Source organism: Daphnia magna, linkage group LG1 (assembly GCF_020631705.1).
Source record: "Daphnia magna isolate NIES linkage group LG1, ASM2063170v1.1, whole genome shotgun sequence".
Taxonomy (NCBI): Eukaryota; Metazoa; Arthropoda; class Branchiopoda; order Diplostraca; family Daphniidae; genus Daphnia; species Daphnia magna.
The window spans coordinates 8,124,863-8,193,809 of record NC_059182.1 but is presented as its reverse complement, the minus strand read 5'-3'; the positions used below and the strand labels follow the sequence as shown (position 1 = coordinate 8,193,809).

Below are 68,947 nucleotides of genomic sequence, written 5' to 3'. Positions count from 1 at the left end.
CAAGAAGAAGGAGATGAAACTGAGTACGGAGGGTTTCTCGAATGGATCCAATCCATTTAACAGGCAGATCTGTTGGTCAGCAGTAACGATTAGATTCTATTGGTCTTAAATCTTGGTTATAGCTTCTTCGGGTATGAATCTTGAATTTTTCATTTATCGGTTTATGTTATTCATCGGAAATTCATTTCTTTCCTTAAATCTCGTGAGGAATGGGAGTAGCAGATCCTACCGTATTTTATTTCATTGGAAAATGATTAGTTGCAATTGCTTCTCTGCTTCTTTAGTTACAGCGCAGTTCAGTGGTCAATCAAAACGTGTCAAGATGAAGTAAACATTGAAAGATTACCAAGAAGTGGCTTTAACTGTTTTACAATAAGTAAGATATTACTATAGATATTATTAATCTTGTGTCACTAAAACTCAAATAACTATTTAACGGCTAGAGATAGAATTTCTTTTTTGCTGATCAGAAGAAGAAAAAAAATCAATTCAAATCACTCACACTTGACTTTTTTTTGAGCAACCCCCACGCCCCTACACACTCGTTCATCGATTAAGAACACAAGCTTTTTCCGTTAAAACCGCGTTTTTCATCAAGAAAACAAAATATTTTGAACTCCGTGAAATTAGGTTTTTTGCACCAAAAAACGCGGCGTTCTTCATTTAATAGAATTATTAATTTATTTTATTATTAATGTTCTTATTTTGAACCCTTTCCTCACCCTTGTAATTTACTTCCTACACATTTGGAGAGAGAAAATCTAAACCTTGCCTTACAGCCACTAGGGACGCTAGTGTTCTGTAAGGTAAAAAAAAAAACGGGCAGCAATCAATGACGGGATTTTAATAGAAAAATGCCAATCAATCAACAAGGAATCAAAATATTTTAAATTCGTTAATGGCATTTTTCTATTAGAATCCCGACAGTGATTTTTTGACAAAAAATTAAATAATTCCTCACGGGAAAACTATATATCCAAAATCGAAAATTTTACTTAAATAGATAGTTCTTAATGAGGGCTATCCAGTTTGGAGTTTTTGCGCTCTATAGATATACTCGACCTAATAGACGTAAGTAAAAAATCGAAATCTTTTTCAAAAATTTTTTCCTGTGTACATTTTTCCATAAATTTTTCATGAATGGATTGGATAGCTTTTGAAAAGGGCTATCCATTTATGTAATATTTATTTGATTTAGATTTATAGGCCTGTGTCGGATGCTGAGTTGTCAAGTTTCAAATGGCTCGGTGATGTCGGTCCTCTTGTGCCTATAGGAGGAAAAGTAGTATTTTAAATATTATATATACTTGTAGTAGGTAAAAAAAGAAATCTTCTACACTAGGTGCCCCATAGTAATACAGATTTAGTTCATAAATTTTTTTTAGAAATTACTTCTAGTTTATTTACTAAAATTAATTATAGTAAATTAATAAAGTTAGTACAGTTTTCTAATCAGCTGACCAGAGTGTTGGCAGAGTCATGGTAGCCAAAAGTAAAAAGTTTCAGCAAATCAAAAGTTTCAACTCACCCCGTGCCGGACATTTTCACTAAGCTACTACCAGGAATCTGCCAAAACTCATCAAACAAAATGTAAACAACTGGTCAGCTGATTGGAAAACTCTACGTTTTCGGGTTTGTTTGCTTTTGCACACTTCTCCTCGGACTGTAAAGATTGATTGTTTAATTTTATATGCAGACGACGAAATAATAAAACCCTTTGTCATTATTAGCGTAAAACGGGAAATATATGTTTTTCATCATTTGACATACAATTTAAAAAATATATATTTCTCATAATAGTACATAATGGTTCAGCATTAAAAGAAATGGCTCTTTTCCACAATTGAAACATTTTCTCCTCTTTAGGCCAAATAAAAAAGGAGTATGGGTTGGATTTACTGGTTAAATGAGGGCACCCATGACAGAAGCAGTGTACCATTTTTGTACACTCCATGAAAAATGAGCTATGTCAACTTATATTTAATTTATTTCCTAGTTCATACTGAATACAGACGTTGAACCTTCCGCAGTCCGTGGGATAGTGTGCAAAAATAAATAAACCCGAAAACGAGTTTTCAAGTGTTCTAACCTGCCACCAGGTGGCAGTCGAGGACCGATGTGGTAGACCTTAGATGTGGGTAAGGCCTGAAAGTGTTGTACTATGCGTTTGTTACTGGCGTTGTGTCGTTCTCTCACAGCTGAGGAATACAGAGTGGTTCATCCAGTAACATCGTAGTGTATTCGCTTAATCCATCACTGAGACTATTACAGAGTTTTGCAGGGGCTGGGTTGCACCAATAACGGAAAAAAAGATGCGCCTTGTGGCTAAATTTAATTCATAATTTTAAAAAAATTTGAAATGCAGGACAGAGCCGGAAAAGATACCGAAAAATGCACCCGCATCCTGCGCATTAATATATATTTTTTTCAGACTGTGAACTTAACCAGTTCTTGCTAAAAAAAGCTGAAAACTCGGGTTCTTCCATAAGAGCCCACGTTAAAATTGTCATTTTGTTTGAAGCTCCTCCTTTGGAATGTGTGAGTTACGCCGAGCTCTGTTTCAGGGGTCTCATGGCGTGATATAGGACGAACTACCTGCTTCCATAGAGCTGCGACAAGCAGCTGATCATACTTCGTGATAATAACCAAGCATTTTTCTCTCATTGTTTTTATGTTCTGCAGCAACTCAGTAAGATCAAACAATCAAAAAGGAACTGTACTTATTGTTTATCTTTTTTCCTGATTTATAAATACTGAAGCTCTGAAATACTATGGGCTTTACATGATACTAATTATGGATGTGACTTGAAGTTCCACTGAGGTGGGAAATTTCTAATTCACCTAAGGGTTCAGTGAAGACCTAATCAAAGGCAAATAAATAAATAAACAGTGATAATTTCAATCCCGAAATAGTTTTCTGATACTTTTTTATTGAGGCAATGAAATTGATGGGGAATCTCTGGTCTTGCTGAATAACGTTGATGTGACCAGCTTTGGATTCAAGATTGGGCCATCTTTAAAGCTTAGAGGTCTAAATGAATGTATTCGACAACAACAAAAAAGTTTTTGTTCCTCTACTGGGGATGTTGACAAAAGTCAGCAAGCTGATGCCGACATTGTTAACCAAGGAATTAGGTCCTCCCCTGACCAAGAATAGCTGATAACCAGGTATGCATTTACATTTCACCTTTATTAATTTGATTGCTTAAATGGAATATCCATATATAATAAAAGAACAAGCTTTTTTGGGAGGAGCCTGTGTCTGTCACAACGAGAGCACGCTGTGATTGGTCAGTCCAGCCGCTCTGGAAAGGGGTGAAAACCGCCAGCGGCTATTTTTCCATCACCAAAAAAAGGGGGAATTTCTCAACGCAAATAACTCTGAACGCCATCTACCAACCAAATTATTAAACATTTTATATGCCATCTACCAGTCAAATAAAAAATTACACCAAGTTCAAATTTCAAAATTCGCTTCAATTTCTGAAGAAAATAATGTATTTACTGATTAGCCAGACAACTTCCATACATAAATACATTATTCCGGATTCTTCTTTTCATTGGCGATTTTTGATGCCTGATTTTTTTCGGAATTCTCCAACCTCACCCGCTCTGCTTGGCGATAACTCCACTCCTTTTTCAGGTAAGTAGCATTTTTAGATAAGTTTTTTTCATGCTGAGTAACTCTAATAAAAATACATAATCATTAGTCTAAATTTCTGTTTTTTTTTTCTTAATTTCTTTCTTAGTGTAGTAGAGAACGGTTAAAGAATTTTCAAAATTTTCAGTACGCAGGCCAACTTCCCAAAAAAATAAGTGGAAGGACTGCGAAGAAGGAGTTCAGGGTTGTTCGCAGTCTTTCCACTTACAATTTTGGGAAGTTGGCCTGCGTTCTGAAAATTTGGAAAATCCTTCTTTGCAGTCCTTCCACTTATTTTTTTGGGAAGTTGGCCTGCGTACTGAAAATTTTGAAAATTCTTTAACCGTTCTCTACAAATAATACATGGGGTAACATTAAATTGAACTTACTTTTCCAAGTAATTAAACGCTGCTGTTGAAGCTACCGAAGCAGCAGCCCTGACTTCATTTGCGACAATGACGAGATGTTCAGATTGTTGGTGCATGAGAAGAACCTCTTGATACGCAATGCGCGCCTTTTCTTCTGGCTTAAATTTTTTCTTCCGTTCTTCTTCTTCTTTCTGCTTTTGAAGTTTTTCTGCTCTTGCCGCCTCTTTTCCCTTTTCTTGCACCCTGAATAGCTCCTTCGCAATTTTAATTTCTTCTTCATAATCATCCATTCTCTTTCTTTTACATGCTTGCAACTTTTCAAATAATTCTACTTCTTCTTTGCTTTTCTCTTCACCTTCTTTGTTCTTAACAACTTTTCTGTCATCTGTAAATTTTACTGTTCTCTCCCATTCTTCTTCAACTTTTTCAACACTTCCCTTCCCCTTTTCTGTTTCCGTTCTTACATCTAAACTTTCTTTCTGATTCTTGCTTGACTCTCCTTCACTTGCTTTTTCAACATCTTCTTTCTCTTTAATTAATTGTAAAATGGAATCGCCCTCGCCTACTTCATCTAAAACTTCCAGATTGTCAAAATCTATTTGGGAAAGCATTGTTTCATCGAGATCTGAATCAGTTTCCATGTTTAAATTTGTTTTAGGAGAAGAAAAATTTCTAACTACGCGATGGGACAAGCAAAGAAGACAATGAGGCGAAGAACGAAGATGCGTTAATCCAGATGGTCTGGTGAGACAGAGCCATCGGATTACGCCATCCTCGACCTCATTCTTATCTTTGCCAGTCCCCGCGCAGTTGAAAATTTTCTATTCTCTTAAAAATAAATTTAAAAATGGAATCTATGATTGATAACCATATTCATGGCAAAAAAGATTTTTTAATTATTTTATTTTTACTATTTTCTGGCTTACGGACTACAATAGCACTTTTGCCGTTAGAGGATTCCAAACTGCTCAACAGATGTCGCATATAAATTGAAAGATTAATTTGATAGCAGAATACACTTCACCTGACGTTGAATGACAGAAGATAAAGTTTTCATTTGCTCTGTTCAATTTTTCAATTTAAACAGTATTTTTAAATACTATTTGGTCTTGGCAGTTTTTCCCCGCAAACAGAAAGGTAATTTTCTATTCACATGCCGAAATTATTTTCCCAGAATTTTTTATGTGTAGTCAGAGATAAGCACTCATTTCCTTATGGTATCTCAGATTTGGAAGTTATCAAAATTTGGAAAGCGTAAACACTTTAATAAAATCATTAACATGATTGCACTACAAATAAAGTTTCTGGGAACGTATTCTTTTCAAAATTTAGAGGTACCTATTAATTGTCAGTGGAAAGACTGCGAACAAGACTGCGAAGAAGAAATTGAAGGAAACTTAAGGATTTCACCAAATTTCTTATTCGCAGTAGAAAATATAGGAAACTTGAATGTTTCCCTTACAAATCTCCTTCGCAGTCCTTCCAATGACAATTGATGGGTATCTTTAATAATTGAAAAGAATACGTTCCCAGAAACTTTATTTGGAGTGCCATCATATTAATGATTTTTCAGAAGGGTTTACGCTTTCTAAAATTTTGGTATTTTCCTAAATTTGAGACAATTTAGAAATGTGTTTTTTTTATTTCCGTTCTCATTTCCTTGGCTGTTAGTAGCTTTTGTTGTATTACTACAATTACTTATACTTATTTAATATTTAAAAATCAAACAATGGGTCAAATTTTTTTAGTACCATTCCCGGATTCACAACCAAATTGCCATTGGGTTACCAACCATACCCCCATTGAAGGACGCTTTCGCCTCTTCGCCATCGAGTCTAATATCACATCCCGGATTATCAGGACTTTTATTTCAAGTAAGTATTCCTGAACCCTATCCTTCCCCCACCCATCTTGCAAAGGACTATCATCACCGATAGGCTAACTGTGGTGGGATACAGATATAGCGGTCGGTTGTTGTTCCACCCGGAGCATGCGTGTTAGTTATTAAGTCATTTAATTAAGGAATTTAATAGTGTTTGACCCTCAAAATGCCCCCAAAACGAAATCAACTGACTGATGAAGAAAAGCAAAAAAATGCAGAACTAAGAGCGAAAAAAAGGAAGAAACAACGGAAGCGAAGGAATTGAGATTGCGAGCTGGCAGGGAACGTTACGCCGAAAGGAAACGTACAAGAACCCAAGAAGAAGTTATCCAAAATCAGGGTGAACAGGCTAAACGACAACGTAAAGTACGTCAACAGGAAATTCCCGAAATGAGAGAAGAAAGACGCAGAATTGACAAAGACTACCACCAGAATCGACGTGCAGCAAATGAAGTTGAAGCAAACCACGCAAGAAGAAGCGTAGAAGAAATTCATCACGGAATTCGTCTTATTGAAGAAACACAGGAGGTGGCGGAATTAACGAGTGAAGCGAATGAAGAGCAATCTACGGCAACTGAAAACGATGGACCAGAAATTTTCTTGGATGGTTTGGAAAGCGTTGATTGGACACAATGTGATCAAGAAACTGAAGATTTACGACGAGCAAAGTATGCTCAAGAACATGCAGATATTGTTCCAGTCGAAACAGAAGAAGAGCAACGTCACCGACAAGAATTTTGGAGCAAAATCGGCAAACAAAGGTGAAGAAGACTCATCAATTAGCTCAGAAGCCAATCTTAGATGAAAGTAAAATTAAGATTTATTCATGCGGGAAAATGGACGTGAGTTGTGAATTCTGCGGAGCAATTCATTTCAAAGGCGAAATGGCAAGTGGCAAGAAATTTAATGTTTGTTGTTCTAAAGGAAAGGTGATTCTCCCTCCTCCTAAGGAATGCCCAGAATTGCTTCAAATGTTATTTACCAACTGCCATCCTAAATCTGCAAGTTTCATCAAAGATGCCCGAAAGTACAACAATGCTCTCGCATTTGCATCACTGGGAGCATCCATTGACAATCTACGAGGAAGAGGACCATATTGTTACAAGATTCATGGGCAACTTTACCACAATACAACTGCTGTTCAATTCTATGATGAAGAAACATCCGTTCCTCCCGCTCTCAAGTACGCGCAACTATATTTCCTGGATTCTGCTCAAGCGAACGAACAACGATTAAATAATCCAGCAAACAGAAGCTGTGATAGTGCTCTCATGGAACAACTAGATGCTCTCATTCGTCGTGTTAATCCATATGCTGTCATGTACAAAAACATGCGTCAAGTGGCTATGGAAGAGGACCGTCAAGCAGCAGTTGAAGGTAGGGCTCCGTTAGTGATTTCGATGGTTATTCATAACGATCGAAGAACACAGGATGAAAGAAGATACAATAGCCCTGCAGGAAAGAAATTGCGGTTGTGTTTAAAAGCATTGATGGAGCACCCCCTGAAAACAGGGATGTCCGAGGGCATCTATTAATTCCACGGAGAGGAAAAGTTTTCATTAGGATTGATACTCAAAAACCCATGTGCGATCCCATGACGTACCCATTGCTTTTTCCGAATGGTGACAATGGATGGGATCAAAATTTAAAACGAAGAAATCTAAATGAAGACCAAGATAATGTTTCCCATGATCATGATGAAGAACAAGAATTATTGGCTGAAGAATCTAGAATCGCAGACTTAAACGACGAAGAAGACCAGATGCGAACTGAAATTGTACCGGAACCAGAATTTGAAACAGAAGTCGACATTGATCCTGATGTTCCAGTACCAATCTATGACGTCAACCGAAGAGGACCGCGTTCCAGAATAACTCAGTGTGAGTTTTATAGTAGTCAACTCTCGATACGTAAAGGGATTTTTAATGCGGTTTTATACGGAGGACCGCTGTTTCAACAATATGTTGTTGATGCGTACGTGAAAGTTGAGGCGAACAGGATCCATTACATTCAAACGCATCAAAAGGATCTGCACGTCGCACAGTATAATGGTCTTATGGACTATATTACGACGCGAGCTGAAAGAGACAACATTACTGTAGGGACACCTGTGATTTTACCTTCGTCTTTCATAGGTAGTCCAAGAGCGATGAAACAAGGATATCAAGATGCAATGGCTATTTGCAGTAGATTTGGAAAGCCGACTTATTTCCTCACATTTACCTGTAATCCAAAGTGGCAAGAGATTACGGAGAGCATCGAGAGCTATCAAGTAGCAGCCAACAGACCTAACGTTGTCGCAAGAGTCTATCAACTTAAATTAAAAGAACTCATCAAAGATATTCAAGAAAAACAAATTTTAGGGGTTGTTGTTGCAAGAATTCACGTAATTGAATTTCAAAAGCGAGGCCTACCCCATTGCCATATGTTGATATGGATTGATCAACATGACGTTCCTACAACTGAATCTGAAATCGACAAGACAATTTCAGCTGAAATTCCGGATCCAGAAACACACCCAGAACTTCACAAAATAATCATGAGCAACATGATTCATGGTCCGTGTGGTACCATTAATCCAAACTCACCCTGCATGGATGGTAGTAAATGCACGAAATCGTTTCCAAAACCTTTTTCACCATCAACAGTCATTAATTCCAATGGATATCCAACCTACAGAAGACGAGACACCGGTATTTCGTATCCTCTAAACGACAAGCCAAACTCTCCTCGAGTTGATAACAGCTGGGTTGTTCCTTTTAATGCTTATCTCTCTCTGAAATACAATTCTCACGTCAATTTAGAGTTTTGCGCGTCTATTACAAGTGTCAAGTATATATTTAAATATATATACAAAGGACATGATTGCGCAAATATTCAAATTAGCAGAGCTGAAAATCAACAAGGTCAACAGGAAATAGTGTGGGATGAAACCAAGCAGTTTTTGGACACAAGATACGTGAGCGCTCCAGAAGCATGCTGGCGACTTTTTAAGTACCCACTTTGTTACCGATCTCACGCCGTAAGTCGATTGGCTGTTCATCTTCCTCAAGAACAACCTGTTTACTTCCAAGCAGGATTTGAAGATCGAGCAGTGTTAAATGCAGCTTCAAAATTAACTACTTTGACAGCTTGGTTTAAATTAAACCAGGATCACGAATCGGCAAGACAGTACTACTATCGCGAAATTCCGAATCATTTCTGCTTCCATAACAACCAACGTAAATGGAAGCCAAGAAAGAAGAGAATAAATGTTATCGGCAGAATTTATTCTGTTGGGGTGAAACAAGTAGAAAGACACAGTCTTCGCTTGCTTTTGCTTGAGGTAAAAGGAGCAACAAGTTTTGAATATCTTCGAACAGTCGACAACGTTTTGTATCCCACATTCAAGCAAGCGGCCATAGCAAGAAATCTTCTCACTGATGACAGTGCTTGGGAAAAAGTAATGGAAGAAGCCGCTGCCTTTGAAATGCCAGTGCAGTTAAGACAACTTTTTGTCGACATATGTTGCCACTGTCGTCCGACGAACGCGCAACTTCTTTTTAATAACAACCTACAGCATCTCACTGAAGACTACCAAAGAAATGGGCATGGAGAAGAAGTGGCCAAAAATCTAGCGTTAAAATGGATTCAAGATAAGATAGTGCAAAATGGTGAAAAATATGAAGATTTTGAACTACCCATACCTGATTTCCAACTAATTGATAGACTTATTTCCGCTGAAATTGAAGAAAATGATGAGAATGTCCAAAGACAAAAGAAATTGAGAGGGGAAATGATGATGGCTAAATTAAATGTTGGTCAACGAGCGGCATTTGATCAAATAATGACCGCAATCAATGATGAAAACTCTCCTCAATCACGTCAATTCTTCTTAGATGGTCCTGGTGGAACAGGGAAAACATTTCTCTACAATACTCTAATCAACGTTCTTCAGGGTGAAGGAAAAAAGATCATTGCTGTCGCTTCAACTGGAATCGCTTCAACACTGTTGATTGATGGAGCCACTTATCATTCTCAGTTTAAAATTTATCCGCCCATCACAGAAACAACCAGATCGAAAATAGAAGAACACCACTTCTCGGCGAAATTGATAAGGGATGCCGCACTAATCATCGAGGACGAAGCTACTGTTATGACCAACCACGCTCTCAATGCGATTAAGCACGTCACTAAAAAAGTGACTAAGAATAACAAGCCTTATGGAAATAAAGTCCTTCTCCTCGGGGGAGACTTTAGACAATGTTTGCCAGTAGTCAAACATGGAAATCAGGTTAAGGTAGTTGAAGCTACCATTAAAAACTGCGAGAGTTGGTCCACCTTTCGTCACCTTCGTTTAACAGAAAACATGCGCACCACGGCGGGAAGTCAAGAGTACGCAAATTGGCTGATTGAACTGGGAAATGGGACGTTACCAACAACAGCAAATTTGAGTTCAGATGTCGTTGAAATCCCTCCTGACTTCCTGATTACCGAAGAATATGCTAAGTCTTTGAATATCACCGGAGATGACCAAGATCCAAGAATCAATGCTTTAATTCATCACGTGTTCGGTGATCCAAAGCATCTATTGGATCAAGATATCTCTGAAGAAGTTAATTCCCGTGCGATATTATGCCCCAAGAATGATGAATGTTTGAAGATAAACAATGCAATAATCAAAAACATGCCTGGTGAGCAGTGTGTTTATAAGAGCATAGACACAATCACAGGTGATGAGGAAGAAGTTGCTAATTTCCCAACAGAATTCCTCAACACGTTGAAAATATCTGGAATTCCACCTCATACGTTAAAACTCAAAGTTGGTGCCATAATAATGCTTCTGAAGAATATAGACTCAAGACGAGGACTATGCAACGGAACAAGATTAGTCATCAAACAGCTCCGTCAAAACGTTATCGTTGCAGCAATTTCTTCTGGAAAAAATAAAGGACTTTGTGTGTTCAAATGAACATGTCTCCAACAGATTCAGATCTGCCGTTCACCTTAAATAGACTGCAATTCCCAGTGCTTCTCGCCTTTGCCGTAACCATAAACAAATCACAAGGTCAGACGTTCGATCGTGTTGGCATTCTTCTTCAAGAACCTGTTTTCAGCCATGGACAATTGTACGTTGCCTTTTCCAGAGCGACTTCAAGAGAAGGAGTCAAAGTCGTTTGCATAGAAGGTGCAAAACAAGACAAAATGCTCAACAAATCTACAACAGTACAAGACCGGGAAAAGGTTTTCACACATAATATTGTGTATAAAGAAGTTCTTTCATCAACTTAAAGAAATCACTGCCCAAGTGAAAAGAAATACGGAGAAAAAAGAGGAACTAACTTCCGCCTCGGTCTACGGACCAATAAGGAGCACGGGCATGGCCTTGGGGGCAGTTCCCAAGTGCGCTAAACTGTGAAATAATAAGTTTCGTACAGCAAAGGTTGCTCAAAAAATAGGTTAGGTTAGGTTAGGATAGGATAGGTTACCATGCAGTAATTAGCGCGCATTTTCCTATCTTAGTATGGGAATATATTCAGTATAACATCATCTATCATTTTTGTTCTTTACATTCGAAACTGACTTTCACTTACATTCATTTGGTTTAAAAAAAAGTTTCTAAGAAAAGCATTAATATTATCAACATTTTCAACAATAACAAGATGGGAAGGGAAATCTTCAACAGCTTCATCGACATAAATGCAGATTTATAAACAACGACGAAAGAATTGCTGTTGTGAGGATAATATTCAACAAAAAAATCCTTAGCAGTATTATCCCTCCACTGAAACTAAGCATCTCTATGCTTCTGCTATTGTAAAAGCATTTCCTTGTCTTGGTCCCAGGATCCATCATCCGTAGGGAAATAAATAAATCACGATGTCTATTCCCAGACCACAAGCTGGGGGGTTTATTAAAAACCATTTAAAGGAAATGTGTATGTATGTCCTCTTCCACAGAATATCCAAGAAAAATTTACGAGTACATGGAGAAGACCTTCGAGTACGATAAAATAAGCAGATTTTGAACACCTTCAAGTCTGCGTCGTATGTCTTAAACGAATATTCAAGATTCGTGGACGTGGATGGCGCTCTTGTAAGAAACCAATATATTTATTTCGTTTTTCTGCAACTAAACAATTTTTATCTTAGATAATACGGGATTTTTATACAAAGTATCCGCACATTACGGACACTACAATCAGAAAATGATTTGTAGAACAATTTTCTCATTCCTTGGTATTGCTGGGAAAAAGGACTGTAGAAGAATTCCCGAACTGTTCCGATGGTAAGTTTTTCGGTATTAAAGTATATTTGTTACTTTGTGCAAACCATTTAAAAAAATTCTTTTTTTAGATCGTCTGAAATCTTTGATGTTGATAATGAGCCTGGTTCCTGCTATTTATAAAGTGAACAAGGCCAGTTTTGATTCCAAGCCACGCATTTATTTCATTGCGTAAAGGTATTGTGGTTTTGTACGACATATTGAATAAGGTAAAACTAATTTTATATTTCTGGGGGAAAATGAAAACATTTCTACTGTGGTGAAAGAAAAAGATGTGGTTTACCACAAACAACCATTTCTTGTAGTGGTGGAATCCATAGAACATCCAATAACTTTTTTTCTGGTAATTGACCAAACGGCAATTCCCGTTAGTTCTGATTATTGTATAGCATTGAATTGCTTGTTTGCTAGTTCTTTGTGTTCCAGCTAGAATACCCAACCTATTTGGAAAAGTTTTTAATTTTTTTTTTGTATTTTCCCGAACAAGGGTAAGATAAACCCAAGCAATCAGGAAAAAATTTAAAAATTCAAAAGTGTTACAAACAATTTTACCGGTCACCCTGTGTTTAAAAATGATATTTGTTTTAATTGTTGTTGCTTTGTTCGAAGTACAGTAGGAGCCAAAAGTATCCGAACAATTAGCGTATTCGAACTATTTTAGCATGGGTTCAAATGACGGAGCGCGCTTAGCGCGATTGCAAAAAAAGGAATAAAAAATCCACCTAAGTGCATGAAAATAATTTTGTGACCAAATAATAAACTAAGGTATCTAAACAAATTTTTTTATGAATTTTTATGACTTTTAGCCGCTAGCCGGCATATCAGTGCACAATTATCCGAACACGGATTTTTCCGCCGTGCTTCCTTATGGCACTATTTGTCTTCTTTCTTATTTTTTAAAATATACTAAATATAACACTATCAAAGGCTAACTAGGCTTTTTATGTGTAAAAATACGTGATCTTCTCGTTCCGGTCACTTGTTATTCTTAAACGTAAATCCCTTTTGGGTAATTAATTTTTTCGTGGCCGGCTATGTGCCATTTTCTTATTTTTTTCCCGTCAGAAAAATAGTTCTACACGCGGCCACCAGGGGCGCGTTGGTATACGCCTTCTTTGCGGGATTTCACGCATTAAAGAAAAAGCGGAAAGCTGAACTTAATGATAAAACACTTGCTAAATTACATAAAATGTTTAATCAGATGTAGACATTTACATAAATGGCGTCGTCAGTAGCGAGTATGGCGACCTTTTGCATCAATTACGGCCTGGAAACGTCTAGGCATACTAAATATGTATTTTTTAAATACATCATTTCTAATACCATGCCATGCATTGTCAAGACTCTTTAAAACATTGCGCTGACGTTCTGGGATTTTTTTTTGCAGCATACGGTCCAAATGATCCCAGATTTGCTCTATTGGGTTTAGATCGGGGCTCTGGGGCAGCCATATCATTCGTTTTAAGATTCCTATAAGTATTAATTTTTTATACCTTGTAATTTGTTAAATATAAAAGATTTTAGAAAAAAAAACATACCTTTCGATTCCTTACGCTCAAGATATCCCCTACACATATTTGATGAATGCTTAGGATCGTTGTCCTCCTGATACACGAAACCCTCCCCCAATAGTGATAAGCCATCAGGAATACCCTGGCGGACAAGGATATTATGATAAAATTTTTAATCCAGAATTCCTTCAATTCTTTTCAAGCTTGTTACGCCATTTACAGAAATGCCGCCCCAGACCATAACTGACCCGACACCGTGTTTTACGGTGGGAATGATACAATATTTTCGGTACCTTTCGCCGGGCATGCGACGAAAAAAAACCCGGCAGTTATCACCGAATAAACAAAATTTGCTTTCGTCAGTAAATAATACCTAAGAAAAAGTAAATAGTAATAATATCTTGGTAGTTAGATAGTATAACGAAAATACCTTTGACCGTTGCGCACTAGTCGATTAAACATGTTCCTCCGCAAAAGTTAAGCGCTTAACCATATTTATTTTTCTTAGTAGAGGGTTTTTTGCTCCTACTCTCTCATTCATGTTACACTCTTGAAGCGCTCTCCTAACAGTCGTTTTACTTACAGTAATTTCTCGAGTAATATTAAATTCCTCAGCTATAACACCTGCTGTTTTTCGCCTATCCCTTTTCGAAATATTGCGAATATACAGTTTATCACGGTTGCTCAATTTACTTTGCCGCCTACGGCCTGGTCGATTGGTATTATTTCCCATTTCATTAAAGCGATCAATAGTATCTTGAACTGTACTCACTCCACAATTCAATAATAAAGCTATCGCCTTAAACGATGTTCAACTTTTACACAACCTTCCAATTTCTTCTCTCTGATGCACACTTAATTCCCTTCGCTTGGGCATTTTAGGTTACGTGAACACAAAAGTTAGTGCCACACTGACCTTTTTCCATGATTAAAAAAAAACCTTTTTTGTTTTTCTACTTGAAAATCATGAAATTTCGGTTGCATTTGTCTCCAAATGCGTGAAATCTAACAAACAATGGCGCATACCCGCGCGCCCCTAGAGATGGCTGGGTTAGAGAGTTCATGGCTAATGCTCTCGCAACCCAAGTTGTATTGATGGAGGCCAAGGTATCTTCAAGTAAAACTACATTTCCAATTACATAAATAATAATAATCCATTTATTGTTTGGTCTCCCCTTCCCAAGCCTTAAGTGAGAGCCCACACAAACAAATGGATTATTATTATTTTACCCAGCCATCTCTAACAGCTTGCTGCGATTCAGAAGAAATTCCCTGGTATGCACCAAGGGCGTCCACCCTACTAGCACAAGTCTTCCATAGGACGTCCATAGAACGTCCGTCCGTCCAAACTAGGTCCGTCCATTTTCCGGCAGCTGCGGACATCCCATTGACCGTCTATTTTGATCCATTTTATTGGAGGTCAAAGTAAATACATCCAATGGCTGTCAAGCCTTGGATTTACTTGTGTCCCAGTAAAATGGATCAAAATTTGCCGTCCGTAGGATGTCCGGAACTGCCGGAAAATGGACAGACCTCGTTTAGAAAGTCAGACGGTTTACGGACATTCTATGGATGTCCATATATACATATATGTACGGATTTTCACATATATATTGCGATACATTTTGATTACAAGCGCAGCATTACACAATTGTTGTAGTGTTTGCTACAAACTTGAACCAACAAAAATAAGACCAACAGATGACAAAATAATAAAACAAATTTAAAAAAAATAAAACAAACGCAAATTTTATTAGAAAAGGCAGTGGTTTACAAGGGGGCAAGTAAAATAGGAACCATTATTGGGTATGGCAACTGGAATTTTAAATGCCTTACACTTAATTGATGTAATTGGAATACATTCAAGATTACGAGACAAGTTAGAAACTAGTAATTCATTTAAAGAAGAAGATGGTAAGGGATAGGTATACATATTTCCTTCTTCATGAACCGCCTTCCGATTACATGAACTCTTTCGTGATGTTTAATGAAATTATCAATTACAAACACGTCATTTTCATTGTCAAGGAACACACAATTATTACCCAAAGACGTTAATAGAACATATTTTTTAAAACGCAGAACTTTGTATTGTTCTGCACCGGCAAATTGGGGTAAAATGGGACCGGTGTAATGGATGTCATCAAGTTTATATTGTCCAGCAATATTGGAGCTTGAATACCCTACAAGAATTTCTCCCTTTTTTCTATTAGCATTATCAATTTCTTCCAATCGTCGGACAATTTGTTGTAAGGGCCTACCACTTCTCCGCAGCAAATTTTTCATCTTTTGGAGTTTATTTTCAAACGGAAAGGAGCTGAAATCATCTAAACATCCATGCTTACGAACATCGTTCGCCAAATGGATTAAGCTGTGGACGTTAAAGGTTACAAATTTAGCGCAATATAGTTTCCCTGAATTAGTTACGTAAAGCCTCAACAGAGACTCCGCGTAGGGCGCATAAATCTGGCACATATCGCGGTTGACCAAAATTTTGACTGCCACATGGAGCAGCATCATATGGTTGTATCTTTCTTCATTCAAATGTGGTTTGTAAGCAACTGGGCAGATGTATAGGAGATCTAAGCGCATCTCCGTGGCTTTCCAACGAGGTAATTCAAGAAGTGATCGTGGAGTTCTAGGAAAATCACTAGGAATATATACACCAATTCCTATTAAAAAAGCAGAAATTTCCCTACTGGTTTGCACAGAAAATCTGAGATGGTCAAACTTTCCAAAAACCCACTCCTTTAATTCCTTTTTTCTAAATCCTATGCAAACTAAATGCATGTAGTCCAACACGACATCACCGATTACATCCTGCAGTAGTTCTTCCATAATTGATTTCTTGCCATCCTTGTTATGATGCTTAAGTTGTGCGCGTGTACGAAATGACTCGTCTGTTCGAAGCGGGGCATCTAGTTCGGAGTATGTTACTCTACCCGCAGTTTTTGCTTGACTAGAACTAGTTATAATGTTTCCTACCCATGTACCTCTTGTGGTACATTTTCTGCAACCGTAATATGCGTTGTGAGTGGCGATGCTCATGACGAATGTTGTGGCAGGGGTGTCGCAGCAAATTGCCGTAAGGACCACTTCGACTTTTTTCCCACGGAATTCTAATCCCGTAGCCCGAAGTCGAAGAATGTCGTCTCTGAAACGGGCTAAATATTGATTGATGTCAGCTGGTTTCTTTGCACCGTGATAAATCCCACCAACTACAATTTCATCCCATCCTAATGTATTATATATGCAAAAAAAAATTACATATATATTATAACTGTTTTATTAACACGAAAAAAAAATTACATCCACAACCAATAACTAACCTAGAACTTTAATAAGAATAGGCCAAAAGTCGCTTAAGCTGCTTTTGGATAATGGGATTCCATCTATGTTTATGAGAATGTACAGTACATCTGGCAATTCTTTTCCATGTTCCGCCATCGCAGAAAGGATATTCAATAGTGCAGCTGCAATATCGAAGTGCTGGTATTTCCCTGGTGGCATGTCAATTAATTGAATTTTTCCTCTTCTGGAGGACAATAGCGTTCTTGAATCAATAGGTAGAAACCTATTAAAATAATAAAATTAATTGACATGCCACCAGTAAAATACTATCACTTCGATATTACGTTAGCTTAGCATCATTATGTAGGCTTTTCAATAAATTGTTAACGTGGCATCGAGGTATGTTGCATTCCACTACCCATTGCACTAGGCTTTGCTTGACATCATTTTGAAATTCTTCGGTATCGGGTGATACATCGTCATCATCTCCGTTTTCGGCATTTTCATCGCTGAGTGGCCAGTCGAAAGAATCATCATCAAATTCCTCCTCCAAATCACTGCCACAATCATCAGAATCACTTGAAATAACATATTCCATCTCATCATCCGAATTTGGTTCCTCATTTGAAAAATTTGTAATATCTGTAAGATATTCAATATATTAGCTTCGTAATTGAGTTGAAATATTGTTAGTGAATAAAGATATAATTACTCAAAGAAGATCCCAAATTGAAGAGCGGATTTGTTGACAATGTTGAAGTCAGCAGTGAATCTATGTTGAGGTTGTTAGCTTGAAATTTGGTTAACGGCACTTGAATACCAGCAGTTCCCACTTGTGTGTAACCAGACTGTCTGTGAATTAAGAAATTAGTAACGATAATCTTAAACAACATTGAATGTATATGCTATCATCTGTTTACACTTACCCGCCTACAATATTTACTTCTTCCATTTTTGCATCATTTACAAATTGATTGTAGGCCAAATTTAACCTTCGGCGTTTTTGCCGAGGGCCAACAACATCCATAGTTTTACGTACTTTGCCATTTCTTTCTGATGGTTGACTCCACATAATAACCTTACTTTTACAAGGATTAAAAGACGTAATAAATCGTAAATAGATATACGAGAGTTAACAAACAGTAAAACAAAAACTTACTTATTATCAAGGAAAATGAGGAAAAAAATAAACAAATCACATTAAATCATTCGTGAAAGCAATCAAACTTTTTAAAAGTTGATAGAACAGACTGACTGCCTGACAGACTGACACGTAGCAGATGTTGCCATTTTTATCGGATCAAAGGTTTTGGCTAATATAAAAAAAAAATTAATATTAAGACAATGAATTATTGAATACAACATTATTAAATTAAAATCATTTTAATAGTTTAATGTTGTATCGAGAGTTCTCAATTTCCATGGTTATATTATTATTTAAACGTGAACATGTAAAGTAGAAAAATTGCTCCATACTGGCAAAGGTGTAGGGTACTTCCTTTTACCGTGGCTTGACAGTTTATGAAGAAGAATCTCGTGTGGTCCATAAATTTAATCTCCATAAATCTTCATCATCATGGCGTCATCAATTGTAAGTAAAATTAGCGTCCTGTATTCCAGTAAATAATGCATTAAATAATCAATTATACAAAGTAACGAGAATGTTATATTTGCAGGGCTTAACCGGAAAATTTTTTATTGTCGATTTAATTGATGGAAACAATTATTGCCATGTTACTGTTGTGCCAGACATTTGGATCTTGCAGGCTGATGACAATTCTTCAAAATGTTGGTATCCTAAAATTTCTGGGCACATTTCATCAAAGAAACGTGAAGTACCAAAACCATGTTGGTATGTTTATCCTTGTATCGTCAGAAAGGAATATGGTATAACAATTTACAGTTTCATATTGTGTCGTTTTTCAAATTTTGTTTACATTTCCTCAGATTCATATGAATCTGCTCGTTCACAGGAGCACATTGCTTCAATTCAATCAGACATTAATACTGAGGGTGAAGATGATGCCAGTCAACCTAACACGTCATTGGGAAAAGGAAAGAGACACAAGAGGCCGAATAAAAGATTCTTGCCTGATGATGAAAGCGTTGGTGTATATGGACCCACCCAGCCAGAAACAATTGTGATTCCAACAATTCCAGGTAGCTTATTAAGGAATTCTGTTGATGGTGGTGTTCCTGCTGTACGCCCAACAGCACCACTTGCAGTTCAGTGGAGATGCAATAATTCTGTTGATGACCCTGGTGGATCTGGGCCCACTCAGACAGAAGCAATTGTGATTCCAACGGTTCCAGTTAGCCTATTAAGGAATTCTGTTGGTGGTGTTCCTGCTGCACTGCCAATGACACCTTTTGAAGTTCAGCAAAGTTGCAGTAACTCTTTTGAGGAAGTCTCGCAGCATATGAGAGGGGAAATTACTGTTAATTCTACGGATGACAATTCACCAGTTTCCTACAACAACTTGTATTCACAAGGTCAGTATTTACAAATTTTTTTATCACAATGGTAATCTGTAGTTACTTTAATTTGTGTTAGAAATGCCCTATTCCGGCACGATTGGAAATCAGCGGATGAGTGTTGCGGTACCGAATCAATCAAACATCTTGAGCGAAGGTAGTATGTTTAGTTTGTTGGTATGTTTACGAAAATAAATGTTAAAATCCTCTGTTTAGTAGAAATGCCTAACGGTAGTACGCGTAATGTTTTTTTGGGAAATCAGAGGAATCAATCAAACACCTTGACTGACGGTAATTTCTTGACTTCATTTTAAGCTTTCGTCGTTAATGTCTACTTTCTAACGTACATTCTTTCATTTATTTAAACTTTAAGGTTCTGTAGCATTGATTGGGAAGTTGGTAAGATAAGTCCTTAAACTACAGGAATTTATTTAAAACATGATGGCGAAACTCGTCGTTATGGAATCAAAGATGGAAAGCCATCGACAGCCAGTAGCAGAAACACTAGCTAATCCAGAGTTCCTTCTAGAACCTCTGCAAGAAATTGAAGAAATACAAGCTTTGGAGGAATCTTTACGTGACCCAGATCTTTATTTTCAGTTAGTAAGTTAAAACAAATATATTTCATTGTTTCTTCAATTACCACGTTTTGTCTAATTAGGTTGGGATGATTCGTTCCTTGGGAGGAGCATCCATTAGAGATGCCTTGAAACGTGATAGGGTTTTCTCCATAAAGGTGATGGCTTCCGTTAATTGGGAGGGTAAGATAAAAAAGTGATCACTTCAAAAGCAGGGTCTGAAGCAGTCCATTGTTACCAAAGCCGTGTTTGGTAAGTTTTCTGTTTAATTTTTACAATATTCCCTTCAATACTTCTTTAAAAAAATATTATTTCTTGTTAGAATAATTCTTAGTGCGAACGACATCCCGCAAATCCAATAACTTCGAATTGGAAACAGAAACAAAGAAGATAATGAAAGGAATGCCAGAGAAGTATCGAAAACGATGTGCGACTGAAAAGTTGATATCGAATGAATGTGAAACTGACAGCACCTTAAACCGTCCTGGCACTTCCCCGGACAGTGAGTAGAGTATGTTAAAGGTAAATGTCTCAAATTTCCCTTCAGCCTTCAACAATTTTTATCTGTTTTTATTTTGTTTTAGAGCTCTTGAACGACAGTGAGAGAGAATCAACTCCCATTGGTTGGCAACAATTGAGAATTACCGTATAATTCAAGAATTCAACCTGGAGTACTCGGAGAAACCCTCCAATTTTAAAGTGTTAATCAAGATTAACAAAGAGGGACAATTTCAGTCTAAATCAAGGTATGATTTACATTTAAAAAATAAAATTTTCTATATTGAGATCTGTGTTTTCTTTCCATCACAGACACTTTGCAATAAAGCTCAACCTGGATGGAATAATCTTGAATAGACGAGTGCCGATTTAAGCAATGAGTTTCGCGTTTCGTCCATCAACTAAGGATCCGACTGCAGCCTAGAAATTTAGATGTTGTTTGTTTTCAATCATGTACTGTGTCAAGTTCTTAATCAATAAAAAATCATTTAAAACATTTCTTTGCTCTATTAATATTCAAATTTATTGGTTGGTATGAATTTCCAAAACAAGTACATTTAAGGAACCATTTTTGATACGGTAATGGACCAGGGGAAAACATCCAACGGATGTTCTTATTTGGACGACAATCGGAGGCCACGTTTGGATGTCCATCGGAGAGGACATTTTGACGTCAAAAAACATCAAAAATAACATCCGCTACGGATATCCAGCCCGAACGGAGCGGACGGCTTTGAAACGTCCTATGGACGTACGGGTGCTAGTAGGGCAGGGTCAATCCAGCCGAAGTCACCGAATCATTGGCGCGCACATATTTTAGAATTTAGCGAAATTTGGATAGTAGGTTTATATTGTCCTAAATAACTAATTTTCTACATTTCGTCCATTTTGGACGATTAGTTTTTAAAATACGGCGAAATGAAAATTGGTTTTTTTCATTTTGCCGTAGTCCACTTTTCCCGTGCGTTTTAAATTTCCTAAATTTGTAGACCCATTGTTTGATAATCTAATTTTTAAAAATACAATATTATTAATCAGATTTTCACGGGCTATCTTTTGGTTTAATTTTTTTTTTAATATTTAGTTTAAGGTTACTAATTGAAGGACAAAGTTTTGATACCCTCCCTTCTTTAAAAATCAATATCTTCCCCGGCTGCGAAAATTTTCATAAGCCGTTTTCATAATTGTATAGAGTAGATATTGATTTATACTATATTTAAAAATGAGAGATGTGTTATCTCTCGTTTGTTTGATTTAATTATTCTAATTTTAAGGTTTTTGACAAAAAATAGCGTTTTTTCCGTCCCTTTCGACCTTGAGGGGCGGAGCTTCATCTCTTTCCTTTCGCCGCTCTCAACCCCTTTATTCCCCTCGGCTAACGAGGGGAGCTTTCCTCTCCGCGCGACTTTCAAGCACTCAGTTTAATTTCTAGATCATAGTGTTACGGATTCATTACGAAAAATGTCATTGAACAGTTCGAACAAGTGCTCAGTTGGCATTTTTCTTCAGGACGAGTTCTTTCTTTCAACTTTTGCGCCAGTGAATTTCTCTATCAAATCTATTGGTAGCTTAAGTGAAAATGCAAGAAAAACCATTTGTTACAGAACTAACATGACGACAATTCCCTCGATGTGTAGACATCCTTTAGTGGCGTTCTCATTACATTTCTCATAATTCAAACAATCATCAAAGTGCTCAAATCCATTACATATTCATAGCGTCGACGTGTTAAATCTCGAAATCTTCCCAAGGCTGGAAAAAGATCAATTTCTCTTGAATTATGTGAGGCTATAAAGTGTAATCGGTCTGATCTGCATGTTTATTCTGGACAAAAACTATGTACCAAATGCATTAAACAGTTGGTGAAATTGAAAAACAAGGAAATTGTGAAGAAATCAAACACATCAGAGTCCGAGTTAGAGGACATGGAAGAAGCATTTGCGAACGTATTTAGTGATGAAAACGAGGTTTTTTCACTAATGAGACCCATGTCTCTATCTAATCAAGTTACATCTACGCTACAAGTAATACCCGTCAACGTTGATCCCAAAAGATCAAAAGAAAGGCAAGCAGATGTGATTCTTAAAAAGGCAGAAAAAGTTAAAGATTCTTTTCTACAACTTCACGAACCTATAATAGGTAAAGATTCTGTTACTTCGTTCGAAATCCACCATTGGCAATTGGGATTTTACATCGTCTGATTATAAAAATCTCATGGATGGCATAAAGAAAAGATGTCAAGACCTGAAAATGAGACCGGAGTCTTCAATTGAGATCATTTCTCTTTTAACCCTTGCACCAATTTCGTGGAGCCAGCAACAAATATCTACCTTCTTTGGCGTATCAAAACATCAAGTAAGAAGATCAGCAATATTGAAAAGGGAAAAAGGACTGCTAGCGAAACCAGATAAAAAGCAAGGTCGACCAATAACGGAAGATGAAAAAGAAATTGTGCGTGACTTTTACTTGTGTGACGAAAATTCAAGACAACTACCTGGAATGAAAGACTACGTTTCTGTTCGTACAAGAGAAGGTGAAAAGAAACAAAAAGTGCAAAAACGATTACTTCTAATGAACATAAACGAACTTTACGTAAAGTATAAAGAATGCTGTGAGCGTACCTTATGCTTAAAATCCTGTGGACGTTCAACATTTTTCATGCTGAGACCCTGTAATGTTATTGAGGTGGGTTCTAGCGGCTCGCACAATGTTTTCGTTTGTGAGAAACATCAGAATGTTCATTTAATGGTCGACACAATTTACGGCAGCAACAAAGAAAAACTGTTGTTGATGGATAAAGTTGTTTGTGACATTTCCAATCAAGAATGTATGTTGAAGCGTTGTCCAAGATGTCCCGGTACGGAACCACTTAAAACCCTTTTAACAAGCATTGTCGCAAACATTCATGTTATTAAGTTTAATCAATGGGAAACCACAGACCGTTCTATGCTTGTACAAAAAGAGTTGCGGAATAATGATTTTGTAGAAGAACTTGCTAAAAAAATTGATGCCCTTACTAGTCATCATTTAATTTCAAATGAGTAAGGGAAATACTGTAAAGAGTTGAAGGCTAGATTGTTTGAAAATGAGTGTATCCTACAGGGTGATTTCTCACAAAATTATAGTACAAAATTATAGTGCTTCTCTCTAGTGCAGAATTCATTATAAATAGAATTCGTCAATATTTATTAAATATATCCATTTTTAACAAAGGTGTAAAAGTTGCTGCACTAGAGAGAAGACAAACGTGTTTAATATAATGAAATAGGCAATGTTGCGAAAGGCGCAAATTTCAAAAAATTGTGAATTTCAATCACAAATTTAACATATAAATAATTGCCTAATCTAGATGAATTAGGTATTTAAGGATAGGGAATTAAATTAAGCTTAAATGAAATCAATTTCTGGACACATTGATTGGTAATTATATAGATAACGAACGAAAAACCCCAATTTTTGCTATACCTCCGAAAGGCGAGGGGCCTCCTATACAAGCGAACCTGGCGGGGAATCTTGGGACCCTTTACTGAACACCCACCGTTTCTTCCAAGAGACTGGGATAGCGCGAGAGTGTACCTTTCCTATTATATCGTGATATTTACTGTAAATTCCCAACTCGCTCAAACCACAAATTATGTTGAATATAATAATTGTGTAATTGGTTCGAAAACAGCATGTGTGTATGATTTTGATGGGTTGTGGTATATTGGTGAAATTATTGAAAAAATTGATGTTGATTGTGATTTAAAAATTGAGTTTCTCAAACCAGATGGTTTTGAGGCTCAAAAAAGAGGTTTTATGTCATCTAACAAAGATATTGCTTTTGTTAATATTTTTCATGTAATGAAAATTGTAAAAACTTACAATTAACAATTACAATCAATTATTAAAACGAAAAGTAAATCAAGATCTGGAAGAAACTTTCAAATTAATCTTTCTGAAAGAAAGGAAATCGAAAAAATATACAGCGCTATGATGTCATAATACACTGTCAGACTTCCAAATTCACACATCAATTAATATCGTTTACATTTCACATTTAATGGGTTTATTTGTTTAGCATTTTAAGCTGCAGCTATCTTAAACGGTTTTGAAAGTCGCGAAGAGGAAAGCTCCCCTCGTTAGCCTAGGGGAATAAAGGGGTTGAGAGCGGCGAAAGGAAAGAGATGAAGCTCCGCCCCTCAAGGTCGAAAGGGACGGAAAAAAGCTATTTTTTGTCAAAAACCTTAAAATTAGAATAATTAAATCGAACAAATGAGAGATAAACACATCTCTTATTTTTATATATAGTATAAATCAATATCTACTCTATACAATTATGAAAACGGCTTATGGAAATTTTCGCAGCCGGGGAAGATATTGATTTTTAAAGAGGGGAGGGTATCAAAACTTTGTCCTTAAATTAGTAACCTTAAACTAAATATTAAAAAAAATTAAACCAAAAGATAGCCCTTGAAAATCTGATTAATAATATTTATTTTAAAAAATTAGATTATCAAACAATGGGTCTACAAATTAAGAAAAACAAAAAACGCATGGGAAAAGTGGACTACGGCAAAATGAAAAAAACCAATTTTCATTTCGCCGTATTTTAAAAACTAATCGTCCAAAATGGATGAAATTTGGAAAATTAGTTATTTAAGACAGTATAAACCTACTGTCCAAATTTCGCTAAATTCTAAAATATGTGCGCGCCAACGATTCGGTGACTTCGGCTGGATTGACCCAGGACATGTATACGGAGTCTGTTTTGCCGGAAGAGCAAACGGTTTCCGAGATATTATGGCAAATTGGCGACCAGGCCGTATCCTATCGGGAACTTCCTGAACGGAGTGAGGGCCCCTAGTACAAGGAAACCCTGTTTTTGCTTAATGTTGTATTTAGGTTTTCGAAGCAGTAGCAGTAGCGAGCGCCAGATGATGTCGTCGTAACCCTTGTTTTTCCTCTGATTGGTTGTTGCCAGGTAACGCGTCACCGCCATAGGAGGTATACGAGTTTACAGGCCTTAAGCATTAAGTAGGCCTTGTTTATACATAGATCCACCTATCAGAAAAAAAACAAAAGAAATAGAACAGCGCTCTTCATTCATCTCCCAGCCAGACGATGGCGTCAACCTTTTTAAACTTGGCGCTGTCGGGGCCGCCATTTTCCAAGATGGTGGTGGGTAGACCCGGCTTACCCACCAAATCCTACCCAAACTACCCATTTTAGCAAATAGCCTACCCGGATCTCTCATGGGCGACTTTTTTTGGCCGCGACGAACCGCGGGTAAACCGAGTTTTCGAGAACCGGGGCCGAGCCCTAGCCTCAGGTTTCCAAGACGCTGGTTTTCAGGTTTTCCCTATTTTCAAAGTGGCACCACTGGCGACGCTATCCAAGGCCTACTTAATGCTTAAGGCCTGTAAACTCGAATACCTCCTATGGCAGTGACTCGTTACCTGGCAACAACTAATCAGAGGAAAAACAATGGTTACGACGACACCATCTGGCGCACGCTACTGCTACTGCTTCGAAAACCTATATATAAGATTTTAAAAAAATAGGGTTCCCTTTTTTTTAATTAAGAGTATCTTCGAATCCTTAACTTTTTGTAAAGAATTCCAGTAAATGTAAAAAATCACCTCTTTGAAAAAGATTTGTGTCCACTAAGTAATATTTTCATCATTACATTTCACCATTAAAATCTAATTTGTTTCGGTATAGAGCAGTAAAACATCCTACGTTGCACGTTCTCCACAAATGCGAAAATCTCATTTGTGTCCAAGTTGGTCTGCTGCGGCTGCAGCGTCTTATGGAGAAACCAACTTCTTCGTGTTAAAAAATAAGTTTTCATAAATATAATTAAGATTTTCCCCCTTTACTTCCTAGCAGAGGGTACCCTATTCATTTTTTCATTTCCCAATTTTTTTTCTAGTCCTAGTTCTATCTGGTTTATTTTTATTTAGCTATTGTTTGTGAATGGTTTGTTGTTCATCCCCTTGTAGCAGACGAATTTCTGGCAGCAAACGAAATTCTTCGGCTAAAAGAGACGAGCAACTTACAAACAAAAATAAAATAAAAATAAAGTAGATAGAACTGGAGCTAGAAAAAAATATTGGGAAATGAAAAGATGAATAGGGTACCCACTGCTAGGAAGAAAAGGGGAAAATCTAAATTATAGTTATGAAAACTTAATTTTTAACGTGAAGAAGATGGTTTCTCCATAAGAAGCTGCAGCCGCAGCAGACCAACTTGTACACAAATGAGATTTTCGCATTTGTGGAAAACGCGCAACGCAGGATGTTTTACTGCTCTATTGGGATGGTGGTTAAGGACTCTGTCTGGAGATATGTAGATATGAGTATGACGGTTCAAGTCTATTTTATCTCATGTTATCGATGTGAGTAAAATTTTATAAATTTTTTATTTTACCTCTAAGTGAAAATGTTTAATCCGTTTATAGATTTTTTGTCTAAATAATTAATTTTACAACTACAAGAACAAGAAGAAAATTTTTCAATAATAGACCAGTTTCGGATGCTGCGTTGCAAAATTTAAAAAAATCCAGGGGGGTTTCGATTGCAGGGGGAGATAGGAAAAAAGGGGGTTTTTGATTTATTTACCCTAGTAATACTTTTCCAATTCAGGAAAATGTCCTAGAATACTACACTTTAAGACATTCTGCGTCTTCTCCAGTCTTTATAAATAATTAATCATCCCTAGTTTATCCATGAAAATTAATTCAAGTAAAAGGCTAGGTAGTAATACTTTTCCAATTCAGGAAATGTTCTAGAATACTACACTTTAAGACATTCTGCGTCTTCTCCAGTCTTTATAAATAATTAATCATCCCTAGTTTTCCATGAAAATTAATTCAAGTAAAAGGCTAGGTAGTAATACTTTTCCAATTCAGGAAATGTTCTAGAATACTACACTTTAAGACATTCTGCGTCTTCTCCAGTCTTTATAAATAATTAATCATCCCTAGTTTATCCATGAAAATTAATTCAAGTAAAAGGCTAGGGATGCTGTTTAGTATATTTTGCGTTTCTAGTATCAAGAAAATATGTAAACATGGGTGATTCAAATGTGGATATGGGGATAATGGATAAACTAGGGATGATTAATTATTTATAAAGACTGGAGAAGACGCAGAATGTCTTAAAGTGTAGTATTCTAGAACATTTCCTGAATTGGAAAAGTATTACTAGGGTAAATAAATCAAAAACCCCCTTTTTTCCTATCTCCCCCTGCAATCGAAACCCCCCTGGATTTTTTTAAAGTTTGCAACGCAGCATCCGAAACTGGTCTATATGATAATAAAACTTATATTTTTTTAACATACTACTTTTTTGTTTTTAACAACTCAATTGCCATATTGCTGTCAAGCTAGCACATTTTCCATTTCAAAAACTTGATTTCCTTTTTTTAAATCTTTATTTATGTATTTATGTAACTATTATGTAACTATAACAAGTGTTTAAGTTTTTTGGGGGTGTTTTTCAACGAGGCTATAATTGCGAGCGCCAGATGGTATCGTCGTAGCCCTTGTTTTTTTTTGTCTGATTGGCTCTTACTAGGGAACGCCTACCCGCCAGAGGAGGTATTCGAGTTTACAGGCCTTAAGCATTAAGTAGGCCTTGCGCTAGCAAGCTAGTTCCATGCATAAATTGCATATTGTCATAACACTTGCTCTCCCAAGTTGACTTCCTTTCAAGGTAGGTATTATTGTCTTATGAAGTGAGGTATTTATGGTAATATTATAAGCATGGCTCGACAGTGTTACATCTGTGGGTTTCAACTTCAGCTTGGTATATCTTCACAGCTTGGCCCATACCTCTTTTGGTTGATCAATTTCTAAACTAGAATGGGAAATAAGTATGTTACAACTTATTAATCTTTCTATTGCAGCATTCCTACTTCTGTTCCTCCATGTATTCTGTTTGTTTGCTCCATACATTTTGGCAGTGAGTGCCTGAAATCACTGAACAATGTCTGGTATTTAAGAAAAGATACTATTCCTACCCAGCACCTTGGGCCATACTTCCATGGAAAAAAGGTGGGTTACCATCCTATTCCTGAATATATTTAGCTTGCGTTAACATATTTTTATCATTTGTGTTTAAGTTTGGAGTTTTACCTGAAAACGAGTTAGGAAATTCTAAATCAAAGATCAAAAACAAAATGGAGGAAAACAGAAAAAAGGAGAATATTACTTCTTGTGACCCACCATCCTGTGCTTCCTTGTCAGTGTTCGATGTTGATCCTGATATGCCAAATCTTTTTTTAGATCATGGTGAATGTGGTATATAACATAGTGATCTAGTTGAATCCTTCATATGTTCTTTTAAGAGCAGTTTTTCTCGACCTTAGGAAATCCGCAGAACCTCACAAGCCGCAAACGCAAATTAAAACTTAATGTAAGCACGCAGATATGGTCATATGAGTGCGTTAGTTTTTCTGAAGACGAATCATCAAATTCGTCGCCTCCACCTTTGCTTCGTTTCGATGAAGATGACAAGGAGGCCTTTGCTTCTTGTCTTTCTCCGAAAAATCATTTTGTGCCAGAAGATTTAACTCTTCCTACTCCCGAGATTACTGACCCCGAAAAAAACGCAGGATTGGAAGAACAAACATCTGTTCTTAGTGTTAGTTCTACGGCCGTATCTCCTAATTCTCGTTGTTTGACCGAAATCAAAACTAAATTGCGTAAGCCTCCTTGGCGGAAAGCTCGGGCTCATCGGTATTGCACCTTCGTAAGCGACTCCCCCTTTCCGGGTAGACGACGTACCAGGAAGACAAAATCCAAAAGTATCAGCAATTTTTTTTTTTCCAATTTTTCTCTCTTTCTCTTTTCTTATCGTTTACACCACCAATGATATCATTTTGCAGTAGCATTAAGTTGCAGTGGAAAATACCTTAATGATATTCGGGGCTTGGAATGTAAAACCGGACGTCAGGTAGATGAAATTGATGGTTTTACAATTTCGTCGTTTTTCACTGCTGAAGACCTTAACAACTTTTGCTCCCAACATTTCCAAATGAACGGAAACATGAAAATCTTCCCAAACCTTCCCCTAGAAGTCAATGAAGCCAAGATTTGCAGTCCTTCATCCATCCCGAATACCTCTGTGTTGCAGCACACAGTCAAAACCACGGGTATGTTAAAATTTGCCTGAATCTTTTACTTCACAGTGATAGATTTATTATATTAACTGAATTTTACTTCTATATTCCGTTGGTTTCTGGCATTAATCCTGCTGGAAAATGTGCTGGAATGTTACCTTTCGCATCCAAATAAGAAGAAGAGGCGCATTTTTTTAGTTGTAATTCCATGGTCGTCTCGAAGAATTCCGAAGTTCGTTATTCGGCTAGAGCGAAAGTTCATTCAGGGAAGTCTACTCTACGAAAAGCTAGGCTTCATCGGTATTGTTCTTCGGCTAGCAATTTTCCTTGCATCGTTATGCCGCCCATTAAGAAGACAAAACCCACGAGTACTTGAATATTAACTATTTTTAATTAAATTTATTTCTAAGAAATATCTTTTCCCCAATAATATTCAGTAACTTACGTTTTCGTTTTCCAGGGTCATTGCTTAGTGAAATATTCATTGGGGACTTTTCAAGTATTGAATGTGAAACCCTTCGTCAGATTGATGAAATTGATGGTGTAACAATTTCATCATTTTTCACTTCTGAAGACCTTGACAAATTTTGCACTCAGCAGTGCCAAATCCGCACCAACGTAAAGGTAATCCCAAATTCTCCACTAGAATACACCGAAACGGAGAAACAGGGTTGTTTATTCGTCCCCTCTACTTCCGGTTGGCCGGACACAGCTGAAAGTACAAGTGTATGAAAAGATAATCATCTTTGATAGATTGACTAACCGTCTTACTTTAAAATATCAGTCATAGATTATGACATTCGTTCTGCTGGAAGATGTTTTGCCGTCCGTGAGAGTTTACACCTCGCTGCTCCTGATGAACGTCGTTCAATAATATTGCCAACGCCGTCGACCTCATCAAGTAGCAGTCAGCGTAAAACAGTTAATTCAAATTTCGAGTTCCATCTGAAATCGACTATCATGTGTCAGAAAAACTGTCTTCAATTTAACGATTTCCACGTGAATTGTAGGTAAACAAAAACAAAGGTGTATTTTCATGCGATTGAAAAGAAAAATGAGAGAGTTGAGGAAACAACTGGCCGGAACTCCGAAAGGTAGCCATAATAATTGAAAATTGAACTTAAGATGTGACTGTTAAAAAAAATGTACATTAGCACTATCTTCTAGAAGACGGAGCCGACCAAGTGGTAGTATAATGTGTCTCCGAGTAAGATTGGCACCACCCAAGGACCACGGCCCATATTCAACAACGATGAATTATCCACGAGTTCCATAAATCATTTGATGTTTGTTTAATTTTTTAGTTTTTGTTTTTGTTTTTTTGTTTTTTTCTGTTTTAAAACTAAGTTTCTTATGGCTCTGTTTCCCGTCAAAATTAATCTGCTCACAAAGCATGGTTAGGCATTTTGGAACCACTTTACGTTTAAAATTGAGATATTAGTAGGTTATTTTAAGATGTTGGTGTTTTTACGTGGATATCCCTTTTTTAAATGTTAGTCTCTTGTTTATTCCTTTGGCTGCTGAATAGTTCCTTTTCCGCATGATTGTAAAATTAACCGTTACGTTTGTGACAGTGTTCCTTCGAATAAAGTTCTTTCGAATAAAAATGTATTTTAAAATACGAATTCGAATAAATCTTTATCTTTATTTTCGAATAATTTTTTCATTTTATTTATTCGTATTTTTTATCCTCGAATAATTTAAAGTTTTATTCTATTTGTATTCTTTATTCGAAATATTTTAAAAAGCTACTAAAATTTAGGGCTCGGCCCCGATCACATTCTAATCGGGGACACCGCTAAGCTTCCCCGATCAAAATGAATCCGGGAAGTTCGGTGCGGGGATTTCTTTTTTCGGTGCGGAACGGTGCTATAATCGGTGCTGCACCGATAGCACCGCTTCAGCCATAAGGGGTTAGTCTTACCAGTGACCTTGAGTTCTGATAGGCCAACGAGAATCACGTGACTAAGGTCACATTTTATTCTTGTTGGCCGCAGGGAAACTAACAATTTAGATCACTATTCATTTATAATCGGGGAAGGCACCGATCACCGATATCACCGCACCGAGCACCGAAATCGCTTCGCTTCCCCGATTAAGATTATCCCCGCACCGGATCGACTAAAAAGTTCCCCGATTGGTGCGGGGCCGAGCGCTACTAAAATCGAATAAAAGAATACAAATTCTAAAGCAGATTTTGGGGTACTGTTTAGCAGTTACTGCATTCACATTTCCAGAGTTCTCATTGAATAGGCTAGTCTGCTATTGTTCAAATATTCTATCAATCTCTTTGTCGCGTGGCCTATTAGTGTAATTCTAATTGAAACTTTCGTTATCATATTATGGCGTCGCCGTCAACCTCAGCTGCTTACGATTCTGATATTGCTAAAAACTTTCGATTGAATTTACTAGTTCTTTGTTTCTTAAATCTTAAATGACCTTTGTTTCCGCTGTATTCTCGATAAAATTATCAGGAGAGAACTAAAATGCAGATTGATATCGTTTAAATTGCAAAATTCAATTTATAGAGCAGTAAAACATCCTGCGTTGCGCGTTTTCCACAAATGCGAAAATCTCATTTGTGTCCAAGTTGGTCTGCTGCGGCTGCAGCGTCTTATGGAGAAACCATCTTCTTCATGTTAAAAATTAAGTTTTTATAACTATAATTTAGATTTCCCCCTTTTCTTCCTAGCAGTGGGTACCCTATTCATCTTTTCATTTCCCAATATTTTTTTCTAGCTCCAGTTCTATTTAATTTATTTTTATTTTATTTTTGTTTGTAAGTTGCTCGTCTCTTTTAGCCGAAGAATTTCGTTTGCTGCCAGAAATTCGTCTGCTACAAGGGGATGAACAACAAACCATTCACAAACAATAGCTCGGATTTGACAAATCCGATGCGCGACTAAAACTCGGATTTCGTTGAAATTTGGTAAGTGAATCAATAAATATGTTTAAAATTTATTAGCCAAAGGATTTTTTTTTTGCGCAATTAGGGAAAAAGTTACAGCAAAATGAAAATAAGATTTTTTCATTTTGCCGTAACTTAGGATTTTTTCCGTGTTTTCATTTTTATTTATTTAAGACTAGTTTTTATTTCTCTATTGATTTTTGAATAAATACGTCTTATTCAGTTTTTCACGCTCTTTTTAATGGTATTTTTTTGTTTCAAAATTTTTAAATTTAATTACGTTATTTAACTTTTAAATGTTCAGAGTGCGTCTTACAAAAGTAGACCTGAACAGATTCGCTTCTAAGATTTATTTTTAATTTTGCACTTAAAAAAAAGAGGACATATCATAGTATATGCTCTATTTTTTTCGCTAGGGTTAAATTCTCCATAGTGCCGATTAAATTGTTTGAAATCTCCCTATTTTGATGTAAAATATTGGCTTCGGCGGCCATTTTCACTCATCCCTTTTCCCTGTCTCCCCTTTTTGACTAATCCGCCAAGACCGCCTGGGGTAGTCAAGGTCAAAAAGGGGAGACAGGGTAAAGGGATTAAGTTACGGCAAAATGAAAAAATCTGATTTTCATTTTGCTGTAACTTTTTCCCTAATTGCGCAAAAAAAAAATCCTTTGGCCAATAAATTTTAAACATATTTATTGATTTACTTACCAAATTTCAACGAAATCCGAGTTTTGGTCGCGCATCGGATTTGTCAAATCCGCGCAGATTGACCCATGGGCCAATTTAGTGGACCTATTTCGTCCGGGCGTATTTCTCCGTCAATCGATGAGATTATCTTGAATTAAACATATTATACAAACGGTCAGAGTTGCCGCGATCATCACGGAAATGGTTCCATTTTTAATGTTTGAATACATAGAAATCCGATATCACATGGAAGCGAAACGGTTAAAAAATAAGGTTAGCCAGAAATCAAAAGAAGAACAGCGTAAGCTGCGCATACTGTCTAAGATGGTTAATTAATGTGTATTATTGTATATTAAGGTTTATAATACAAAGAGGAATTGATTCAGGTTTCCTTTTTTTTGTATAGTAAATTTTTTAAATTTTTAATACAGAAGAAAACAGCGCGAAAAACAGTCACAAGCGACTACTTTCCCCATTGTTGACAACGTTATGGAGGGAATGTTATGACTGATCCGGGTAATCAGCGCCCCTAGCGAGTGCCCAAAATTTATCCGTGGAAATAGCAGACGAAACACCTAGCAGACGACAGTTCTGGGACCTCTAATGTTAGACCATGATGAAACTTAGCGATCGTCCCCAATTAGCTCTAATCGAGTTAACCTCCCCGCACCGATAAAGTGCATTCGGGGCTAAATTGAGGTGCCACTTTTCAACCGGGGCGGTGAAGGGAAAAATTTGAGGTCCACTCGTTGCCCCGACGAAATTTTTAAGAAATGCCGTTCTTTCGGTTTCAGAGTAAAAATCGGGGCAGGCGGGTAGAACGAGCTATTATCGGGGTTGTTATCGGATCGATCGGGTGAAACAGTCAATCGATTAGGTTTTTTGCATCGATGAATCGATTTATTGTAATCGGGGTAGCTTCCCTGATTAAGTACCTCGATTAAGCCCCAATTGAATTCGGGGAGAAGAATTTTCCACCCTGAGCCACGCTTCGATGGCCCGAAATGAGAAAACCGATTGGCAAAACAGCGCACCGATTGTCTCGAGGCCGATCCTTAAATGAAACAATTGAAAATCTTCTTGGCTTTTGGAAGGAGGTCCGTAGAATATAATTTTCGCACATCCATTGCACTTCCAAGGTGACTAGCCGACGGACATCCCTGGAACTACCCATTGAATACATGGATATCTAACGGATGTTCGGCCATGATTCGGACATCCGACGGCAAAAATGTACTATATGGGGTGGCACGAGGAACGTAGCTACAACAAATTTGATTTCTCTTTCCAGCGTTATAAATCTTTCTCCCAAATTGAATTTCAAGTCATTAAGTAAATTCAGTAACCACGGGTTGTATTCCGTGGAAACGAGACCGGAAAGTTTTGCTTGAAGAATTTTTACGCACGGAATAACTTTTGATAAAGAAGGGTAGAATTTTGAACTATGCCTCTTCGAATGGAGACAGGATTTCAATTGCTCCAGCAATTGTTTCCTATCAAATTATTCTAATAGAAGGTCGTCACGTCGAAGAATTCTGAGGGTATCCGTTACTGGCTGTTTCAGTTGCAACAGGCTGCGGAGCATGATTAGCGTACAATTCCATCTCGTCGAGCACTCCTGTTGCAATTTGTTTTTAGATAAGTTTGTGCACAACCTGGTCAACGTGACCGTAGCCACAGAACTTAAATGAAAAAACGAAACTATTGCGCGGCAGCGTTCTAAAATGTGCATGAAAGTGTCATTTTTTTGAATAGCATCTTTGACAGCTAAGCTAAGAGTATGAGCAAAGCATGGAATCCGAATCCAGCCACATTCATCAGTATGGATGCGGCTGAACTCGGCCGCTCAGCCGAATAATAAAAACTGCCTTTTTTATGTTCGCCGTATTATCCGTGACTACGCCGACAATTTTGTTGCGGATTCCCCAGCGATCTACTATAGAGAATAGTTCGTTCCTAAGGTTATCCGCTGTGTGGTTATTTTCCATATGAACCTTAAATACAAAATTTAAAAAATTATGATTTGAATATTTTTTTTTGCTAGATCACCAACCGTTCTAAGTACTCTAGACACCCTTTTCATTTTGGGATTGATGTAGTGTGCCGTGACTGTGAGGTAGCTGTAATTATTCAATGATGTCCAACAATCGGTGGTCAAGGCGACGTAGTCCACTCTTTCAAGTTCATGAATCAATTTAAGACGAGCCTCTTCGTACAACGCCGGGTGGTAATTATAAGTGATCGTGTTTCGGCAAGGAAAACCTAATACAGACATTAGTTCGTTGGCGTATACGGTATGCATGTCTGCTGCGTGCTACTTGAAACCAATACAAAAATTATATACCTTTTCTTGCGTCGATACACTTTACAAATGCCACAAAATTGGGGTCGTCGACAATGCTGAGCGGCAACAAGCTTTTGTCAATAAAGCCCCTTGGGCGCCTTCGGAATTTAAGGTTATTTTTAGTTGTTATTGTTGCTGTTTTCCAATTTTGTTTACTATAAGAAATAGTGACATCTAGTTTTTTAACTTTGATTTAGAAAACAAGGACAAAGGTGCCATCTGTTTCCCAAATGTTGAAGCACCCCAATCAGTCCAACATGGCCGCTTGTTTACTTTGTTATATACGAAAAAACATGCTAGTTGTCACATAGTTTAACAATTAAGACAATAAAAGGACGTGCATTACCATTTATTACCTTTGTCATACTTCAAATCTACGAATTTCACCTTAAAAATATCGTTAATCTTGTTTTTCCCCTTTCCAGCATTCCTATTGGTGGAAAAAATTCCAATAAAGTGTTTCGGTGCCCCATCTGGAGGAGGAGCCTATTCTCAGTTGTGCTGCGTTAGAGGCCCCTAAACCTTCGGTAATTTAGTAAACTAAATCCCTCAGGGATAAAAATCATTAGAGCCCGAATTAATTTTCCATAACAGCACCACCAACAGAAAAAAAAATTGATGCCGGACGAGGCAATTGCTTCTTCAGCGATTGTCGCTAATATTTTTTACAATAATTAAAAATAATTCGGAATTTGTTTCTAAATCATTTTGCAAGTTTAATAATAATACCAGAACTTGAGGACAAAGATTCCTGCTCTGGAGAGCTATTACAGGATGTGCTAGGCTGGCAATTAGTGGCGGCATCGCAGCTTTCTGGATTATCACAATCATAGATAAAATTTCAAGATAAATATAATTTTAAATCGCCATTTATTAACATTTATCACTGTTGAGTCTGAATCAATTCCGTTGTCTTCTTGATAGAATTGCTCATGACTTCCTCGTTTTCGTTATCTGCGTCGTTCAGTAGACCGCTGTCCGCTGAGCCTGTTTGGCATTCTTGTTGTCTTTAGATTTTTTTTTCTGATTTGAGGGGCAATCTTTTGGTAAATATCGGGATGTTTCTGCCTTAGATGAGCAAACATATTGGTAGTGTTACCAGGAAATGGTTGGGTGCGTTTGCAAACAGTACAGGTCGCTGTTTTTTGGCCGGGTCTCACGTTTTTTTCGAAATACATCCACACAACGCTTCTTACCATTTTTTATTTAACTTGTTTTTTATTTCACTTGATAAGAAAGATATTGACAGATAACAATCAGCTTGACAGCCTCGACTGTTCGATCACAAATGACTGTCTAATAACAAGTCAAGGAAGGGTAAAAATGATTGTGCCTTAAGACTTTTTTATTTAAACAAAAGAATTTTATTCGCCTACCTATAAATCCATAGTTTGTATTTCGAACTACAAGATGGCAGGAAGAGCGAACTTTGATTCAGATATATCTAATATATCGATCAAAAAACAGATATATCAGTATCAGAAAAAGAAGTCTGGATGGTATCATTTCTGGAAAAGACTGGTAGATAATATGACAATCATTTATTTTTGATTTTCCATTATCTTTGGTTTTACGACCTTTCTCTACAACAAGGACCTCCAGTTACACCATATCCTACAATACTCTAGCTTACTTCAAGGAAGCTCCCAAATACTACTCTGTTTCAAGCTCAACAACTGTAATGCAATGCAAGTTGCAAAAGGTTTGACAAGTCTTATCTTTGACACACTTGGAGTAAAAGCTTCCAAAGCTATTGCCAAAGAATTGGAATTCAAGCCAAACTTCCGAAAGAGCAGCATATGAAAAGGTGTTTTCACTGGCTGTTTCAAAAACGGTAAGTTCGTTGTGGTGCATGTGAAATGGCAAATGGAACCGTATTAATCATTACTTCTTCAAATACAGTTTCTTAGACGGTGAACCCTCTTTGGCTAGATCTAACTTCATTGAGTTAGGTTGAAGTGATGATGCATCAGGCTCAGTCAATATGGAATTTCTTGTAAATTTTGTCAACAGCCTTAGCTGCTGCTATCTGAATTGTTCAAGACTAAACAATAATGGCCTTGGGAATTTATGGCGAACAGGGAACTAGTACTATGTATGTACTTGGCCGCTGCCCTGCGGCCAACAAGAACAAAATGTGACCCTAGTCACGTGATTCTCGTTAGCCTATCAGAACTCAAGGACACTGGTAAGACAAACTCCCTTTGGCTGAAGCGGTGCTATCGGTGCATCACCGATTATAGCACCGTCCCGCACCGAAAAAAAGAAATCCCCGCACCGAACTTCCCCGATTCATTTTAATCGGGGAAGCTAAGCGGTGTCCCCGATTAGAATGTGATCGGGGCCGAGCCCTACACCTTTCTGTTACCCATAAAGACGGTAGGGTTCACCCCGGCGACCAAGAGCTGGAGTTTTAGTCCTATAAGGCCCTCTTGGGGGAACTTGGTTTTAATCGTAGCATTATTATTAGAGCAAATTTTTGCTGAAATATAATTTTAACGTGTAGCGTGAAATTATTCTGATTTAAATAAAAGAACTTTAAAAAACCTTCTCTATCTAATTTTTTTTAAATAAATCATTATAGAATGAGATTTACATTCAAAATCATCAACTGGCGGCTACTTGATACGGAAAATTACATCTTTTGTTTTAAATCAAAAGCTGATACCAGCCACACTTACCAAATTGGACAGCATCACACATTGTTTTGTGTGCAGTTAATTTCAGCTGTGTATCCTTACTTCTTCTTGTAGTAAAAAAAATATATAGACCCTACTAGCATTTCTTGTCCTGGAGAAATCCTATGGACGTTCGTTGTTCCCACCCACGTGCGTCGTCTTTCAAGACGGTTTAGATGTTCCATGGACTTAAAATTTTGAAGGTCCTTGGTATTATCCTAAACGAACGTCCAAGTGTTGTTCCGTGAGGACGAAAAAGCCACCAGTTCACATTCCTTCGTGAACTGGTGGCTTGTGTTTTTTCTTTTACGATCCACGCCAACTTTAGCGTCCCCAAGCCGACATGCAGTAAAAACCCCACATCTCTTTCGCCCCCGTGTTAGTTCCCTTTTAGCAATCGTGTTTAGCTGTTGTATTTTGTGTCCCCTGCTGTGATGTAGAAATTTAATAGCAAGTGTCGAGGAGAATAAACGATTCACTGCTGAGACTCGTTGTGTACGTCACGTTACTTTTTTACCCCACCGTTGCCCCTTAACTACTTGTCCGGCCCGTACCCCCAGATCCAACGCCGTCGACATGGAAACACCTGCATTGTAAGTAGTCTATCACTTACCTTTCCTCTCTCTCTACTAGTGATCATTTCAATCCGGGAAGCCGACGTGACTGGCTGACGGATCCTAACACAAATTCTCGTTCACCACCCACTCAGTCTGTCCAGAATCTTCCCTTTTTTGCACTAACCATATACTTGTGAATGTTTTACGTGTGCAAATAGATCAGTCACGTCAGACGTGACTGACTAATTATTGCACAATTTAGATTTCTTATGAATGTAAAAAAATTGTCCTTCAAAAACGGACTCGTTTTTACATCCATGGGACGTCGGATGCAATAACTTTGTTCGTCATTTATGAAACATGTATTTGTTTCCTTTTTCTAATTCAAATAAACATATGACATGTAATTATGTTAATAATAAAAGTTTAATAAGAGCTTTTTATTTATTATAATATAATCTAAGTAAGCTATATTCTTATATCACATAAACTAATATAATGTAAGTTTTAAATTATATGAAGAATACTCATTTAGATAAAAGTAAAGGGCTGTTCGACATCTTTTTTCGCATTTGATTTTATTGCGCAACGCAGCATTCGACGGCTGATTCTGTTTGCTATGACTGTGTTTTGTTATTGTGCGAAATATGAATAAATTTAAAATTTCGCTGAAAAAGTAAGTATTTCGTTTCACGTTAATCATCGTTTTGTTTCTTGTGTTAGTGTAAAACTATGTCGTGTTCCGACTATGCAAATGGACTCGTAAGGGTTGCGAAAACTCGTTACTTAGATAAGTTAAAATTGTTAAATATTGAGTGTCCCTATTCAATTCCCAATTCTATGTGGAAACACGGATTAGATTGTTGCCCAATTGTTCCCAAAATTTCTCCCCCAGACATATTCATCTATTTGGTCGAAACCAAAAGTTATCAAAACCTGTTCGGGAGCTCAAGTGGGGCAAAATAAAAGAAGTGTTGTCAGACAAAGGTAACAGGCTTTGTATTAAAGTACTACGCTCTGTACCGCTCCCACGTTTCACGTGTAAGGTGATGGGAAAGAGGCTGACTCTAAATCCCTCAAAATGGCGCTCGAGTTCTACACGAGTCCATTTTGTACTGCCTTTCTCTCTTGAAACTGATAGCAATACTACCCAACCTTTTGTCCCTCACGGAACCATTTGGTGGTTCGCAGGTGTAGAGGTTGGGAAAACAAAGGGACAAACGGTAGAAACCGGCAAGAAGAAAAGAAATCGGCATCGCGTAGTGACGCTATGCTGCCGCCACACCATAACCACTTGGAGGGTCAATCCAGCCGAAGTCACCGAATCGTTGGCACGCACATATTTTAGAATTTAGCGAAATTTGGACAGTAGGTTTATACTGTCCTAAATAACGAATTTTCCAAATTTCGTCCATTTTGGACGATTAATTTTTAAAATACGGCGAAATGAAAATTGTTTTTTTTTTCATTTTGCGGTAGTCCACTTTTCCCGTGCGTTTTTTGTTTTTCTTAATTTGTAGACCCATTTTTTGATAATCTAATTTATTAAAATACATATTATTAATCAGATTTTCACGGGATATCTTTTGGTTTATTTTTTTTAATATTTAGTTTAAGGTTACTAATTTAAGGACAAAGTTTTGATACCCTCCCCTCTTTAAAAATCAATATCTTCCCCGGCTGCGAAAATTTTCATTAGCCGTTTTCATAATTGTATAGAGTAGATATTGATTTATACTATATATAAAAATGAGAGATGTTTTATCTCTCATTTGTTTGATTTAATTATTGTAATTTTAAGGGTTTCGACAAAAAATAGCTTTTTTCCGTCCCTTTTCCCCCCGTCCCTCAAGGTCGGAGCTTCATCTCTTTCCTTTCGCCGCTCTCAATCCTTTTATTCCCCTAGGCTAACGAGGGAAGCTTTCCTCTCCGCGACTTTCAAAACCGTTTAAGATAGCTACAGCTTAAAATGCTAAACAAATAAACCCATTAAATGTGAAATGTAAACGATATTAATTGATGTGTGAATTTGGAAGTCTGACAGTGTATTATGACATCATTGCGCTGTATATTTTTTCGATTTCCTTTCTTTCAGAAAGATTAATTTGAAAGTTTCTCCCAGATCTTGATTTACTTTTCAAAGTTTTTACAATTTTCATTACATGAGAAATATTGTCACACTGGCTTTGTATTGTGTCACATGAACATAAATCAATACAAGTAGTGATGACCTTAAATCTAGACAATTATTCACTTTTAACTAATAACAATAAGGGATGACCATACCAAACTCGGAGAGCGTCTGAAGACTCCAGGGAACTACTCCTACGGAGCCTAGCTCCGGGAGCTCACCCGATGGAGACTCCTCTAACGCAGATTCAGGGCAGCGTTTTATACCGTCGCGCGAATTACTCCCCTTCCGGACTGCATATCTGCGTATCTTTCTTGGAGCGGACTTCTCCCGATAATTTCTTCACCACGATCGCAGCTTTGTCCAAGGAGCGGATGACTCATCTCTGCGAAGAGATAACCAATATCCCTTTTCACCCGCGACAGGTCCCCCTTCTTCAAGACAGGCGACCCGACTGTACTAATCTTCTGCGATCCATGAAGGTTGATGAGACTAAAAATCAGCTTGCGTCCTCTTGGCAAATAAGGGACTTTTACTCCTTCGTTTTTCTTCTTTCCGGTTGCGCTTACTTGTTTAAATGTTTCTTGTATTTCCTGGATAGTCTTAAGGATTTTCCCTTTTTTTTTTTTTTTTTTTTTTTTTTTTTAAATTTTAACCGAATGCCTTCGGCCATGGAAGAGGCGCTGCAATCGCATATCTTCCGGCCGTTTGAGATTTACCATTTACTCGTTCGGGAGCCTTGCACAATTGAACCAGCTCCTGGCGGCGTCATCAAAATACTTTTCAAAATTATTTTTTTTCCAATATCACCCCATCTGTTGTGGGTAGAATATTCTTCAAAGCGCTCCATCAATTGGTGCGCAACTTCTTCCGAACTTTTTCGGAATATCAGTGAGCTAATAAATTTTCTGACACCTTCCATAGCTTGTCTTTGCGGCTGCTCAATATGCCTTGATGGCACTACAAATGGTTGTCCCACGGCCGGAACAACTGGACTCGTCGCCGCTCTCAAATCGATCTCGGTTTCTGGATCCGAGTCTAAGCCTCTTGCAGTCTCGACTGATTCACCCCGACTGTCAGCTTCTTCGGTCAAATGGTCCGGAACGCTTGACAGTTCTCGAAGCGGATGTAATCGTCGGCTGGGGTCTCTTGGGCAACTAGGTAGCCGTGGGTTGGTTCTCTTCGGCATCGGCTAACAATGACTGCAGCACGACTTCGTTTACTCTCAGGCAACGAGCTGTGTCTTCAACAATTGCCACAAAGCAGCACAAATTTGTTACTCACGGGTAACGGACTGTATCTCCACCAATTGTCACACTGGCTTTGTATTGTGTCACATGAACATAAATCAATACAAGTAGTGATGACCTTAAATCTAGACAATTATTCACTTTTAACTAATAACAATAAGGGATGACCATACCAAACTCGGAGAGCGTCTGAAGACTCCAGGGAACTACTCCTACGGAGCCTAGCTCCGGGAGCTCACCCGATGGAGACTCCTCTAACGCAGATTCAGGGCAGCGTTTTATACCGTCGCGCGAATTACTCCCCTTCCGGACTGCATATCTGCGTATCTTTCTTGGAGCGGACTTCTCCCGATAATTTCTTCACCACGATCGCAGCTTTGTCCAAGGAGCGGATGACTCATCTCTGCGAAGAGATAACCAATATCCCTTTTCACCCGCGACAATATTAACAAAAGCAATATCTTTGTTAGATAACATAAAACCTCTTTTTTGAGCCTCAAAACCATCTGGTTTGAGAAACTCAAATTTTAAATCACAATCAACATAAATTTTTTCAATAATTTGACTAATATACCACAACCCATCAAAATCATACACACATGCTATTTTCGAACCAATTACACAATCATTATGTTCAACATAATTTGTGGTTTGAGCGAGCTGGGAATTTACAGTAAATATCTTCGATTCATTACTAATTGACAGAAACCCTGCTTCTACTCTATTTTCGTCAATGGGAACGAATGAATGAAATGACTGAGTGCCTGGAATCCGTTTAGCAAACTTAAATCGCTCTTCAAGCATTTCCTCATTTCTGTGAACATCAATTTGAGAAACAAAAAACGATTTAATGTTATTGACGTTGCGAGAACACCAATCGTATAACGATTCAGGTGTTTGAATTACTACGCCACCTACCCTATTCTGCAAACTTGAACGTCTAGCCAATCTTTTCAGAGTACCCCCTATCCCATCACATGGGCCTTTGCCATGACTTGTTGCGAAAAAATGCCACTCCGCAGAAACACCAAAGTCATCTTTATGATAAAACAAGTTAAGAAAATTTTTGTAATTTTTATACTGGCTAGTGGCACCATCTGTGAAATGAATGATCTTGCTGACATTTTGATTAATTTCTTTGATGTAGTAAATCACAATTTTTAAAAATGAAAATACAGCAACAGTATTATGCCCCATGTAGTCCGAAATGACGCAAATACTATGATTACTGATTTTACCAGCAACATTTAAAATTGCAAGATAAGTGTGGATTGTTGCCTGAGAAGCAGGATTAAAGTAAGAAGATTGTGTTGAATCTTGCGCGATCACCGAGTAATTTTGTGAGAAATCACCCTGTAGGATACACTCATTTTCAAACAATCTAGCCTTCAACTCTTTACAGTATTTCCCTTGCTCCTTTGAAATTAAATGATGACTAGTAAGGGCATCAATTTTTTTAGCAAGTTCTTCTACAAAATCATTATTCCGCAACTCTTTTTGTACAAGCATAGAACGGTCTGTGGTTTCCCATTGATTAAACTTAATAACATGAATGTTTGCGACAATGCTTGTTAAAAGGGTTTTAAGTGGTTCCGTACCAGGACATCTTGGACAACGCTTCAACATACATTCTTGATTGGAAATGTCACAAACAACTTTATCCATCAACAACAGTTTTTCTTTGTTGCTGCCGCAAATTGTGTCGACCATTAAATGAACATTCTGATGTTCCTCACAAACGCAAACATTGTGCGAGCCGCTAGAACCCACCTCAATAACATTACAGGGTCTCAGCATGAAAAATGTTGAACGTCCACAGGATTTTAAGCATAAGGTACGCTCACAGTATTCTTTATACTTTACGTAAAGTTCGTTTATGTTCATTAGTAGTAATCGTTTTTGCACTTTTTGTTTCTTTTCACCTTCTCTTGTACGAACAGAAACGTAGTCTTTCATTCCAGGTAGTTGTCTTGAATTTTCGTCACACAAGTAAAAATCACGCACAATTTCTTTTTCATCTTCCGTTATTGGTCGACCTTGCTTTTTATCTGGTTTCGCTAGCAGTCCTTTTTCCCTTTTCAATATTGCTGATCTTCTTACTTGATGTTCTGATACGCCAAAGAAGGTAGATATTTGTTGCTGGCTCCACGAAATTGGTGCAAGGGTTAAATGAGAAATGATCTCAATTGAAGACTCCGGTCTCATTTTCAGGTCTTGACATCTTTTCTTTATGCCATCCATGAGATTTTTATAATCAGACGATGTAAAATCCCAATTGCCAATGGTTGATTTCGAACGAAGTAACAGATCTTCACCTATTAGAGGTTCGTGAAGTTGTAGAAAAGCATCTTTAACTTTCTCTGTCTTTTTAAGAATCACATCTGTTTGCCTTTCTTTTGATCTTTTGGGATCAACGTTGACGGGTGTTACTTGTAGCGTAGATGTAACTTGATTAGATAGAGACATGGGTCTCATTGGTGAAAAAACCTCGTTTTCATCACTAAATACGTTCGCAAATGCTTCTTCCATTTCCCCTAACTCGGACTCTGATGTGTTTGATTTCTTCACAATTTCCTTGTTTTTCAATCTCACCAACTGTTTAATGCATGTGGTACATAGTTTTTGTCCAGGATAAACATGCAGATCAGACCGATTACACTTTATAGCCTCACATAATTCAAGAGAAATTGATCTTTTTCCAGCCTTGGGAAGATTTCGAGATTTAACACCGTCGACGCTATGAATATGTAATGGATTTGAGCACTTTGATGATTGTTTTAATTTTGAGAAATGTGATGAGAACGCCACTAAATGATGTCTACACATCGAGGGAATTGTCGTCATGTTAGTTCTGTAACAAATGGTTTTTCTTACATTTTCACTTAAGCTACCAATAGATTTGATAGAGAAATTCACTGGCACAAAAGTTGAAAGAAAGCACTCGCCCTGAAGAAAAATGCCAACTGAACACTTGTTCGAACTGTTCAATGACATTTTTCGTAATGAATCCGTAACACTGTGATCTAGAAATTAAACTGAGTGCTTGAAAGTCGTGCGGAGAGGAAAGCTACCCTCGTTAGCCTAGGGGAATAAAGGGGTTGAGAGCGGTGAAAGGAAAGAGATGAAGCTCCGCCCCTCAAGCTCGAAAGGGACGGAAAAAATGCAATTTTTTGTCAAAAACATTAAATTAGAATAATTAAATCAAACAAACGAGAGATAACACATCTCTCATTTTTATATATAGTATAAATCAATATCTACTCTGTACAATTATGAAAACGGCCTATGAAAATTTTCGCAGCCGGGGAAGATATTGATTTTTAAAGAGGGGAGGGTATCAAAACTTTGTTCTTAAATTAGTAACCTTAAACTAAATATTAAAAAAAAATTTAACCAAAAGATAGCCCGTGAAAATCTGATTAATAATATGTATTTTAAAAAATTAGATTATCAAACAATGGGTCTACAAATTAAGAAAAACAAAAAACGCACGGGAAAAGTGGACTACGGCAAAATGAAAAAAACCAATTTTCATTTCGCCGTATTTTAAAAACTAATCGTCCAAAATGGACGAAATTTGGAAAATTAGTTATTTAGGACAGTATAAACCTACTGTCCAAATTTCGCTAAATTCTAAAATATGTGCGCGCCAACGATTCGGTGACTTCGGCTGGATTGACCCAGCATGGTTTTCTTGTAAGAGAATTTGGAACATCAGGAAAGGTTAGTAGTACAGGTAAAAACTTTTCACTTACCAAACACGAAATGAATACTACACACTAAGTATTTGGTTTTGATGTTAAAGTTTTTAATGTTTAACCTGGATAGCCAAAGCGCTCTTCTTTCCTCAATAATATTTTAGTCATGTAAGAATCCTTTGTCAGGCCAGGCAGGAATCTTAAAAAACTTACTACCCCCACTAACTTTTCTCCAACTCTGTTGTTTGGGCACCCTTTGACGATGCACTTCTTGTAATAGTTTGACATCTCTGAGGCAACTCTACAAAACATTAAATTAAAAATACATTAGGAACACTTAAGGTAAAAAATTTGTATTATAAATTTAGCCTAAATATTCTAGTTTCTTACCTTGTATGTAGTTTTCTTCTAACACTAATCACATTTGAAAAAATAAAACTTAAACAATAATCCCATAAGACACTGTGTTATAAAAGGGTGGAGTTTTTCTAAGATGGCGGATAGCAACATTGCCGGACTACAGCAATCCTGCTATCCGCAGTCTGTAAGAGGTCTATTTTCATTCAATTCTGAATCTAAATCATGTATTTTAGGCAAAATTTAAAATTTGGCCACACATGAAAAAGTAGGAAGGGTATAGCCTTCCCACTTTTGTGAAAATTTGTCAAAACGACATATCTTGAAATTCTCTAAAAATCACACGGCATAATCAAAATTGAACGCTGATTTCGATTAAGTCATTGATTTTCTCGTTAAACTAGTCGTTTTAAAAATTAACGAAAACAGTGCTGTTAAAGCACCAACCTCATTTATGGTTTTTAACGTTTTAATAAAAAACTATAAGACCAATAGAAAAATAAACCTGATTTCCGTGATTTTCATTTTATTCTGAATCGAGATCATGAATTTTAAGCAAAATTTGAAATTTGGCCAAAAATTTAAAAAGTGGGAAGGGATTGTCAGAATCGTCCAAAAACGAATTCTCTTGAAATGCTCCAAAAATCAGACGGCATAATCAAAATGAACGCTGATTTCGATTCGTCACTGGTTTTCTCGTTAAACTAGCCGTTTAAAAAATGAGCGAAAACAGTTCTGTTAGCGCTCCAACTTAATTTATGTTTTTTAACATTTAAATCAAAAACTATAAGACCAATAGAAAAATAAACCTGATTTCCGTAATTTTCATTCCATTTTGAATCTAAATCATATATTTTAGGCAAAATTTGAAATTTTGCCAAAAATGAAAAAGTGGGAAGAGTTTGCCTTCCCACTTTTGTCAAAATCGGCCAAAAACGACATCTCTTGAATGCGTCTCACTGAAACCAGCTTCCATGAACAGTAGGGTGTTTCATTTCCGCAAAATTTTCAAATTTTGCTGCAAAAGTTGGAATTGGGGTGTATTAGGTCATAATTAGCTTACTGATTTTTTATTTTATTTTTAAAATAAAATTTAGACCCCCCACACCTCCTTTTTATTCAAAATAGCCTTAATTTCAATATAAAATGGGTCCGCTTGGTAGGACGGGAATAAAACTTTTTTACAAAAGTTAGACATATTGTTAAGCATTATTTGATCTTCTACTTAGCTAAAAATGGAGACGATCCGATTAAATTTAGACCCCCCACAATCACTTTCATTCACAATGACCTACTGAAATATGACCATAATTTCTCTATTTCAAACCAATTATGCCGAGTTTTATATGAAATTGGCAAATTGAGCATAATAGACAAAGCTGTTTCAAGGTCAACAGTCAAAAACAACAATCAAACGTGTAATGATGTATAAATCCTTGTCAGCATTGCAAACGAACAGAAAGAATGAATCTGCGAAGTGAATCAAAAGATCCTTTTATTCAAAGTTTGGAATATCGTAATTTAGCCGAAGGTATCAGGTTGCCAACAAATCGTGAGATTATTGGCAGATTTCTGTGTTTGAGAGAAAAGAACAAACTGCTTCCAAAAAAGAAATCATTCAAACAGGGGCCAGTGAAGTAGAGGAAATTTGGAAACGGGCATTTATTCCCATCAAAGCAACAACACCTGTCTCTTTTTGTGTAACTTTTCTTCATCATAATTTATTTATAATAATAATAAATAAATAATTTAATTCATTCATTTAAATCATAAATTACGCTTTGAAATCGTGTAAAAGGCATTGCTGGTACTTGACAGAAGAATTGGTAATTTTCGCAATCTTCAATGAAAATCTGTCTAGCTTCACTCGTTCTTTACTTGCCAAAACATTATTAACACACCGAAGCCAAATAACTTTATCCTAGGAAAGCCAAAATTTCCCGTTTTTACAACGGAACTTCTTGGTGAATATACCTTGGCTTTCAGCAGGACTGTGTTGCTTGTCCGCTCTAATCCACTAAAGTCCCTAAACCATTATTGGTTATCCAGATTCTGCTCCATGGCAGCAATAACTTCTTTTTGAACTTGCAGTGGTTCTCCAGTATTTCGACTTTTTTCATTTTGAAAATAGTCAATTAGCTTAGGCCATGTTACTGCCGGAACAATTGGAATGGCATCACGATATTTTTTCCAAAGATTTTCGTCAATCCAGTTATGGATCATAAATTTTCAACGACGACAAAAGCTCTAACAACCGATTCTTTGCTATCGGTTCAAGATTTTTTGAAATATTGAAAGTTCAGGCATTGTAAACAACACCCATTAAAAAAAATTTTCACTTTCATTTCGTTTCCCACCAAAAATACTAAAATTGCCAATGCTTTTTTGTTTGAGGTTGCACCAAACTGGGAGAAATACCTATCCAAGATGGCAACCTCGAACCACTCTATACACTTCATGTTTTCAAAAGTTAAGTTTAATAATAAAATTAAGCAAAAAAGCCAGCTAAAAAATGTCTGATTTGTTTGGGGATTCAATGTTTACCTCCCGAAATTATAATTTCTTTATTGCCTTGTTGAAGCAGAAGAAAAGCTGAGGTTTCGAGGGCTTGAATATCAAATTCCACACATAGTTCTCTGACTCTGCAATCAATAAACTAAAATATAAATTTTTTAATTAATCAACTTTTCATATCATCTATCACCCATCCTGTCTGGATGGGTGTCTGTCTGAGAAGTGGAAGATTTTGGAATCAATCTTCTAACGAGAAACAAATGTATAGTTCTCCAGCTTTAGGTTTTTCCTGCCAATTTAAGAATACCAAAAAAGTCACTTTACTAAGATAATTACACATTCGTCAAATACCTTAAACATCTTTTTACAGTCTTTCCAATGACACTTGGTGGGCATCAAGACATCCTATGTTCCTTGTTCCAAGAAGTAGAAAAATATTAACGGTACAATGTCATCATAAAATGACGAGAATGTCATTCTGGCTTTTCGATACATATACAATTAAATTGATACAGAAGATCAACATATATTTACTGATTTCAGATAATTCGCCAACTAAGATTCTAACTAAACTGCTCCATGCTAGCTGCTAAAATTGAAATCGAAGTTGCCCTTCTGCAAATCGACTCCGCCAGTTACCAGCATGAGCACGATCTTATCACGTCCGACCATACGCCGGATGAACCGATATACTGCTTCTCGCGTTTCACCAATGTGAAAACTCCTTGCAATCCACAAATGTCGAACACGATGAATAAGTTATACAAGATTTTTCTTCCTGTAATTGTACACCAACCATTAACATAAATCTTTCGCACTCAATGGAAAGAAAACCAACATACCGTTTTCAGTCACATCATGGAACTAGACTGCGTAAAGACGGCGTTTAGTATCAGCAAAAGTGGAAAAATATGACGTAAAGATTTTTGAACGCAACGCAACCCTTCTGCAACCTTTTCTACGCTGTCACCATACGTCAGTATTATCATTTCCCGAGTCTCTAAGCTTCTAAACAATGGCCATTTCGTTTCTACTTGGATCTCGAATTGTCCATCTTCGCAAACATCTTTACTCTCCACCGTTCCACCTAAAAATAACGAGAGAAAAATAAACAAATAAAAAATAAATAAAATAAAATAAAATAAATGTTCTATTTATTTTATGACATAATTGTAATTTCTGACACGTTAAATACTGCTGCAAAATAATTTGAATACTAGAAATATGATAAAACAGAATTGGTTACATAATTCCTTGTTGATTAATTGCATGCATAACCAATTCCCGGTACTGGAAGACCGCAAGTAAATATTGCTGGGTCGTATAGTGGGGCATCCGCTTCTTAAACTGAGTTGGGACCTGTAAAACAGTAATGTAAAATACATTTTTTTCTAAACTCAACTTCACCCTGAACATAACCTTAATAATAATTTTTTTTAAATTAATAAATTGTTTTTATCATCTATCACCCCTGACCGTCTGCCCGGGAAGCTGAAGATAGTGGAATCAATCTCCGCTTTTGAAAAAAATTGATCTAAATTAATAGGTCATGTGTTGTTTCATTTTACCAATTAACCACCAGGATGGGCTGACTACCTGAAACTGCGTTGACCACATGTGATACTGCGTGTGACAGCACGAATAAAGCAGGAAAAATTAAATTAAATATACCTTGCATCGTCCACGGGACAGCAGGAACCCCAAGGGTAGTAACTAAGTTCCTTGCGTGGAAGTCAAGATTTCAATTAAACAATTCTCTTGCTAACAAAAGCGATCTTACACGTGGCCCTTATCAGTACCAGGAATCCTTTGCTCAAATTTTAATCAAGGTCTATGCCTCATAAGGAAAATTTCTCCTCACAGAAAACTAGCACACCAATAATTTTACATAGGGAAGTTGCGGGAGGCAAGCAAACTCGAACACCACCAGCTTTAACACGAACCTGAACGACAGTTCACTTACATCAAACACAATGATACTACTACTCTACTAGTAGTCAGGTCTTCTTAGAGGTAGGGCTCATGGTTGATGCAGCACACATTGTTGTCATCATAATAAAAAGGAAGACAAGTTAACTTCAGGAATACCATGCAATTTCATTTGCGAAACAAAACTATCCTCTTTCAGGAATTAGATGGAGCACACCAGACTTTCGAATGACACACAGCTACACCTGCAAAGTAATACAAGCTAGTAGAATTCATGGTTTCTGCCACAGAACAATTTACACCAATAAACTTTCAGTACCAGGAATCTTCAGTTGCTTAAATTTAATCAACGCCAAGATTATGCAGACTCATTAGCAACTATTCTCGTCATTACCAAAGAAAAGATGTCACAATGGATTCCAGCTTACTAAGGCTAGGGTTTTAAGGGAAGATATGGAAGCAGTCCACTGGCATAAAATCCATCTGCCGAGAGATCCCACAAAATCCGGGCCAGTGTAGATCGTGTGCGCATCGTCGTGTAGGTGTACTGGGTACATCGTGTATTATACCGTGTATTTGCCAAAATCCGCCCCCTAGTGGGACGGGCTTAGCACCGTGTACAGTACACGATTGCCGGGTAAATCGTGTATTCGTCTTGAATTGATGATGACGTTACTGAATTAGTGTTGCATTCTTTTTGAATTGTTGAATGAAATTAATAATGTTTTGTTACTGTAAACATACAAGTTTGGTATTGTGCTACTTTAGGTATTTGCATGCTTGTGCACAAACGATACATACATTTTGTGATTCGTATACTTTGTTTATTTAATATAATTTTAATATTTAATATAATGGGAAATGTCATTTCAAACCATTTTGTATGAATGTGACGATGTAAATGAGTTATTCAAAATTTAGTCTGACATGTATTATCTTAATTAAATGGATGGAAAAATTATTATAATTAGTAAGGTACACATTTGACATTCACTTACAGTTATTGCAGTTCCAAATCACTTTGTCAGGATTCAAAGGGTAATTAGACTTACAACACATACTATGAAACCAATCTTTACACTTTTCACAGTCAATGAGATCCCAATCACTTGTTTCCCTGAATTCTGTTCTTCGGCAATAGCAAAACACGGGGCATGTAAACTGCTGTCCTTGCCTAGTCGTACATATTCGTGTGGCATAGGGAAACATTATTATTTCGTTACTTGTGAAACATTTCAAAAGATGTTGACGTATGGCACGACTTTCAAAATAACAATAGATACCCACATAACAATTTAATGCAGTAACTCATCTTAAATCTGTCTTACTAGGACGTGCAGTACTGGACCGCCAAAGGGCGTTATAAGGACGTGCTTAAGCCACGGTCCTTTATCAAAATAAATCATGTCCCTCAGAAGACGTCTTATTTTTACCCATTTCTTTAAAAGCCGCGTTACCACAATTAACAGTGTAGCGCTGGGGTTCAACTTTGTAAGAATTACGTACACCACATCAAATAATAATTTAGAATTGCTTTTTTCAATACGTAGTGATTGGTTAAGAAGAAGAAGCTCAGTCTATGATGCGGGAGTCCAATGATCGAAACCCATAACAATTATGTTTCTCTTCTGGTATTTCGGTCAAAGAGCGCAAAGGGTCGATTTATTAAATGCTAAATTTTATTCAAAAATTCATTTCTTAATTATGGAAGCCAAAACTATTTAACTGTATGATTTGTCAGTTTACAAATTCCTTTAACATGAATGAATGTAGCGTATATGGTAGACAAGCTCTCCCGCTTGACAGTCGTGTAGTCACACGACTGCCAAGCGGGAGACCCGTATTCGAATCCGATTACAGAATAACGTTTTTACTTTTTTTTATAGAGCAAAAAGTTGTCCTAGTGAACGCCAAAATGAGAGCTTTGGTTACCATAAAAATCCGTGTATTAAAGCAGTTTTTGTCGTTCATCAACACCTGCTAAAATCATCTTTAAGTAGTCATTGTAGGATTTCAGGACAGAATAAGGAAATCCTAGTAGTGCCGTTAGGATGAATAAATATCCTTTAAAAGTCGTCAGTGTGATGTGTGGGTAGGATCTATGTCATTGGCAATTTTCGTTGCAAATGCTATAGAGAGAACACCGCAGTCCTCTACTTCCTTCTCTGACATCCCTTGGAAAGATGCTAGCTCATATGTCATTTCCTTGTTTGGTGCTCGGCATAAGAACGACATTGAGGCCAAAACTTGTGCTCGTACTTTCGACAAAATCCAACTGTAATCGACAAAGATATTGTAACAGATTCACTCGGTTTAAGGGATGTATTCAGTTATAGACAGCTTACACGACACACACACACACAGCATTACACAGTAACAGCACTGACAGCACTAACAACTAGTCTGAATCACTACATTGGACTGCCCCTCTGGCCGGTTATAGACGGGCTTTTGAGTCCTCTGACATCCGGCCAGAGTGGCAAAGTCCATTGACATCGCACATTTGCATCTCTTAGCATCCGGCGCTAAGCGACAAAGTACATTGGCGCTACATCCCCCCTCCTACCTACTGACATGGGTTCCCTAAACTGGATAACAAACCCCACAAGGCATAACAAACAGAGTCCCCTATGTTTTCTACTTTAACATTTGGTAAAACTAATCCGGGTTAAATGACAATATTCACGCGACTGCATTCGGCCCGGGCTGGCATTGATCCTCTTCTCCTGGATCCCGCACCTCCACAAGACGAGCCAACAGTAGGGTGTCCACGTGACTACTTAGCCTCCGATACTCGATCCACAGGTACACCACCATTTGCAATGGGAACAAGCATCCAATCGACCATTCAAACGGATAACGCTTGGCATTCTCCTTGTCTTCCCATTGCCGTTGTAGGCGTTCGTCCGCTTTCAGGTGTGAACTCGTCCCCGCTAGGTCTATACGCGTAGGCGTTCTTAGGGCGGCTGGTGCTTCCTCCATGATGACCACCGGTGCCAATAGACACCTCAGCATCCTTGCAGCTTCCTCGTCGATGACGCTCGTTACATTCACTGGCATCATCTGTCGGAAGCTCGCTTGCAGAACCCATTCGTCCGAGGTTGCCGAACACAACCGTGGGATTTTTATGACCCCCGCTGCTGGCAGCACTTGCGGTAGACAAATTCCACCGATCCTTTTCCCAGGGCACTGGAGCACTATGGTTACGTTGTCTTTACCAGTGTAACCCCCCTTCCTTCCTCCAATGTAGAACAGATCAATGCCGGTCCACTTCTTACTGTCTAGGTGACAGTTCCTCTGGATTCCTTCCTGCTCCTGCAGAAAGACAGCCACCGCGCAGCTCTTCATCCTTCCTTTTCGATCAACCGGCTTTAAGAATGGGCACACACTGCCCATGTATGGAGCGCATTTCCAGACTTCGTCCCCGTTGAACTCGACGTTAAGCTGCCGATACCCCCAGGTATGGAGCCAATCCCGCGTACGAGTGGGATATCGACTCCTCTTTGCTGGTGGCTACCGGCATAGGAAACACACTGTAAATCAGCAAGGCATAATGAAACTCAAATACCGGCAGATGAATAAACAAACGAACGTTCCCGTTCGCTGGTACGCTCTCCAGCCATTTCCTCCTTGCAATGCTAGTGTCAGTCCCCAGCCTTGGAGCAAGGCCTGTCGAACCGAATTTAGCGCTTTAGCCAGTACATTTGGAGGACAAAGGAGTGGTGACAGTCTCCCTATAGCTGCATCTGCTAAGCCGGTTTGCCAGCCGTGCAGGACGTCAGCCGTCCAATCCAGTGGCCTATTTGCCTTTTCCACAGACGTCGTTACCTTCTGTAGGAAAAGTAATTCTCTGGCAAGGTGGGTCCAGCTGTCATTGTAGACTTTTCTCAGCTGCACCTACTCTCTCCGCATCTGACCCGCCGCCGCCATGAGAGCACTGATTTTGGACTCATGCTCCGCCTGGTGCCCCATGGTCACATTTAACAGGCTCGCCTGCTCCTGGAGAAGGTGTACCACCTCCAGACCTTTCTTGTCAAATGACTTGAGCCTCGAGTGCACTGATTCCAGATCCTTTGTCGTAGCGGTCCCGAAGAGCCATTTAAGCAGCTGGCCACCTCCATCGAACGGCTCGCGCTTCCGCCTGGTTCCATCGCCTTTCAGAGCTCATTCCAACTCCCGAAATTCCTGCCTCTGGCGCTCCGCTCTTGCCTTGATTTCAAGCCAAGTCACGTGCTGGACCTTCCAAAAACGGAGTGACTTCCACAGGGAAATTCCCCGTGATTGCTTTGTGAAACGCACGCGCCGTATCGTCTACCCAAGCGATGACAAGTTTAATTACTTGTTCCGCTCGCTTAGTGGGCACATCATAGATGACTACCCATTCCGAGTCACCCAGGGCCAAAGTACCTTCGGGATGAAACACCGCTCCTTCGGTCGTGACGTACTTCCCTCTCATTTCATCTGCTTGAACCACTTGGCCTACGAAACAGACCAAGGTGAAGAACAGCATGTTCTTCATCCAACCGAGTGCCCGTTTCTTCCTGGTCGGACGACCCGCTGCTGATTCCGTTGCTGCTGGGACCGCGGAATCCTTTCCGTCTTGTAGGCCTTCGCCCATTTCGGCTATCGGCTCCAATGGCCGGCGCCTCATTCTCCCCTTTTCTCTCCTGGCTGGCGGCTCCACAGCTGTCACAGCTGTGCTGGCGTCGGGTGTCACCCCAGTGTCGACTTCAGGCGTCTCACCCATGACGGTTTCGGCACACGCCATACCCTCTTCAGTTTCGGCGCGTGCTTTTTCCGAGCCAGTGTCGGCCCGCGCGACACCCGAGTCAGTGTCGACAAGCTCAACATCCAAGTCGGTGTCGGCATGCTCTTGCTTCTTTTCTTCTTCGTCGCTATCAGACTCCTTGTCCGATTCCACAACAAACTTCTTCATTTGCGGCACATGCACCACAAGAGTTTTTTTCCCACTTGGTTTCCGAAGTTCGTGGTTCAACTCAGTGACCTGCCTGATCACTTTGTAGGGACCCACGTATTGATGCAGTAACTTTTCCACGAGCCCCTTCTTCCGCTGCGGGCCAAAGATTAACACTAGGTCTCCGGGTTTGTACACTGGTGCTGCACTGACTCTGGCATCATACTGCGTCTTCTGACGTTGCTGTACCATGGCCAGCTGGTCCTTTACGTCTTTTCTAAGCTCCATCATCGCCTTCATTAGGTCTTCTGCACCGACGAGCTTCGTCCGGCTTGGCCCCGTCGCCGCCAGCAGATCCGCTGGAATCACCGCTTCCCTTCCATAGACCATCATGAAAGGTGTGTGGTTGGTACTCTCCTGTCGCGCGGTATTGTAGGCAAAAGTCACAAATCCCAGGAATTCCTCCTCTTCCAAAAACGGGTCTCACTCGAGTTCAGGATCCTCCAGAGACTGTCGGCTTGGCGATCCTCCTTCGCTGAATCCGCCGCGTCACTGTCTCACTGTTGCCGCTTCCTGTGGAGTACTAAACGCTCTATGCCGTAGGCCTTCGCGCAGGCTTCTTCTTTCCAAGCCCACACCTCGCTCCTCGTCGCCCCTCACTTCCGACGGCTGTCCGCTGTCGGTACCCGACGATCGGTTGATGACCCCAGTGGTATCGGCTTCCACGCTAGCTATGCGTCTGCTGTCGGCAGCGCCTTCCGCCCTCACCGACCCCTGCCACACCTTTCGGTTTCCGGTCACCGACTTCTGCTTTCCGAGCGAATTCGGGTCGTACGACTTCCTCCGCTGCTCGTCGATCCTTTCCTGGACACTGGAGACTGACACCTGCGGGCTAAGCGACTCACGGTCGTCGAACTCTGCCTGACGCGTGCGCGATCCCTGATCACGATCGACGACCTGCACTTCCTGCCGCTTCTCGTTACCCTCCCCGGTACGTGCGTTCACCCCTCCTCCGTTCCCTACCTCACGAGCCCCCTCGTACTGCTTACGTGCAGCCAGGGTTGGACGCGGTAGTAAAAAAATTTACCGCTACCCGGTAGCTGTAACCGCAAGATTTCAATTTTCTACCGCGGTAGTTACTACCGCGGTAGTCGACAGCCACCGCGGTTGCGGTGGTCGTTTGCGGTAGCGCGATACTAAGACAAAATAAAATCACAAGCATTTAGGTTTCATTTAGTTTGCCTTATTGTCTTGTATTTCAGATTGAAAGAATAGTTTAGAATCAATGAACTTGTTTACTTTTAATAATAACATGCGTTCAAAGTTTTGTCGACAAACGACCCCTTAGTGGGGTAAAATCCTTCCGCAACGGAATAAGCCTCACAGAGGCCGAGGAAGGAAATGCAGCATTGTACTGATAAATATGGCCTTAATGGTTGGGTATTTGTTCAGGCTGCTTATCTTTGTAGACTGGTCGGCAAGGAACAAATCAACCTCGTTGGATTCCGCTGGTACTGTGTTTGTCAAAATTGATTTGAAGAAATCTTTCTGGTCTTCTTTCTTGCGGGCTGTAGTCGAATCCTCGCTTGAATACCATCGGCCGCTGAATAAGACTGCTTCCTAGTAAAATGAAAATTAAAGCAAGAAGTTAACAAACACAGCACTACATCATGGAATTAGTGTAACTGTATAGATACCTATTTTCCAAGTCAACTGGTCGTTCTTGAAGGATCGAAAGACGTCTACAATACCTTGGACTTTAGCATCACGCTCCTCGCCTTCCGGCATCCATTTTGCCTTGAAGAGAGGATGTACCATGGCGGCGATGTACAACTCTGCGTCACAAACTTTCAGCAAATCTTCGCTTTACTGATTCGATCATTGTGTTTAGGAGAGGTTTGCAGTGCTTGATGCCGCCTTTCTCCTTCAGGTTTTCCATCTTATTGAGAAGGATGGTAAGCGTAGGAAGTAAATAACCGATAGAGATGTTGACGTCTGCTTGAAGAACATTCAATGCTTCTGATATAGGCTCCATCACTTTGACGTATTCACGAATGAATTCCTCTTCGGCTGGGCGGAAATACGCAATCCCGAATTGTTCAAAAGTGCTTTAAGTTCGGTCCTTTTCTTTGTGACGAAGTATTTGGCTCGTTGCATGGCATTGAAATAAGAATTCCAACGAGTTTCATTATGAATGATAAAGAGCATCCCAAGGCTCTCTATGATCGTGTCAGAAGCCTTAGAGCTTCGATTTTGCTTATTCCAGATAGCAGTCAGTTTCTTATCGGTTGCCTCCATTAGGTTCTTGAGAGCCGGTTCTAGATCCTTATAGATGTCACACTTGCAAATCAGGTTTAATGTGTGGCATGCACACCGACGATGAGGTGTAGGATGTAAATGTTGGTTGCGTCAATACCACTATTTAGGATTGCCGTTAAGGAAATTGGATTCATGTCAGCATCAGTATTTTCTTGAATTTCGGATTCACTCTCTTGCTCCGTTGCAGATTCTCCTTGATCCTCCTTTTCCTTATCATGGTCATGATCAGATAACGAATCGATCTCATCATCGGTCTCTTCAAAATCAAAAGCTCATCTTCTAGAAGAGCGGCGATGTTGTCTTCTCCGTCACCTTGAAATTAAAAAAGAATTCAGTACCGACATTGTAAGAAACTGATTGCTAGTCTAGTACCATCCTGTTTGACCTGACATTTACTGGCTGCAGAGTCGTCCTAGAGGTGGACGCGTTCAAAACGTCCAATGAAGCTGCCCTTAGAGGCGCATTTTGATTTTGAGTCGAAGTGGATCTCTCGATGGTGGAGTGGAGAGACGAGGATCCATAGAGACGAAATGCTTTCACAAAATTGCTTCCGTTGTCCGTCACCGTTGCCGTCAATTTGTGAAGGATGTCGTATTCTTCGTACACACCTTCTAGGAGCTTGGCAATAATTTCAAAATCACACTTTCCTATGACGCGTCTTACGGCAAGGCATACGGAACGCCTTTTCAGGTTTGGAGCGATCCAGTGGGCAGTGATGCCGATGAACGCCCGCCGCCTAGAAGTCCATCCATCGGCAGTTGTACAAATCCACAATGCGCCTCGCAACTGGTTCATAAGAGCAGCTCTCTTCTTTATATACATACTGGCGATCTGCTTTCGGTAGAATGCACGGTTCCTGACTTTAAGACGAGGTTGCAATTTACGGGTGTAAGTCCGGAAGGCTTCTGTCTCTGTGTGATAGACTGTAGAACCGCGTCACAAAGGTATTCCTGTAAAAGGATAATAGATGAAGTTTACCAACAATCTTTCTCTTATGCCAGTAACAATTACCGGAATGAATTCATCCAGGTTTTCTGTGTGACAAGTTTTGGTACCCTTGAAAAGACAAGACCTGCTGCAGAAGGCTGGCTTACGATCTGTCTCGATCTTTTTATCCGAATGGTCCCTAAGAGGTTGGACGCCCATCAACTTAGTAGCATCAATTTCTTTACAAAGTGTGTTAAACTTTTCCAGCTGTTCCTTATGAACCGTCTAAAGACCAAAAAGGCATAAAATCGACCATCTTCAACAAGTTGTCATACCAAGTACGTCATACTTTGATGAGCCCGCAAGTTTCCTCTAGAGTTGTTTATCGCCGATAGAGTCTTTCCCATTCTGGGACAATCTTTCACTTGACAAGCGTACAGGAGCTTCCATTTTTCGCCGAGGGCTCAATAAACTTGAAGAAGGATGGTGGGTAGGAAAGCCTTTTGATGTCATCAGATTCTACAAAACCCATAATAAGTAATCTACAGAAACATGACTAGATTTATTCTTTATATACCTTTCAAAGATTGGACACTAGTAGCATCTTCAGGATTCCTTGTGTCACTCTCTCGATCTCTGCTGGGACTTGAAGAAGATAGATTGCTGTCATCACGAAGTGTCCAACTCATTAAGGCCCATCACCTCAGTATCTAAAATAAAAAGATGAATAATAGGATATGAAAGATTAGGTTTGGGAGTATTACCTGAATGAACTGTTTGCCCACGCTGAACAGATTGAGTGCTGGTAGAAGCTGGTACTGAAGCTTCCTTCGCAGTGGCAGGTTCTGCGACAGCAACATCATCAATTTGTGCTGCATCAGGTGGATTAACTTGTTTGAATGAAAAATTTTTCAAATACAGTTACATAGGTAAAGTCAGAACTTGCAACTACTAAACTACCTGATTGATGTAACAAAACACTATTTTCATTCCTGACAGGTGCACTGCGTTTACCTCGTTTGTTTTGCTGGGATCGATTCCTCGACTAAAATAAAGTTTGGATGCTTGCATTACACTCAATAATAATAAAATTGACAAGTTTGACTTACCCCATGATGATAAAAGACTAAATCTGTTAAATCAAACGTTTTCAGTAACTTTATTGAGAATTACAAACTTTATAGATGAACATCAAGCGTTAGGGGCTGAGGAAATGGCGTGCTGCCATCTATTTTTAATGAAATATAGTTCATTTTCTGGCTGATAGATGGCGTTTATCTACCGCTACCGTGCGGTAGTATACATGACATGCGGTAGTGCGGTAATTGTAATTTTAAGCATATCGCGGTAAAATGCGGTACTACCGCTACCGCGCGGTAGTACCGCGGTAGATTTTAACCGCGGTGGTCCAACCCTGCGTGCAGCTACCGACTCGTATGCCCCTTCCGTTGCAGCACCCCCTGCTTCCGGATTCTGAGAAATTTGGTAGCTCTGTGCGTCCTCGAATTCCTCGCCCTGTGGCTGGGAATCCGACTGGAATTGTGATGGATCTGGAACCTCCCGCAGTAGGGAAACTTCCCTGGCCAACCACGAACCTTTCTATACCAAAAATAGGTCACTCACTTCTCCAGGAAGGCCTCTTGAACGGCCGTTTGACCGAGCTGAAGCAGCACCTGCTGTCTGCAATCCTGTTGAAGATCGTGCTAGAGGTTTCGCCGCCCTCAAACCCGAGTAATAGGTCTGAATCTCCTTGGCGGCCTCTTCTGCTGCTCGTCTACGGCTCTTTTACCCAGCGTCTATTATCACACCTCTCCCGTGTGACATTCACCTGAGGATCCGCTGCGAGCCCACTGTCAAATACACGCCCTCCCAGACCGTTGCTGTGGCCTCGTGTCCGGCAATAAATTGCGGAATTCGTTTTACAGAGACCCCTCACAGCGAACGCCTACCTGAGTTAAAACGTGTACCTGATCAGTGAACAACGCAGGAGCATCTCCACCATGTAACAGATTCACTGGGTTTAAGGGATGTATTCAGTTATAGACAGCTTACACGACACACGCACACAGCATTACACAGTAACAGCACTGACAGCACTAACAACTAGTCTCAATCACTACATTGGACTGCCCCTCTGGCCGGTCATAGACGGGCTTTTGGGTCCTCTGACATCCGGCCAGAGTGGCAAAGTCCATTGACATCGCACATTTGCATCTCTTAGCATCCGGCGCTAAGCGACAAAGTACATTGACGCTACAATATGTAAAAAATTGTTTACATACAACATATAAAATATATATTATGTGATATATATTGTCACGCTCACACGGATAGGGGGAGGGTGTTCACGTCGCCTCACTACCCGATGGTCATGCTCACCAAGCCGCTGGCCGAATCAGAAAAACGGCGCAGATGACTGGCTCACATCCATTCTCGGACAGAGCCCTAACAGACAAGGACTATACGACTTAACTACGATTAAGTTTCCCCTTGTTCCTTAACCTATCAAAGGTTGAGGGGGTGAACCACCCCCGACTCCAAATAGCCATTAGACGTTTCTTGTACGTGACAATATTTATGTTATACTAACAGCCAATATTTATACATACCAATCGTAAACGCGCATTGTACTGGAACCAAAAAAACAACAGTTAACTACAACAAGACAGTGATCTCGACTATGGAAAAATTGAATCCCCTTAGCTTCTTTTGGTTTAGGGTGACTGGCTGTCTGCGAAAACCTAACATCCATGAATCCACCAATGTCTTTGAATTGCTTCCGCAACATTGTTGATGCTGCATCCATGTGGACATCAGATAGTCAACATTTTGTAGTTGTGATGTTTTTCAACTCTGCGTCGGGAACGAATACGTCATGAAACCCGACCTTTCAAACAGTGCTGCCACTTTGGTGGGAAGTTCCCACTTTCTGGGATTTTTGATTTCCAAAAGTGGAAATGTGGGATGGGCTGGGATTGGGATTTTGAAAAAGGTGGGATTTAGAAGTAGAAGATAATTAGATAAATTATTTTGGGGTTTGGCCAAATGGCCAGTTAGTGATAAAAAGTGTTTTGTCTTATTGAGTAATAGTAAAAAAATATTATTGGCTATTGGGCAACCTTCAAATGACTGCGCAGTGCTTCAGTGTGCAGACGACAGTTTTTGTGTTTCAATTTGAAAGTGATGTAAACAATGGCCAATAAACCAACCAGTAAAGAATGTGAAGTGAGTAAACAAAATGTTTGCAAAGGGAGTAACAGTCAACCTAAACCTATGCACCCTGTAAGTAAATCATTATGCCAAAAGATAGACTACTCGTAACTTTTTCAAGACAAAATTTTGAATCTTTTTCTTCTATTTTCTTTAGATGTTCTCCAAAACTAAAAGAATCAAGTCGTTAACAACAGTTCAACAGCACAACAACCATTAAACATTGAAGTCAACAGTTCAAGTGATACACAAGAAGTCATTGCCATTGTCGATACAGTTTCACAAAACTGTTACGTTACAAGAAATGATGAAGCAATATCCTTAACTGAAGACAACATTGCAACATGAACACTGAGTGCATTATTTGAAAGATTTACGGTTTTAAATAAGTTCTGTGATCGTTTAAAAACTGAAAAAGAATGGAATGCTCATGCCCTACTCCCTACGTCTGCTTTCGGGGTTCTAACTGAGTCCGCAGTTTTTCGCTTGCCTGCGGAAGAATATTGGCAAAAAGTTTTGCAAATCACGAGGCCACTTTCGCTAACTTGTGCGTTTGCGTTTCAATGCTTTTTAGTTTAATCGTTAGTAACGTAATTGCAGAAAGAAAATTCAGTGAACTTAACAATACTAAAACGGACAAAAGAACTAGTATAGATGATGATACCGTAGTTAGTCTAATGAGAATAAAGTCTTGGTTAAAAGCTCATGATAAGAGTGCTGATGAAGTCAATATCACCGACGAATTAGTCCAGGCCGTTATTAAAGTAAAATCCAATGCCACCATTCCAGATTCTAAGTCATTGTAAGTTTTGTGCAATAGACCTTTACTAGTTTTATATGATGCGAAATTTCCCTCCCATGTGCCATGTCCTATATATCCTCTATGCCATTTGTTTCACCAAGACAGTTTAACGCCTCGATAAATAAAATACAATTTAACCCTGAGTCAGAGACTTATATTTTGAAATAAAATTTTGGGAAAATAGGTGGGATTTCAAAAAAACAGGCGGGAAACGGGATTTTATAAATAAAAAAGGTAGGATTTCCTTGGGATTTTTAATCGGAAAATGTGGGAAAATTGGGATTTTTTACATGGTTCCAGGGGATTCCGGGTTTTTTGGCGTGGCAGCACTGCTTTCAATCTTCTTTGGGGAAATCATACAAAATATAAAATTAACTACATAATTTCTCACATGAGAAAAAAAGATTATGCTAACATAAGCCACAGTGTTTAAAACAATTTGATACAATTAAGAATAAATTTTGTTTTAGAATTATGAAATACATGAAAGATTTAGTAAAACATACCCTGTGTTTTTTAGGTGAATCACTATGTAATTGGGAATTTTCCGATAGCTGTGTTAGATCTTCCAACATACTACTGGCATAGTCCTGTTTCTCTTGAAATTGAATAATGTTTTCTTGTTGCGGCTGCTGTCCGGACTCTTCTGCAAGTACTTTACTGTTGTCCTTCTTATTTTCTTCCACCTACAATAAAATATAGCTACTGGTAACATAGTGAATGAACGTGGATCGTTATACAAATATGCATAAATTGTACATATTTTCTTTTTCTTTTAAAGTGTAAACGAAACGTTTCTTTTACCGATGAGGGAAAGGAAAGTCTCTCTTTCTCTGAATCTGTAGACGATGGTTTGCTTGAAATGGAAGTAAAGGAATTACTCCCGTTATTATTGGGAGTATCAGAGCTACTGGTGTGGCTATGCGAATCTCTTTGATCACTATCTGTATTTTCTGGTTGAATGTTATGTAAATTGTCTTAATTGTTGAAGTCCATGGGTATTTCTTCCTCAATTTTTACTTGTTTTTCTTAATTTTTTCCTTCAATTTCACGTTTGGATTCTCCATAACTCCGTGTATATTCAATTTGCCTTGTTTCATCGTCTTCCCAACAAATATTGGTTCCTTATTTTTTCCTTTATGTTTTTTGTTTGTTTTTTCTTCAAATTCAGGTCCCCGTTTATCATTTTCTTTATATTGGTCTTCGTCCCTTTCATCACCAAAATACCACTTGGGTCCGTTTCCTTCTTCTTTATCAAGTTCTTTCAAATGCTCTGATTCCAATCGTGAAAATTCCGCCTCTTCCGCGTATGGATTCATCGAAAATATATTATTACCAACTTTGCTTTCCTAGTAAGTAAAATAAATATATGGTTATATGCAGTTAAATTAATAGGCGGCGTTCATAAATTATGTAACGCGATAGGGGGGGAGGGGGTTGAACGAAATGTTACAGATTGTGACAAGGGGGGTTGGGGGATCAAGACTTTGTCACGTAAAAAAGGCAAAACTATATTTGCCTGAGTCACCATCTATCCGAACTATTAGGAAACCGAGAAAAAAAATTCGAGAAAACGCTTTCGTCGTTTCGCAGCCAACGGCTGTATTGCGAAACGACTTTACAACGTCTCAGTAGAGGATGGTGACCTCTGTTTAGTTGCTGTAGGTCTAGAAACTAAAAATTTAATGGATAAAACTAAAATTTATTCTGAATTGTATAACGCATACGTAAATGCTAATTGGTTTGGGTAAAAGTGCAGTATTGGTTTGGGTCTCCATTGTCACCAGAAAACAAAGTGACACAGTGTTTTTCACCGCTGGTTGAGGTGATAGCGAAACATTTTTGCTCTGGCACCAATGAAATTCTGTTCTCCAATATTATAAGTTGTGCACGACGAAGAACAGTTGGACTGGGTACGTACTTCTTGATAATTCCTTTTTGAGTGCTGTCAACCTAGCGATGAATACATATGTTATACAAAATACATATTGGGTATATTTTGTATATAATGTTTACGCGTTACCTCTAGTAACCTTTTCCCTTTTACAAAAACATCAGTATCCAAGTCGCACAATTCAGTATCGTCGTCAATCAACCGGTAACACTGCCTGAGTTCTTTGCGAAGCAACCACGTTTCTCCGACGCTATGTTTAGCTCTTTTCACTTGAAGTAATCGGCGTCGTGATATTTCGGCAATTCCATACGATGATTTATTCTTCGTCATATCCTCTGTGCTTTTCGAATCGCATTTTCAAAAGAAAGTTGAATGATTTGATTCTATTTGTTGAGAGAATATTGTTAACCCCGTAGTCTTTTAGCGCCCAAAGTCCCATTTCCTTCATGTCCTGGTGAATATTTTCTTCGAAATAAACAGAAAAAACCTAATTATTTAAATATGAATTTTCGGTGAAATTTTATAGGATTTACATACATTGTTCCATACATGTCCTTGTAAGGTATCCAGCGAAACGCTGTACGCGGGGTACGATTCATGGTGTAGAAGTTCGTAAAACTGTTCACCATACCTTTCCAATTCAGGCTTGGTTGGGATCCTGAGACTTCTTAACTTCATTTCTATATTCCTCCATGCGTGAATGTGACATCTAGCACGAGGTATAGTAGGAAATACCTAAAGAAATAATATAACGTACAATTTAGGAAGTATACAAGAATTATTTTATAGATACGTCCAGTATACGACTCAATCGAAAAGTGTCGAATATAAAAAAACAGAGAAAGGAAACATTTAAAAAATATGTTAGACAATGTATACAAAAAAAAGACATCAAAGACATCAAATCTGAATGTAATCTGTTAAACTGTAACATCTTAATACCCGATATTCTTACCTTTTCAATAGCATTAACTATAGCTTGCTCTTCATCTGTGCATATGATGATATTTTTAGCTTCCGCTAATCTTGGAATTTCTTCCTTTATCATGTTGGAGAAATATTCACGGGATGACGGAAGTTTCTTTGAGTACAAAAAACAGGCTAAACTAATGGTGGGAATAGGATTTCCAGGAAGATCTTCAAATTCTGTATGGCGGAATGAAAGCCAATTAACGTAAAAGTTCCCAAGATCAAAGGTCGTGTCATATTCAGTATTCTGCATCCTTTTTTTTTTTATCTAGATAAAATAAGATAATTTGCTGATCCCGAAAGATAAGATAAGATAAGATAACCAAAAAAACGCTAAAGATAAGATAAGATAAAGATAAGATAAAAGATAAATCGATTAACAAATCGATGTTTAAAACAGCGATTAAATCGATTTTTAAATGAAATTTTTGTAAAGGATTACTAAATTCATTGCAAAAAGTGCCCTTTCTCTTAGCCCCTTACTCCACTCCTTACGCATTTGTTTTGTTTCTTAAACTTTTATGTTATATGTTACACCATAACAATAACAGTACCAAACACCAACACAAACTTTTTCTCCTTCCTTCCCTCCTTTTCCAGATTGAAATTATTATTAGAATCAATGGTGTCTTCGTAGGTTAAATAGAAAACCATTGGGTTACTTTAAGAAAACAATTACTTACGAGAATATATGACCAACAGCGTCAGACTGTCAGTGAACCATTCAGTCATTCACTTGTCAACCAAAAACAAACCGTGTTAGATTTTAGATAGAACTAAGAAGTTAGCACTTGTTTCTGACTGTATCGCACTTCTGTAGTCTGCATTGTACGTCAAACTGACGCCGTGAAGCTTTGTAAGATTTAACGTTAACGCCTAACGTTATAATAACGCTATTAGACAACAGAGGGAACCATGCGCGAAAAAATAGTCACGAGACAAAATTATCTTTTCAAATATCTTTAAAAAAACTGATAAGATAAGATAAGTTATCACAAAAATTTTGAAAGATAAAAGATATCAAAAGATATCAAAATTATCTTATCTTATCTTATCTTATCTTATCTTATCTTATCTTATCTTTTTAAGAAGATGCAAAACACTGGTCGTATTCCATTACGACTGCAGGTAAATCCATGCGATCCAGCAACAATTGGAATTCATCAGCCATTTCTAAAAATATAAATTAATTGTTATCCGAGACGTACTGAAATTCTGCAACGTATAATAAAAAAATAATAAATAACGTATAATACATATTCACCGAAATGCAAACACGCGTAATTCAACTCAGGATACAGCTCGAACTTCCGGATGAAATATATTTCAATGCCAGATAAGCAGGCGCTGTATTGCGCATCATAGCTGAGTTTTGTTACTTCTCTTGCCGCCTTTTTTGCATTCTTTACTTGCTGTAAGTCCCTCGGAGCCTGTACAGCCTGTTTTTTTCATATTCCGCCCTACACTTTCAAAGATGTTGCCATATACTTGGGAAGACGGGTCGTCTTTTCTTTCTTTTGCTGTTGTTAAGACTGACTGGGCAGTACGGTAGAAAGGCTTTTCTTTTTTTTCAGGCCGTTTTGCATTCCCCTGCGAATACTCCTTGTGATGCACGATGCGTCGCCTTCGTAGATAACCAGAACCTGATTGGGATATTATTTGTGATGAAATACTGTCTTGTTAAACTGGGTGATAAAGGATTCTAGAGTTTCACCTCAATTGATCCTTAATTTTAAAGTAGACCGGGAAAAGAAAGTGCACCGGTTCTCCTACTCTTCCCTTTTGAAATCTTCTTTGTGTTCCGGAAAAAGATATTTGTTCTGAAGGGTGTATGTCACTTTTCTCCTTGTTTGACGCCAACATTATTTTCCTAAGGGTTGTATTTGAACAAGCACAAACGAATACAACAAGTGATGACTTAAATCTAAACAATGGTTTTACTCGAACAAAAAGGAGATAACCATTACCAAAAGTTGGAGAAGCGTCTGAAGACCTCTAGGGAAACCAGGGAACTCCTCTAACGGAGCCCAGCTCCGGGAGCTCACCCAATGGAGACCTATCTAACGCAGATTCGGAAAAGCATTTTATACCGTCGCGCGAATTTCTCCCCTTCCGTACTGCGTATCTGCGTATCTTTCTTGGAGCGGACTTCTCCCGATCATTTCTTCACCACGATCGCAGCGTTGTCCAAGGAGCGAATGACTCATCTCTGCGAAGAGATAACCAATCTCCTTTTGCACCCGCGACAGTTCCCCCTTCTTCAAGACAGGCGACCCGACTGCACTAATCTTCTGCGATCCACGAAGGTTGATGAGACTAAAAAAAATCAGCTTGCGTCCTTTTGGCAAATAAGGGACTTTTATTCCGTCGTTTTTATTCATTCCGGTTGCGCTTAATTCTTCAAATGTTTCTTGTATTTCCCGGATAGTCTTAAGGATTTTTCTTTTTTAAAATAACCGCCTGCCTTCGACCACGGAAGAGGCGCTGCAATCACATACCTTCCGGCCGTTTGAGATTTACCATCCACTCGTTCAAAGCCTTGCACAATTGAACCAGCTCCTGGCGGCGTCATCAAAATACTTTTCAAAATTATTTATTTTTCCAATATCACCCCATCTATTGTGGGTAGAATGTTCTTCAAAGCGCTCCATCAATTGGTGCGCATCTTCTTCCAGACTTTTTCGGAAGTTGGCGGGCTAACACACTTTTTCTGACAGCTTGTCTTTGCGGCTGCTCAATATGCCTTGATGGCACTACAAATTGTTGTCCACCGACCGGAACAACTGGACTCGTCGCCGCTCTCAAATCGACCTCGGTTTCTGGATCCGAGTCTAAGCCTCTTGCAGTCTCGACTGATTCACCCTGACTGTCAGCTTCTTCGGTCAAATAGTCCTTTGGAATAGGACCTTCAAGATTTAGGGCTTTACCAACAAAGGAAGCTCCACTCTCCAACAATGAGGCTGGGGTAGGTGAAGTTTCTACCAGAACGCTTGACAGTTCTCGAAGCGGATGTAATCGTCGGCTGGGGTCTCTTGGGCAACTAGGTAGCCGTGGGTTTGTCCTCTTCGGCATCGGCTAACAATGACTGCAGCACGAATTCGTTTACTCTCAGGCAACGAGCTGCGTCTTCAACAATTGCCACACCGCAGCACAAATTCGTTACTTACGGATAACGAGCTGCTTCTCCACCAATTGTCACACGAGTTGTATTTGAACAAGCACAAACGAATACAACAAGTGATGACT

The 68,947-nt window shown here is 38.5% G+C and overlaps 6 protein-coding genes, 1 long non-coding RNA gene and 1 pseudogene across 18 annotated transcripts; 4 read left to right on the top strand and 4 right to left on the bottom strand.

The window, feature by feature from the left end:
• Positions 1–3,467: 3,467 nt before the first annotated feature.
• On the bottom strand, positions 3,468–4,688 carry LOC116934919 (dynein axonemal assembly factor 4). The gene is made up of 2 exons (XM_032942340.2): positions 4,030–4,688; positions 3,468–3,686 (listed from the first exon to the last, which is right to left on the bottom strand). The coding sequence occupies exons 1-2, from the start codon at positions 4,647–4,649 to the stop codon at positions 3,539–3,541; spliced, it is 768 nt and encodes a 255-aa protein (XP_032798231.1). The 5' UTR covers positions 4,650–4,688; the 3' UTR covers positions 3,468–3,538.
• A 2,784-nt stretch (positions 4,689–7,472) lies between these two features.
• On the top strand, positions 7,473–8,601 carry LOC123470058. Its single transcript, XM_045169618.1, has 2 exons — positions 7,473–8,490; positions 8,570–8,601. Exons 1-2 carry the CDS (start codon positions 7,473–7,475, stop codon positions 8,599–8,601), a joined length of 1,050 nt encoding a protein of 349 aa, XP_045025553.1.
• Positions 8,602–9,335: 734 nt separating this feature from the next.
• Positions 9,336–10,841, top strand: LOC123470033 (ATP-dependent DNA helicase pif1-like). The gene has a single exon (XM_045169568.1). It carries the CDS (start codon positions 9,336–9,338, stop codon positions 10,839–10,841), a length of 1,506 nt encoding a protein of 501 aa, XP_045025503.1.
• Positions 10,842–15,373: 4,532 nt separating this feature from the next.
• On the bottom strand, positions 15,374–18,236 carry LOC116927889. Of its 2 annotated transcripts, none has more exons than XM_045175951.1 (6): positions 18,116–18,215; positions 17,883–18,034; positions 17,669–17,808; positions 17,301–17,598; positions 16,995–17,239; positions 15,374–16,901 (listed from the first exon to the last, which is right to left on the bottom strand). In XM_045175951.1, exons 2-6 carry the CDS (start codon positions 18,026–18,028, stop codon positions 15,565–15,567), a joined length of 2,166 nt encoding a protein of 721 aa, XP_045031886.1. In that variant the 5' UTR covers positions 18,029–18,034; positions 18,116–18,215; the 3' UTR covers positions 15,374–15,564. The 2 variants fall into 2 exon arrangements, with proteins under 2 accessions (XP_045031886.1, XP_032790823.2); XM_032934932.2 differs by having other exon boundaries at positions 15,375–16,901; positions 17,883–18,038; positions 18,116–18,236.
• Positions 18,237–18,461: 225 nt separating this feature from the next.
• On the top strand, positions 18,462–21,005 carry LOC116921086. Of its 2 annotated transcripts, none has more exons than XM_045175959.1 (10): positions 18,462–18,547; positions 18,633–18,843; positions 18,904–19,449; positions 19,511–19,588; positions 19,651–19,722; positions 19,805–20,034; positions 20,093–20,261; positions 20,332–20,531; positions 20,594–20,755; positions 20,820–21,005. In XM_045175959.1, exons 1-6 carry the CDS (start codon positions 18,533–18,535, stop codon positions 19,837–19,839), a joined length of 957 nt encoding a protein of 318 aa, XP_045031894.1. In that variant the 5' UTR covers positions 18,462–18,532; the 3' UTR covers positions 19,840–20,034; positions 20,093–20,261; positions 20,332–20,531; positions 20,594–20,755; positions 20,820–21,005. The 2 variants fall into 2 exon arrangements, with proteins under 2 accessions (XP_045031894.1, XP_045031890.1); XM_045175955.1 differs by having other exon boundaries at positions 19,648–19,722.
• A 7,056-nt stretch (positions 21,006–28,061) lies between these two features.
• LOC116936745 lies at positions 28,062–31,233 on the top strand. Of its 10 annotated transcripts, XM_032943946.2 has the most exons (11): positions 28,128–28,204; positions 28,267–28,331; positions 28,398–28,545; positions 28,614–28,791; positions 28,860–29,297; positions 29,379–29,645; positions 29,789–29,980; positions 30,073–30,330; positions 30,397–30,533; positions 30,623–30,706; positions 30,767–31,233. In XM_032943946.2, exons 4-10 carry the CDS (start codon positions 28,671–28,673, stop codon positions 30,656–30,658), a joined length of 1,449 nt encoding a protein of 482 aa, XP_032799837.1. In that variant the 5' UTR covers positions 28,128–28,204; positions 28,267–28,331; positions 28,398–28,545; positions 28,614–28,670; the 3' UTR covers positions 30,659–30,706; positions 30,767–31,233. The 10 variants fall into 10 exon arrangements, with proteins under 10 accessions (XP_032799834.1, XP_032799837.1, XP_032799804.1 ...); XM_032943943.2 differs by lacking the exon at positions 28,267–28,331 and having other exon boundaries at positions 28,062–28,204; XM_032943913.2 differs by having other exon boundaries at positions 28,190–28,331.
• Positions 31,234–34,742: 3,509 nt separating this feature from the next.
• LOC116916647 lies at positions 34,743–36,183 on the bottom strand. The gene is made up of 3 exons (XR_006649344.1): positions 35,552–36,183; positions 35,261–35,469; positions 34,743–35,201 (listed from the first exon to the last, which is right to left on the bottom strand). It is a non-coding gene; the product is annotated as an uncharacterized LOC116916647 (long non-coding RNA).
• A 28,389-nt stretch (positions 36,184–64,572) lies between these two features.
• LOC116921232 lies at positions 64,573–68,273 on the bottom strand (annotated as a pseudogene).
• Positions 68,274–68,947: the final 674 nt, after the last annotated feature.

What these genes read in the sequence shown, in the direction of transcription:
- LOC116934919 (XM_032942340.2), bottom strand. Translation starts at nt 4,649, where the DNA reads ATGGAAACTGATTCAGATCTCGATGAAACAATGCTTTCCCAAATAGAT. An exon ending in GCGTTTAATTACTTGGAAAA is followed by an intron (nt 3,687 to 4,029) that starts GTAAGTTCAATT and finishes TATTTTTATTAG; the next exon opens with AGTTACTCAGCATGAAAAAA.
- LOC123470033 (XM_045169568.1), top strand. Translation starts at nt 9,336, where the DNA reads ATGGAAGAAGCCGCTGCCTTTGAAATGCCAGTGCAGTTAAGACAACTT.
- LOC123470058 (XM_045169618.1), top strand. Translation starts at nt 7,473, where the DNA reads ATGTGCGATCCCATGACGTACCCATTGCTTTTTCCGAATGGTGACAAT. An exon ending in AAACTCACCCTGCATGGATG is followed by an intron (nt 8,491 to 8,569) that starts GTAGTAAATGCA and finishes TCCAACCTACAG; the next exon opens with AAGACGAGACACCGGTATTT.
- LOC116936745 (XM_032943913.2), top strand. Translation starts at nt 28,255, where the DNA reads ATGGCTCGACAGTGTTACATCTGTGGGTTTCAACTTCAGCTTGGTATA. An exon ending in CAGGAAGACAAAATCCAAAA is followed by an intron (nt 29,298 to 29,378) that starts GTATCAGCAATT and finishes ATCATTTTGCAG; the next exon opens with TAGCATTAAGTTGCAGTGGA. An exon ending in TTGGCCGGACACAGCTGAAA is followed by an intron (nt 30,331 to 30,396) that starts GTACAAGTGTAT and finishes TTAAAATATCAG; the next exon opens with TCATAGATTATGACATTCGT.
- LOC116921086 (XM_045175955.1), top strand. An exon ending in ATCAAACATCTTGAGCGAAG is followed by an intron (nt 19,589 to 19,647) that starts GTAGTATGTTTA and finishes TCCTCTGTTTAG; the next exon opens with TAGAAATGCCTAACGGTAGT. An exon ending in ATCAAACACCTTGACTGACG is followed by an intron (nt 19,723 to 19,804) that starts GTAATTTCTTGA and finishes TTAAACTTTAAG; the next exon opens with GTTCTGTAGCATTGATTGGG.
- LOC116927889 (XM_032934932.2), bottom strand. Translation starts at nt 18,028, where the DNA reads ATGTGGAGTCAACCATCAGAAAGAAATGGCAAAGTACGTAAAACTATG. An exon ending in GAAGTAAATATTGTAGGCGG is followed by an intron (nt 17,809 to 17,882) that starts GTAAGTGTAAAC and finishes CTTAATTCACAG; the next exon opens with ACAGTCTGGTTACACACAAG. An exon ending in CATAATGATGCTAAGCTAAC is followed by an intron (nt 17,240 to 17,300) that starts GTAATATCGAAG and finishes TTATTTTAATAG; the next exon opens with GTTTCTACCTATTGATTCAA.